The sequence below is a fragment of the Nicotiana tabacum genome, chromosome 6 (assembly GCF_000715075.1).
Source record: "Nicotiana tabacum cultivar K326 chromosome 6, ASM71507v2, whole genome shotgun sequence".
Lineage (NCBI taxonomy): Eukaryota > Viridiplantae > Streptophyta > Magnoliopsida > Solanales > Solanaceae > Nicotiana > Nicotiana tabacum.
Genome location: NC_134085.1, coordinates 117,569,176 through 117,641,264, shown reverse-complemented (window position 1 = coordinate 117,641,264; position 72,089 = coordinate 117,569,176). Strand labels below are relative to the sequence as shown.

Here is a 72,089-nt window from a genome sequence, read left to right as displayed (position 1 = left end):
GACCGAAGTCAAATTTATTCATTTTAACAACAAAACTTAGCATTTTTCATAAAATTTCATATTTAAGCTTTCCGGCTACGCGCCCGAACTGTGCATGCAAATCGAGGCAATTCTAAATGAGGTTTTCAAGGCCTCAGAAGCACATAATGGGTAAGAAAATAGGTGATGACCTTTTGGGTCGTCACAAGTTCAAGTAGTAGTAAAAGAGTTAAGTCTTATCCAAATAGTCATTGTCTCAACATTTGATTGTTTCGCTATAAATATGAGTTATTATTTTGCTTCCTGACTATTTTTAGGATCCAATGACACCGGAAAGAATGGTATCAAAAAAGAAAATAGAAGAAATGGTTAATTTTTTTCATGTAGTTAATATCCAATAATTATCTTTATTTACGGAAAAAGTGTAAATTTTAAAATTATTTGCATACAATCCAAATAACTTAAATATTTGATATGATTAGTGTCCGTGCATCCGCGCGGGTACTATTACTAGTATATATATTAAAGGAATAAAGTTGCCATATATAATCGACATTATAATTAAGCCAAGTGGCAAGCTAATAAATGTCAATAGTATATGGTAATTTTATTCTATATTTGACTATGTTAGTCAAATACATATATATCTAAAAAGTTGAATTTGAATTAAAGGATAATTTTGAATTTATAGATAAAGTTTTTAAATTTGAATTAAAATAAAAAGAAATTTATCTGTTATTATTATGTTATCATGCTTAATTCGGTTAATGATCATATGCAATCATGTTAGGAATTTTTGTTATCTTTTCTAACTATTTATGCTACTTCGCCTCTGGCAAAAAAGAAAAAAATTACTCCATATAACTATAAAACTCTTTTACAGTTAAAACTCTATAATTATAATTCTTTAAAACACTATAGCTAGATTTGAATAAAGCGAATTTCTTTTAAAATAAATGTAATATATAGGATACACGTCTATGTTTATCCAGATACCAAAAAGGAGTTTAAAAATTGAATAAAAATATACTTACATATATAATGAAGTAAACCTACATGCTGGAGAAAGAAACATCACAAAAATTAGTCAATATTAAAAAAAATATTTCTTTTTTCTTTTTGAAGAATGTTACTTTGAAGAGTCAATTTGTATAAATGGACATCAAACAAAATAACAAAACTTTGACTATATAATTGCTATCATTAATTTCAATTTAGCACCTTCTAGGAATTTGAGGGTATAAGCTGAAACCTCTTCATTTAGCCACAGTTAAGCCAACATTGCAAGGGTATAATATTTTTCGTTGAAGAATATTAGGTTTGAATCATTAGATTATGTGAAAGATTTTTTTTTCTCGAATTCAACAAGAGGGATATTGATTTCTAACTGATGGTTTCTATACCGATTTTCAAGTGTAACAAAAAGTATATTTAAAAAAAAATTGGTATGATGTAAAATATTTTTTTAAAAATGTACATAAATTATTCGAAATGGGATTATATTTTAAAATATAATGTAATTTTAAGAATAAAAATATTAGATACTTTTAAATTTTAGTAGAGAGTTTTAAAATTATTATAATAGAAGTCATATCATGGATTAAATCAAGAAATCAGAATTTTATGGAATATTTACATAAATATCTGGCCAAATTTATTGTTTAATTCTTATAGCTAATATACATAGATGATATACCGACAACACATGATTATACACATATTATATATGAATTTTATATAAATTATACATCCTTCAATTTTAATTTAAGTGGTTGGGTGAGCACCTATTTAGGTTGATCAGATAAAACCAAAAGAAATATGAGAGAATTTCAACCAAAGACTAAAAATATAAATAAAGTTCTTATGTACATAATTTCTATTAAAACTCATCATTTTATAGCGAAATAAATTAATTTTTGTAACAAAATAAAGAAAGACATAAAAGAAGATAAAAGAAAACAAATATAGAAAAGTATATATGAAAAATCTAAAAACTAGAAATAAGAGATAACAACGAATTTCTTCTTCTGTTGCATCTTTGTTGAGTATAAAAAATTGGAAGCTGATCTCATCGATTTTAAATATTTTTTCCAACTCAAATACATCGATTATAAGATAAGCATATCTTAGATTTACATTGTGTGTCATTTTAAAAAAAATTACTATTACTAACAAACTAATATGATACTTAACTTGAATTTAAATGCAATTTGAGTAGTTTTGCATTGAGATTAAGCCAAGTATGGTGTCGAGAAAAAACCTCATGACGATTTTAACACAATTTATGCAATGTTATATAATAACAATTAACTAATTTAACATTTAACGATTCAAAGAATAAAAAATTTGTATACATAGGATATTCAAAATTCAAAATATATGGCTAGAGGTATCGATAAATTCAAAATGGAGTCATACTGAAATAAAGTTTCACCAGCTAAAGAATCATTTAAATATTTAGGTAGCCGATTAAGGTGGATTTTAAATTAAGGATAATATCTTCACTTGCATCATTATAAAGATAATCATTATTGAAATATATATAAAATTTTAGAAATTAAAATTTCAAAATAGAAATATTTTTTGAAAGATAATAACATACCAAATAAGAGTTCAAGTCATAGTAAAAGAGTCACATCGTAACCAAAGAATCATTCATATTGTGTCAACCTTTGTGCTTTGTCATAAATACGAGTTATTATTTCGTTTTGTGGCTATATTTAAGTTCCAATGACACCAATGGGAATGATGTAAAAATAAAATTATCACTACGAGATTTGAAAAAATGTTAGTCCTTTTTCACGTAGCGTTTCTTTATTAATATCTAACGATTATGTATAATTATCTAAAAAGTTTAAATTTTAAGTTTATTTACATATAATTCAAATTACTCGGATATTTAACATGATTAATGTCAAATATCAAAATGGAGTCATACTGGAAAAAATTCACTGGCTAAAGAATTTTTAAATTTTTAGATAGCCAATTAAAATGAATTTTGAATTAAGGATAATATTTTCACTTACATTATTATAAAAATAATTATTATTGAAAAATAAAGTTTTAGAAACTGAAATTTTAAAATAGAATTTTTTTGAAAGATATCAACACACCATATAAGAGTTCAAGTAGTAGTAAAAGGGTCAAGTCGTACCCAAAGAGTCCTTTGTAGTCTCAACCTTTGATTGTTTTGCCATAAATATGTTATTTTTCTGCTTCCTGACTATTTTTAGGATCCAATAACACCAGCGAGAATGATACCAAAAAGAAAAATAGAATTATAACTAGGAAATTTGAGAAATGGTTAATCTTTTTCAAGTAGTGTTTCTTAATTAATATCCAATGATTATCTGTATTTATCGAGAAAGTTTAAATTTAAGATTGTTTATATATAATAAAATAACTCAAATATTTGACATGCTTAGTGTTCGCGCATCCGCGCGGGTGCTAATACTAGTTTCGAATTAAAATATATATTGAACGCGGGATAAGTTAATTTCAAAATTAATCCCCGTGATTATAGTTCCTTATCCCTCAAACCAAGTAACCCATTACTTCCTCTCTCAAACTCATAAATTAAAGGTTACTTATTTGGTTTTGAACTAAATGTTAGTTTCTTTGTTTCGTTAGTATGACACTATTTTTTTTACGAATTTGATTAAAAATAATTACATTTTTATATTAAAAAATAATTTAATTTTAAATTTCTTATCTTACTTTGAATTTATGTTTTTATAGTCATCGAAATATCATGATTATACTCTTTCATAGGTCACAAAAATGGATAAAGTAGTAAATTACTCATTTTGGTTCTAAACATTATTTGCTTAAATAAATTAAATTTATTTTAAAATATTTGATATTTAAAAAAATAAGAAGCAATTTATTACTTTTTCAAACATATATATCCCTATTACTTCAATTAGTGAAGTGTTAATTAAGTAAGATATTTAGGAAATAGATGAAGAGCAGTCTAAAAAAAATTATGATTAAGAGAGTTAAATATCTTTCTTAAGGAGTGTAATAAGAACCTTAAGAGCCTATTTGGAAAGATTAAGAGATAGTTTAATGGTAATCAGTAATTATACTATGAAAGTTAGAATTGAATCTTTTAAGTGAAAAAATGACAAAAAATAAAATAAAAGTGGGTAGCATCCTAGTTTAAATTGCATATTGGCCACCCGATTGAGAGAAATCAAGGTTTAAAATGACACATTCACATCTATATACCACATGCAATGTCATTCCACTTATCAATCTGTGGGAAAGTTCAAAGAAAAACTTTATTGGCTATTAAATGCAATATTCTAGAAGAGAACTTAGAAAAAATAGCAATGGGGTCTCAAAACATAGAACTTGATCCAAGAGACTTAGTGGAAGGAAGACTAAATATTGGAGAAAAGTCAGAGTCAGCAAACTCCAAACCTAGACAATGCATGCGTGTTGCCTACTTGGATGCTTACAAATCTGAGTCTTAACTGAGGCATCACAACGTAAAAAGGTCTTTCTTGCAATGTGTGTTTGAATAAAATCATAAATGCAAAGCAAAGCTACATACAAATCACAGGAAGTAGACTACAGCAAATCAATAACAGACAAAAGCCACTAGCTCCGATTTGTCCAATTTTTTGATGGAAAAATGACACTTTATAACCATTTTAAAAATAATAGCCGAAAAAGTGTATAATTTTTGTATATATATAAACATTCGGTATGTTATATACAAAAATTATACAAATTTGATACACTTTTTCGACTATGTACCGAATGTAAATATTTTTTGGTGCATGCTAAAAGTAATAATACCCCTATTAGTGGGAAGACAACACTAGGGTTTTAGTCGTATGGCAAGACGTTTTATCTAAAATGGAAGGAGCATACAACAGAAACAAGCTAACATGTGCATGAACTTTACAAAAGAATAGTTTTTTCTTACTTGAAAAGTAAAACACGTAAAGACATATTTGTTTAACCAAAAAATGGAATTTTAGTCAAAGTTAGAATTTAGAAGAACACGGGTTACTGATAATCGAAAGAATATGTAAAAGAGAGTAATTTGGGTAGCAAGAATATAATCAGGAGAAAAACAAGTAAACCAAAGTATATTCCAATAGTGTTTCGTGTCCATACAATTGATCAATTATCTCCCTTTTATAGCTATTTGGGAGATATGCGTTTTGCCCTTGTCTTAATAAGGCTATTATGAGTAATTAAAGATATTGAATGCTACGTTACACAATCATTGTATTTAATACAGATTCTCTAACGTATTCAGTATTTAATGCTCATTAAATACTGTATTTGTACTCTCATATATTGTCAGATTCATTCCCCTTGATTCCCTTACCTAAATGACTTAAATAGATGCGGGCGTCGAGTCCTTTGAATATCTGCCCGTGTCTCTTCCTTTGCCTTTGCTCGTATCTGTTGCAACTCGTGTCTCTTTGCCAGTTGTAACTCTGTGACTAGTCTACGTGTCTTGACACGTCATCTTTATTCCACTTTAATATGTAAACTCAAGTTTTTCCAATACAGATAATCCCCCCACTTACCATTTATTCATCAATTGAATATTTGGGAAGTGGATTTCATTAAAACGAGAATTTTTGTCACCATTAATGCTATGACAAAATTGACGCTTCAATTGTCACTTCTATTTAATGCTCTTTACACGTGTCACCTTTTTATTAGTTCTGCAATTCTGCAGCCCTTTTTAAGGCTTTTTTATGGCTCCACTATTTACGAAGCGTTAGTTATCATTATTATGGTACTTCCATCATCACACTTTTTCTTTCAGCGGTCGCTTATCAGTATAAATATAACTTCTTTCTTTGTCTTTTCCACATAAAGTTTACTAAATATTCAATCTCTCAAATCCCCGTTTGATTCCTTATCGTATCATCCTTCTTCATCATGTCTTCTTCAAATTCTAACCCTAGAAGGGTTCCCATAGTTGATTCCTTCCCTAATGCCCCCATTAGAAGCAGAAGGGGAGGTAGGCTTCGTAATTTAGGATCTGTTCGCGATTCTTCCACTCCTTTACCTAGTTCTGGCCCTTCTTCTTTTTTTTTTTTAGCAACCTGAGAGTTGTGGAAGACGTTCCCAATTTCCGTGATTGAGTAGACAAGTTATTGAGGACCGCACCAATGGATGGTAGGTCTTGGAAGACACTTTCTAACTGTTTTGGTTGGAAAGTAAAAACTCATGGTAAAAACTTTTATTTCATCTTTTCGTGTATATTTTTTTATTGCACTAATTTCAATCCATCTTTTTATCAGGATTTGCTATTCGCGGAGTCACTGCCGAGGCAGTCGCGACTTCCCGCATCTCTTTGGAAAGGGCTCAAGAAATAATCTTGGGTTCTTCTTTGAAAAGAAAAGCCATTGCCGTTGAGAAACAAGACTCTGAAGAGGAGGAAGACGGGGGCTCTTTGGTGACAAGGCCACGAGCTCGAAGACGCATCATTTCTGATGATGAAGTAGATGTATCCCCCCGTCGTTCTGTTCCTCTTACCGAGTCTGCTGAGACTCCGGTACTAATTCTTGATGATGACGTTGCTCCCGCTGTTGCTCATGACTCTACTGAGCAGCTTTTTATTAGCGGGTTTGGTAGTGAAAGCTTAGCTCCTATTTTGGATGAAGTACCCTTGGCTTCTTTTTCGACACCCGTGTTTGTAACTCATTCTTTGCCAGTTTCGATTGTTTTTGTTCCTTCCTAGACTATCTTTACCACCTCTTCTATTCCTCCTTCGACAATTCCTCCTCCAAACATTCATCGCACTGAGGTTGGCTCCTCAAGTAAGAATGCTGATATGAGGCAAGTAGTCATTGAAGTTCCTGCTAAGGGCAGTCTCTTAAGGAAATCAGGTCAAGCGGATGTATGGCTAGAGCCTTTAATTGGCCCAATTGAGAAAGCTAAGCTAGAGAGCCATAGTTCCTTGACCCTGATGAACGATATTGTGCACGCCACTTTGAAGGTATTCCCCTTCTCTTCTTTCTTTTACTTTGTAATTTTTCTATCTTTGAGGATTCTTTTTTCTTTTTCCCCTTTTTAGGCCAACCTTATCGGCACAGAGATGATGAAAATAGTTGCCCATTCAGATCAATTAGTGCGTGATTCTAAGTTAGAGGCGTGCAATTAGAAGGAACAGTTTGAGAGCTTACAAATTGATGTGGAATATTTAGAAGAGAGCAAGAGTACCTTGGAGCAGCATGTACGAGCTTTGACTTCGGAGTTGGCGGTTGAAAAGGCTTCCTTAAGCCAAGCAGATAAAGAAAAAACTCACCTTGAAACTTCCTATTCAGAATAGCTGTCCAAGGCTAGTGAAGAAATCAGAGAGTTGAAGGCTCTTTTGAATAAAAAGGAAGCTTACGCTAGAGATCTTGTAATAATTTGACTCAGGCACAAGAAACCTTCGAGCTTCTTCTGATAAGGTGCGTGCTTTAGAAAGCTCCTATGCCTCTCTCCAGATTTCTTACACACCTGCCTTGGCTGAAAATGAGAAGTTAAAGAACGAAATTGCTGATTGAGAAAGAGATTATGAGATCCTTGAAGATAAATCTGCTATTGAAATAAGTTGGGAGTTTTTGAATTCACGCCGTGATACCCTAATTGAAGCTGGCCAAGAAAATTTCAACTTGGAATCTGAGTTAGCAAAAATCAATGAAACTATTGAGAAAGTTCAGCAAACTCAAGATTTTCTTTCTCCCGTGGCCGAAGCTTCCGTGAATGTTGAAGTCGATACGGGTATCTCAACTATTTCAAGTCCAGTCGAGCCTGTTGTTGCAGGTCAAATTGAGCCCGCAACTGTTGATACTCCTGCCCAAGTTGAGCCCGTTGCTGTTGATGCTTCTACTTCAGTTCCTCCAATTTCTCAGTGATCAGCCCTAGTTATTTGAATAACTTTGTTTTTGTTTCATATGAAAAATTGTGGTGAAACCCTTGGTTCCAATTAAAGGTTTATTTTGAGAATTAAAGTCCCCAGCTCTTTTATGGGGCAGTTTGTATAAACAATTCATAGTTTTGTGACTAGGTTCATACTTAGTCTTAAGTTTTTAAATATTAAGAAGTTTTTCATGTTATTATCTTGAACTTCTATTTATTTTATTCTTGCCTTTATTTTAAAGGACTTACAGAATAATTTGCATTTTTGTTCTTCGAAAATGCTTCTGTTATCCTCATGACTAATTAATTTGAACACAAGTTTTATAAAAGAGGGCCCTTTTATACTTCGACACTTAATGAAGAAGACGTCTCAACTTCATAATGGTGTTAACATACGATAAAAGAAATAGGAACACACATGTTTCTTTGAAATAACTTTGACAAGTTTTTATTTGAACTTTGTCTAGTTTTGAATAATACTTTACATGTTTTTAAAGTACATCTATAACTTTCTCGTAACTGTTTTTCTTGTAACAGATTTAAAAAAGTAAAAGTAATAAACACGAGGTTTTTATTTATAATCCATTTTAGTACATAGCCTTTACCCTAACTATAGTAAGGTTTTCTTTGGCCTTCGCTCGTGACTTCGTGACTTTTACTCTGCACTTGACTCTTTCAGGCTTGATTTTTCCTCCATCTGCTTTGCCTTCTTTATACACATGCCCGTGTATATTATGTAGTCCCCCAAGTGTTTGAGTGTTGAAGTATAAAGTCTCGAGTACTTGATTGTTTCTTTCATTTGGTCCTTTTTTGAAAAAGAAAACATACGGGACTCGGAAGTACGATTATAGATGAAGACTGCTTAACCTGTTCGTATTTCTATCAGAATAATTGTAACCCTAGGCCAGGAATTTTAGTTTATTCCGTGTGCCTTACAGGTCGTGACTCATCATTTAGTACGGGTTAACATTTTGCCTATCATCTAAAATTGTTAGTAAAATTTTAACAATTCAAAAATTAAATTCAAAATGTTGATACCTGACTATGGGTATTCCTTAGAAATAGTATCTCTTCAAGTGAACAGCATTCCAATGTGAAGGTAGTATCTTTCCATCCATTGTCTCCAGTTCATATGCTCCTTTTCCTGCAATATCACGAACTCTATAGGGTCCTTCCCATGTTAGACTTAATTTACATGCGTTAGCTGCCTTTGTAGATTGAAAAACCTTTTTAAGCACGAAGTCCCCAATTTTGAAAAACCTCAGGCATGCTTTCCTATTGTAGTATCGTTCTATGACCTGCTTCTGTGCTGCCATTCTTATTAGTGCAGCTTCTCTCCTTCCTTCGAGTAAATCAAGATTTAAACGCATCTCCTTGTCATTGGACTCTTCTGTTGCCTGCGTGAACCTTGTACTTGGCTCCCCTATCTCAACGAGAATTAAAACTTCTTCTCCATAAACCAACGAAAATGGTGTTTCTCCCGTACTTGTTTTCGCCGTTGTACGATATGCCCATAAAACACCAGGTAGCACTTCTGGCCAATTCCCTTTTGACTCTTCTAATCGTTTCTTTAAATTGTTGATAATGACTTTATTTGTTGATTCTGCTTGCCCATTACCCACCGGATGATAAGGCGTAGACGTAATCCTTTTAATTTGCCAACTTTGAAGGAATTCCGTGATTTGAGCTCCTATAAACTGAGGGCCATTATCACACACGATCTCCTTTGGTACACCAAATCGGCATATGATATTCCGCCAAATAAAATCTTTGACTTCCTTTTCTCGCACCTGTTTGAATGCTCCTGCCTCTACCCATTTAGTAAAATAATCAGTGAGTACGAGCAAAAATTTTACCTGTCCTTTTGCTTGTGGTAATGGACCTACGATATCCATTCCCCATTTCATAAATGGCCATGGCGCGATGACCGGATGTAATAACTCCGCAGGTCTATGCATATTGTTACCGTACCTTTGACATTTATCATATTTGGCCACGAAACTTTCTGATTCTTCTTCCATTTTAGGCCAGTAATAACCTGCTCTAATTAAGGTTCTTACCAGTGATCTTCCACCTGCGTGATTCCCGCAATGCCCTTCGTGTATTTCTCTCATTACATACTCCATTTGCGAAGGTCCGAGGCATCTTGCTAAGGGACTACCGAAGATTTTACGATATAGATTGCCTTGCTTTAAGCAGTACTGAGCAGCCTTTTTTCGAAGCACATGAGCTTTTTTCTTATCATCAGGGACGGTACCATACTGCAAAAAGCTATAATCTCGTTCCTCCAATCCCAAGTTAAATTATTAAAATTTACCTCATTCTTATCAGGGTCAAGAACTGAATGAAATAAATGTATAACTGAGGTATTTGCATCACTTGCCACATCAGCCGCAAATGCGAGATTAGCTAGAGCATCCGCTTCTACATTTTCATCCCTTGGTATTTGTATAACTTTCCAGGTTTGAAATTTCTTTATCAATTCCCGTACATTTTCTAAATACTGTTGCATAAGTCCCCAGCATTTGATTAACCACGATTTGCGAATCACATTTGATTATAATCTGATTTATGCCAAGTTCTCGTGCCAATTCTACACCTGCAATTACAGCCTCATACTCTGCCTCATTGTTAGTTATAGAATGACATTTAATAGCTTGTCGAATGGTTTCACCCGTAGGTGGTACCAAAACAATCCCTAAACCTGCACCTTTTACGTTAGATAAACCATCATTGAATAAAGTCCAAGTTCTCTGCCTCTAATTCCATCCCCTGGCTAAAATCAGCCACGAAATCAGCTAACACTTGTGATTTTATAACAGTTCTAGGTTGGTACGTGATTTCGTATTCACTTAACTCTATAGCCCACTTAGCCAACCTAATTGATAACTCATGCTTATGTAATATATTACGTAAAGGGTAGGCATTTACTACAGCAATAGGATGACACTGAAAGTAAGGTCTTAACTTCCTAGATGCCATGATTAATGCGAGTGCAAGTTTTTCTAATTGAGGATACCGCGTCTCCGCATCTAACAAAGATTTACTAACATAATAGATGGGTGATTGTTTACCTTGTTCTTCCCGGACCAAAATAGCACTTATCGCTAACTTCCGAAACAACAAGGTAAATGAGTAGTCTTTCCCCAGCCTTTGGTTTTGCCAGCAAAGGTGGATTTGATAAGTATGTTTTCAAATTCCCCAGCCTGTTGACATTTCTCATTCTATTCAAAATGATCTTGCTTTTTAAGGGCTGAGAAGAATTTAAAGCACTTCTCTGATGATTTAGAAATGAATCTTCCCAAGGCTGCAATTATCCCTATTAATCTTTGAACTTCTTTCTTGTTTGAAAGTATATCAGGGATTTCTTCACTGGCCTTAATCTGTGTAGGATTCACTTCAATACCACAGTTAGAAACAAGAAAACCCAAAAACTTACCTGATGCAACACCAAATGCACATTTCTCGGGATTTAACTTCATATTAAATTTGCACAAAATTGAAAATGTGTTAGATAAGTGTAATATGTGATCTTTTGAATACTGAGTTTTAACAAGCATATCATCTATATACACTTCCATAGTTTTTCCTAAATGCTCTTAAAATATTTTGGTAACTAACCTCTGATACGTTGCACCTATATTCTTTAGACCAAAGGGCATTACTTTATAACAGTAAGTCCCCCTGTTTGTTATGAATGAAGTTTTTTCATCATATCCCGGATCCATTTTAATCTGATTATAACCTGAATATGTATCTAAAAAACTTAATAGCTCATGACCTGCAGTTGCATCAATCAATTGATTTATGTGTGGTAGTGGAAAAGAATCTTTAGGGCAGGCTTTATTAAGATCTGTGTAATCTACACAAACCTGCCACTTACCGTTCTTCTTTGGAACTACAACAGTATTAGCTAACCAGTTAGGATATTTCACCTCACGAATGGAACCAATTTTTAGCAATTTTTGGACTTCTTCTTAAATCACCTGATTCTTGAAAGTTCCTTGCTTTCTTTTCTTTTACTTGACATGAGGGTATGATGGGTCTTCATTTAATTTGTGAGTCATCACCTCCGGTGGTATCCCTATCATGTCAGAGTGGGACCAAGCAAAGCAGTCCACGTTAGTTTTCAAAAATTCAATTAACTTACCTCTCATGCCTTGGCTAAGATTGGCCCCAACATAGACTTTCTTATCAGGCTATTGAGAAAATAACACAATAGGCTCTAATTCCTCTATTGTTGTTTTGATATTTTCATTCATGGTATCAGGCCTTGAATCTACATCCGTTTGCCCCTGTTCAGTTGAGGTTTGTGTTGTGGTGTCCTCAACTGCCTTTTGTGATTGCTATTTTTCTTCATTTCTCATGCTTGTATCTGTCACACCTCCTTTTTTACCTACACCCCGGGGAAGGAGTGTATAAGGGAGTTTTTTCAATTAAAGACAATCGAAACGGGATTATTTACATTAAATTCAGAGTCGTCACTTAGGAGATTTATGGTGTCCCAAGTCACCGGTTTAAAATCCCAAATTGAGGAACGGTTGACTCTGTAATACAGTCCGCGAACCAGAAATCCGGGTAAGGAATTCTGTTAACCCGGGAGAAGGTGTTAGGCATTTCCGAGTTTCGTGGTTCTAGCATGGTCGCTCAACTGTTATATCCGGCTTAATTATCTGATTTAGAACAATTTGAACCTATGTGCAATTTTAACTTTAACTGCTTTTGTTCCTTTTTAGAGAAAATTGCAACGTTATTAAAACATGTCTCGAACCATGTGACATAAATGCACTCGTGGTCTTTGACACATTTTAACATCGTTGAGATTTGGATTTGAGTCACATAAATGTGCACCCGAGTTTAGAGAGATAAATTATTAAAATACGCGCCTAAAGCAACTAACGCGTTATTAACTTTGCGAGGGCCCTGAAAAGTCGCTAAATGGCACGCCTCGAATTTTAAGTATTTTTAAAAGAAGAAATTATATGAGGGCCACACATTTGTCATTTTTATTTGGCGCGGCGCATCTCGATTCTAATTAAAAGAACATGACTAGTTCATCCAAGAACGTAAGGGGATTCCTACTTATGTTATGCTAAAGCTTAAGCTAATAATTTAATAAAACAATGAACTGGTAACAGACCACCCATATTTGATTGTGGAAGGGCCGAGCTAGTAAAAAACCCACGTCTGATTGCCCATTACTGCAGGCTCAGCGTGTGAAATAACTGGGCTCAACTTGAAGCCCAGCTTGGCAGCCTGATTGCGGAAGGGGAAGACAATCGCAATTGGGCCAATGATGGCAGCCCAATACACGATCTAGCAAATATGTTTGAAGCAAATTGTATCATTCAAGAAAATCTGGAATTGAACAAATACTAATAATCTTTGAATCAAATGCAAAGCACATTTTTATGCTAACATAGGTTCCAAAATGAAGATACAATCCTAGTTGCAATAACACACCTTTACACAAATTATTCACCAATTAACAAAACTCAAAGGCCCCCCAGTTTGTATTAAATTCTGATTCAAGCATAGCGCATTTAAAACATATCACATGTCATAGAAACTTGCCAAAGAAAACTAAATGTGAAAGGTTAATCTGAATCTGAAAGTTTCAAGTCAAAAACCAAGCTCAAACCCCATTCAAAAACCCTTTTAAGATAAAAGTGCTCGTACATGAGCAAAAACAGAACTAAAGGACAACTCTAAAACCATTGTACTGTATTTCAAGCTATACAGGAACAGATCTAAAATGGACAGTGGGAAATAAACCCAAACCAAGCTTACTAGACCAACAACATGAAGGGTCTAAACTTGTAATTCGAACCACAACCATGAAACATACATCCAAACCATCCAACCTTAACTAATTAAATTAGGGATCATAATCTTCAATTAACACATATTATACGAGGTTTAAAACATTCCTGAATCACCTATATTCAAACAAAGTTCACCCAACATTTAAATCAAATATACATCCAGGAATGAAATATCCAAAATAAACTAGACTAAAAGCATGAACAATAAAATGGCAAAATCGAGCAGTAATTACAACAGGAACTAGTGTTTTTCATTTAAACTCCAGCTCGGTTCACAGATCTTTACACAAAACTTAATTAGGCTTCATTTCCAACATAGTTTCAAAAGAATACCTGGAATTCGAAAACAACACAGAAAATGAGGAATCAACAGCAAAACAATAGCAAGCACAGTGATCAGCAGCAGAGACAACCAAGAAAAACCAGCTTTAAGCCAAGAAATAAGGTGCAACAATCAACAAAACTCAACCAAAACTTCAAACCAAGCTTTTAACCCACCAAACTCAAATCATTTCAACCCAGATAGATCAGAAGCTGTTTTAGGAATTAGAAACTGAAAAAATCACAAAAAGAGTTCAATGAAACAGTAAAATCAGCTGTTGGTATTTTCTGTATTTTAGGCTCTTCCCCTGTTCTCTATCTCCGTAATTTCTATCTTTCTATCTCTATACTCTATTGTTCTCCCTCTCTCCCAGAATGTTCTCCTTTTGAACTCAGTGTGTTGTTTTCTTAAATAGGCAATGGGAAATGCCCTTAGGATTCATAGAATACCCTTTCAACATTTAAACATTCAATTCCACTCAATTCTTATGGCTTTAAATTATTCAGTAGGGAATTGTTATCCCTACCATTATAGAAGCTTCACAATGAGGTGACTAACCATTTTTATTAAACAATTCTCAAGTTATCCTTACAACCCTGAAACTAACCCCGAAATCAAAGCCAAAATGGGTCAAGTTGACCCAATTCAGAACCCATAAATCTGTAATCCCCATTGAGCACCATCGAGAAACTCATTTCAAACAAAACAAGAAACTTTTACAAAGAAACAAGGGCGAAGGAACAGATGATGACGAACTAAATAATAGAGACTAATAAATTAAACATGCTATTGAATTAATCATGTAATACTGACGGACTAATAGGTGAGTCTATAATGAAGAGAAGAATTGCGGATACAACAAAGACTAAAATAAAATTAAAAATGACAAACAAAATCATGCAATACCAGTTTAATGAAATAAAATACCTAGCAAAAAATGGCCAGATTTGAATTTCTTCTTCAAACACTCGATTTCGACCGAAATAGATCTCAATCACGTGTTCTCAGATGAAAATACATGACTGAGGTCCGTTTTGGTCTTAATCATCACCAAATCTACCGATTCTGGAGTTTTGACATTTTTAGGTCTTATCTTCGATCCAAAATTTGACGAGTTCGGGGAATATTCGAGGGAAAAGAGTCATGGATTTGGAAAGAGGGGCTCGGGGTGGTTCTATGGTGTAAAGATTAAGGTGATTGGATAGGCTAAGGTTCAGGGGTCCGAACTTCAATCAAATATTCGACGAGTTCTGAAATAATTCGAGGGAAACGAGTCATGGATTTGGAAAGAGGGGCTCGAGGTGGTTCTGGGGTGTAAATTTGGGAGTGATTGAGCCATCGGAACCGCCGTGAGGCGATTTTCGGTGGGCGGAGGGCGGTGGTGTGAGGCGGTGGAAGACAGGCGTGTCTCTAGGGTATGTGAGAAACAATGAGGGGGTAAGGGGTTTGATGAGTTTTGACATATTAAAATTATTGATTCAATCAGGGCCGTTGGATGATTGGAATCCAATGGTTCTGATTGAATCAATAATTAAAACAGGGTCATTTCGGTTTCATGGGGCCAGACCGGTTGAGGGGCGGGTCAGGGTCGGGTAACTGGCGAAGCTCTGGACCGTTTGATCATCAAAGATCAACGGCCAGGGTTAGCCGTTACAAAACGACACCGTTTTGGGTCTAGGCTGAGACGGACCGGTTAAGGGTTTGTATTGGGTTGGGTTAATTGGATTTGGAGTGGGTTTGGAATGATTATCTTTGGGCTTAGAATGTTTTTGGCCAGATTGGCCCAAACTGGATTTCCCTCCTTTATTTAATTCAATTTCTTTTCTTCCCTTTTTTTTTCAAAAAATTAAAACTAAACCTAATTAAATTATAAAAACCCAAATTAGCTTTAAAAATATTAATTAACTCTAAATAATAATTATCGTAAATAATTAAATACTAAATTAAAAGAAAATCACATAATTTGACTAAAAATAAAAAATATGTTATTTTTTTGTGAATTTTCATTTTTGTAAAACACCTAATTATTAATTAATTCCAAAAAATGTAAAAATCAAATCTTAAATGCAAATGCTATATTTTTTGTATTTTTAATGCATTAATAAAATTAAACATGCACACAAACATATGCAAACAATTAGGAAAATCGCACAATAATTCTTAAAAATAACACATAATTAAAGAAAAGACCTAATTTTGGGAATTCTTTTGGAGTAATTCGTTTGAGGCAAAAATCACGTGCTCACAGTATCTACAACAGAGTTGATAGTCCTGGATGTATGTTGATCTCCACGAATTTGACAAGTTCCCCATGGCGACGGAAATTTGATAACTTGATGTAAGGTTGAAGGAACTGCATCCATCTCGTGGATCCATGGTCTCCCAAGGATCATGTTGTAAGCCATCTCCATATCTACTACCCGGAACTTTGTATCTTTGTCGACTCCTTCAGCGAATGTGGTGAGTGTTACTTCTCCTTTCATCACAACACTAGAATTATCAAATCCAGATAGAGTATGCGCCTTTGGTGTTACTTTATCTTCAGCTTTCATCTCACGTAATACTCTTAGCAAAATAATATTCACGGAACTACCTGGATCAATCAAGACTCGTTTTACATTAGTATCATATACAATTAGAAATATTACCAGTGCATCGTTATGAGGGGTTAATATGCCATCTGCATGTGCATCATTGAATGTAATGTGTCTTCCTCTAAGATATGCCGCACATGTTTCTTTTGGGTAATTGCAACTTTGGAAATTTTTTAGCTGCTGTATATGATATACCATTGATGTCTTCACCCCCACTTATAACGTTGACAGTTCTTTTGGGGGAAGGTGGTTTTGGAGGTTCCTGCCTGTTCTTCATGTAAGCTTGCTTACCTTTCTTACTGAACAACTCAGTAAGATATCCTAATTTCAATGAATGATCAACTTCACTTTGTAAAAATCTGCAATCTGCTGTTTTATGCCCATGATCATTATGAAACTCGCACCAATGATCAGGGTTGCGCCTGTTTAGATTCGATCTCATTTCTTTTGGCCATCGAACCTTATCACCCATGCTTCTCAAAATAGCTACGGGCTCAGAGGTGCTGACGTTAAAATTGTAACCACCGAATCTTGCTTTTAAGTTTTTATCATCATCTCGTGACTCATAGTTGTTTCGATCGTTCCTAAATCTTGATGAAGAACCTAATTCTCTATTCCTTGATCTGTGATCATACCTTTGATTGTCTTTCTTTGACCGTGAGTCTTTTCCCGCAGGTCCCATATATGGCTCATACCTGTTTTTACCAGATCTTTTTTTGGTCTCCGCACGTCTCGAACTTACCTTTTCTTCTTTTTGAAATCGCAGAACAATATCTTCTTCGATCCTCAACTTCGTGCTATACCTATTATAAACATCATTCCACGTTGTAGCTGGGAATTCACAAAGGCTTTCCTTGAGTCTCCTCGTAGATTCCGAGCTTTTCTCATTCAAGTTGCTTGTGAAATATAGCTGCCCAATTATCAGGTACACGAGGTAAGGTCATTCTTTCACGTTGGAACCTGTCCACAAATTCTCTAAGCAATTATGAGTCCCCTTGCTTGATCTTGAATATATCTTCAATTCTTTTTTCGACTTTTTGAGCTCCCGAATGTGCTTTAATGAAAGAATCTGCAAGCTCAGCAAAAGAGTTTATAGAATTTTCGGGTAAAAGAGAATACCATATTAATGCACCCTTGGTGAGTTTTTCACCGAATATTTTGACTAATACTGATTCAATCTCCTTCTTAGTCATATCGTTGCCTTTTACGCCTGTTGTGAATGCAGTCACGGGATCCCGTGAGTCTGTTGTTCCATCGTATTTTGGAATATCAGGCATTTTGAATTTCTTTGAAATTGGAAGGGGAGAAGCATTTGGCTTCCAAGGTTGTTGAGAATATTTATCCATATCTACCCCTTTGATTACGGGCGGCACCCCAGGTATTTGCTCTATGCAGTCACTTTGCTCCTTGAGCTGTTTCTGCAATGTTAGTACTAAATTTTGCAAATCTGAATTAACTAAATTACCTGGTTCTCCCTCTTGCAATTCACTGGGGGTTCCACTGCTACCTGAATTATCATGCCCGGAACGAGGGTTCTTCAGAGTGTTGTTATTTGGAGTAGGTGTGGGTGGTGCAGCAGGTAACTGGCTAACCAAGGCCTGAACGACTTTATTGACCTGTGTAGTAATAAGTTTTTGCAAAGCCTCATCCATAGCTTCAACATTTTCGAATTGAGCCTGTCCATCTGTATGAGATCCATCAGGAGTGCCTTCACGAGATGGCCGAGGAGAGCCTCGTGGAGAAATAATCAGTGCGTTATTATCCTGAGGTTCTCTCTGAAGTTGTTGGTTTGTTTGGTTTTCTTGGTTTCCTTGAATGTTGTCATTGTTGTTCGACATAGTTGATGCAACAAGGAAAGTTAAGCGAAAAGAAAATAGATTATCAGATTCCCGGTAACGAAACCAATTTGTTTAACCAAAATATAGAATTTTAGTCAAAGCTAGAATTTAGAAGAACACGAGTTACTGATAATCGAAAGAATATGTAAAAGAGAGTAATTTATGTAGCAAGAATATAATCAGGAGAAAAACAAGTAAACCAAAGTATATTCCAATAGTGTTTTGTGTCCCTACAATTGATCAATTATCTCCCTTTTATAGCTATTTGGGAGATATGCGTTTTGCCCTTGTCTTAATAAGGCTATTATGAGTAATTAAAGATATTGGATGCTACGTTACACAATCATTGTATTTAATACAGATTCTCTAACGTATTCAGTATTTAATGCTCATTAAATACTGTATCTGTACTCTCATATATTGTCAGATTCATTCCCCTTGATTCCCTTACCTAAATGACTTAAATAGATACGGGCGCCGAGTCCTTTGAATGCCTGCCCGTGTCTCTTCCTTTGTCTTTGTTCGTATCTGTTGCAACTCGTGTCTCTTTGCCAGTTGTAACTCTGTGACTAGTCTACGTGTCTTGACAGGTCATCTTTATTCCACTTTAATATGTAAACTCAATTTTTCCCAATACAATATCACACTATAACATGACTATGATGAAATATACTTAGAGTTGTAAAAATGATACTCCAGTTTCTAATAATTCAAAAGAGGAAAAGGACATTAATATAAAGTTATTATTGGAAAACCTAAAACTAGATAATAAGTCACGTACTGACTATAATACAAATTATTGGATAGAGTCTTCAAAACAATATTTAAACTAGAGCGATACCAAGAGAAATTCTAAAACAAAAAAAATAACTTGAAAAAATAAATTAAAGAATGCAAAAAATAGTCTTATAGAAAATGAAGCATGTATACGGTAAAATCGGAGGATCCAATTTTCCGTCATTACAATGCCTCGTCAGCACGTTTTCAAAGGCTCAAGGCTATGGTCAAGATTCACCCCCGAGGGGTTATCGACGCCCGACCTCGGGGCAGTATAGATAAGCGGTTATGGTGAAAAAGTAGGAAGTTCCCAAGGCACGTAGCTAGAGTTGACAAAGTCTATCAGGCTAGCCTAAGCCCGCACTTGGCATTGACTGGCTGTACCAGCTCCATATCTTTGTAATAAATGTATTTATACTATGTTGGGATTCCCCTTCATATATAAAGGGGCTCCTTGTCATTTTGTAGACATCTGATACTCAATATTGAATATACAAGAACATTCTCTCTACTCTCTAACATATTCTTTTGATCTCATTACTTCCATTTATTGCTTATATTCATTGTGTTCTATTTATTGTTCTTCATTTATTGCATATCATTGATCATAAAGAGCCACTGCCGTAGCTCTCATACTTGTTAATCCTCCCTCGATTGCTCCAAGTCGGCCACCCAACTCGACCTCGAAACCTCATATATGACAGTTCGAGGCCCCGATCTCCAGCCATTTGGTTTGACTATCACATCGTTTGCTGGCTATAATCTTACTTTCTAATCTCTTACTTTAGCATCCATTGCCTAACAACTAACATAAAAATAGATCACATATTTTTAGAATCACAAAATCAAATTTAATTGTTATTACCATTTTCATAGTAAACAGTTTGGCGCCCACCGTGGGGCTAAAAATAATAGTGATTATTTTCTTGCTGGTTTAACTACATAACGCACGTTACCTTTCACACTTTTTCTTGTCCAAGATCTTTGATTTCAGGTCAAAATGTCTAACTCAGTAAACAACAATCTTGAGGACCATGGAGAGAATGGTGTGGATGTTCCAGGTGTTGGTGTACCACCATGAAACCCTGAGAATGCACCAGAACAAACTCCCGTGGACACGGTCTCACGCGATACCCAACACGTCGATATAAGCTCCCACACTAACATGAGCGTACATCAAGGAGATCAACAAGAAGTCCAAAAAACCCCAACTCGGGAGGAACATGAGGTCAGTCTTCACGTGATTATTGAGATGTTGCAGGCACAACAGCTGGAAATCGCTCAGCTGCAGAGCCACCAAAAAACCCCCAAGCACAGCGGCCCCGGGAACAACCCCTCGAACCGAACAGGCACCAGAAAGATCACGCAACAACGGGTCGTCAGCAGACCCCCCCATCGTAAAGATGCTGGAGGACCTCACAAAGAGGATCGAATCGGGCGAGAAAAATATAGAAACCAACGATAAGATGACCGAGACTTACAATTCCAGGGCCGACAAAATTTTAGGCCCACCCCCGATCTTGAAGGGTGTGGATTCAAAGAAGTTCGTATAGAAGTCGTTCCCATAGGAAGCAACTCCAAAACCCATTCCAAAGAAGTTCAGGATGCCAAACCTTCCAAAGTAAAATGGAACCTCAGACCCCAACGAACACGCTACTGCTTACACTTGTGCAGTGAAGGGCAACGTCCTAAAGGACGACGAGATCGAATCCGTCCTATTTAAAAAGTTCGGAGAAATGCTTTCAAAAGGGGCAATGATGTGGTATCACAACTTGGCCCAAAACTCGATAGATTCATTTGCCATGCTGGCAGATTCTTTCATAAAGGCACATGCTGGCGCCATCAAAGTAGCTAAAAGGAAATCCGACGTCTTCAAGATCAAGAAAACAGAGAACGAGATGCTGAAGAGTTCATGTCTCACTTTCAAATGGAATGAATGAAACTACCACCAGTCTCCGACGATTGAGTAGTACAAGCCTTCACTCAAGGTTTGAATGAACAAAGCTCGGTGGCTTCGAAATAGCTGAAACAGAATTTGGTAGAATACCCCGCCGTGACTTTGTCGGACATCCACAAACGATACCAATCGAAGATCAGGGTCGAAGATAACCAATTAGGATCCCCCTCGGTCTCGGTATACCTAAGCAGGCTTCTGGCGAAGGAGCCAAAGCCAAACAAAGAAAGTTACCAGCCATACACCGAAGACAGGAGAAACGCCCCGTGGCGTAACATGCCCCGGAGTGATCGAAGAATGGACCAAGGGTAGAACCCTCGGGGACTCATCAGCAAAGCCAATATCTGGGTGTCCACCCGAGCCTTTACCCCATCGAGCTCGAACTTGGCTTGACCAACTTTGTTCCTAAGGCATTCCAGGTCCTTCTTCTTTTTCTGCAGTTAAAGTAAATGAAATATTAGCCTCGGAGGATAGAAGAAGAAACGCACAATCCTTGAAACAGAAGTTACGTGTTCCTCGAGGTAGCTTTCGTAGTTCAGACTGTGACTCGCCTCATACCGCAAACGTGCCAACTCATCTTCCCTTTCATCGCAAAGAAGCTTGAGGGATTTCTCCCCATCTATGGCTTTTCGCAATCTGGCCTTACGGTGAAGCAACTCAGATTTAAGCTTATTAAAATCCTGTGGAAGAGAAACGTGGTAAGGAAGTGAAAATTACAAAACTATAAAACTAGTATGAACGGCCAAAACCTACCTCTGATTAAAGCCGCTGAGCTTCCTTGAAAGTTGAGCGTGCATCTACTGGTCTGGCTCCATCTACCCCGGTAGAACCGCCCCGGTTTGGGACACGATCGCCCAATACATGCACCCTTTGGCATTGAACATCCCTCGAAGTGCCTTTGACGGGAGAAGAAGCCAATGGCAGAGAACCCTCATTCCTCGAAGTACCTTAGACGGTAAAGGAAGATGGCAGCGGAGGAGGGACCATTTTTCTAAAGTCGGAGACCTCGGGTGCTGCAGTTTCGGCCGATACGCCCTCTATGAGCCTCCGGGCCGGACTCGTCTTGCTACAATCACTGTCGTCCTACAAAGACCTTTTCTGCTTATTGTTATTATTATCATCCCTCGGTCCTGAAGTCGGCGATCTTTCTCCCTCTCCTAAAAGGCACGACCTCGCTTTAAGGGACTCCCCAATGCCTACGGTGACAGAGTACACAGAAATTGCCCTTTCGAGAAAGGGGGGGGGACACATAGCAAGTACCCTAGCGTTTTGCCTCCCATCGAGCCCAACCCAGCAGATCGGGGACCTCGCACAACATCCATGAAATTGCTGCTGAAAAGGAAAAGAAGACGCATTTACGGAGTCCATCTTCGCCATAAACAAAACTACGAAGGTACGAGTGTACCACTTACGTGTAAAATTCCATTTCTCAAGAAATGGCAGAAGCTCCACGGGGATAATATCGACAGTCCGTACTCGGACGAATCGGCTCATCTATCCCCGATCTCCATCTTCTTCGTCATCAATAACGAAAGGTGTGATGGATCAGCATCGCAGGGTTAGCAGACCTCGATGGTGAAAAGGCCAATATAGCTTGATGAGATGACTAAGAGTGAATTCAAGACATGCTTCTTCCGCAAAGAACCTCATCATCAATACTATCCGCCAAAGTGACGGGTGAATCTGCGCCAAGGTAACCTAGTACTTTCGACAGAAGTTGAGCACAACCCTATCAAGTGGGCCAGCGTAAAGGGGTATGTGTACACGTTCAAAAACCCCTCGGCATGGTCCATAATGCTCTCCTCTGGGGAAGGTACCCGTAATACTACCTTTTCCCCCATCCACAGTCCTTCCTCACCGACTCAACGTGCTCTTCTCCTATTAAAGAAATAAACTTCGAGGCATACTCCCAATGACCTCGAACGCTAGGAGTCTTTTCTGACAGAAGATCCCCCTCGAAATAAAATGCCTAGAGGTGGAACTCCCTTCTCCTTGCCGAGCGTACCCTGACGTAGCAGCCATGACTGTGGTAAAACTAGAGAATTGGAGCGGGAATGTGAGCAAGGGCGTCAAAATTGAAATGATGAGGGACCTAACGCAATAAAGGAGAACTCTATAAAAAAAGATAACTACTCAGAATAGCGGAATCTTCAAAAGGGCGACGACAACCCTATATATGGAAAAAGCGGCGACTACCCGCCTGCCTCAAAGGCCGATTAAAAATACTGGCTAAAGCTTTTATTGCTTTGGGAAGATGTGCCGGCGGGATCGCCTCGGTCATTTCGTAACCATATCATACACTTGACGCCACCATACGACGTTTTGGGGTCGGAGACCCCCCATCAACCAAGCCTCGAATGGTACCCAATCTCAAAGGCCTCCGCCAAAAATAAGAAAGGCTCTAAGGAGATATCAATATCATTACAGACCTCGAGATGGTACCTAATCTCGAGGACTCCCGTCAAAAAAGAAGAAAGGCTCTAAGGAGCCATCAATATCATCGCAGACCTCGAGATGGTACCCGATCTCGAGAACCTTCACCAAAAAGAAGATAGGCTCCAAGAAGCCATTGGAATCATTACAAGTCCCCAGATGGTACCCGATCTCGAGGACCTCCACCAAGAAGAAGACAGGCTTTAGGAAGCCAATGACATCACTACACATCCTGAGATGGTACCCGATCTCGAGGACCTCCACCAAGAAGAAGATATGCTCCAAGAAGCCGTTGATATCATCCTAAGCCTCGAGACGGTACCCGATCTCGAGGTCCTCTGTCAATAAAAAGATAGGCTCTAAGGAACCATTAATATTATTACAGGACTTAAGATGGTACCCGATCTCGAGGGACTCTCTCAAAAAGAAGATAAGCCCTAAAAATCTACTCATATAAGCTTGGCCTCAAGGTACCATCTAAACCCGGGTAAGCCCTCATCTAGGATCTGTCTGCAATGCCTTAAGGCTATATACACTGAGTTCAAAACAAGTTTCCAGGTAGCCCGAGCTTGAGCGAACCTCCACTCGGGGAATGCTCCCGAAAGCCTAAAGGCTATCTTTATTCTCAGGCATCCGAACAAATCCCCCCATCGAGGATTATCACGGGGTCTAAAAGGCTAAGTCTCGTACTGAAATTTTGAAGCCCTACTCTCATTCAACTCAAAGTCGGGGATCCCGACGAACTGAGTTTATCAATCCAATTCGGGCTTGGTCCAAAGAATGACAAAGGGTTCTACGAGGAATCGTGTTAATCAATCAAGAGCCAGAAAAAATACTTGCACCCGGGCTCGATATTAGCACCAATTGGTGGAGTCATGCATTTAGATTCTTCGTAAATGCAGGTAAAAGGAAATATAGCATAAATCAGAGACAAATTGAAAAAACATCTTTGTATTCATAAGCGCATGATTACAAAAGCCCACGAAGGGTCCTTACACGGAAATAAAAAAGCAAAAAAAAAAGATACATATATAATAAAAGCCAAGAGTCTAATCTATCCTCGGGGGTGCATCCTCAGTGGCAGTATCTTCGAGCACCACCTCCTCGGGGGCCTCGTCTCGATCTTCCAAAACGACATCTTCAAGGGAGAAGATGGATAAGAGGAAAGTGATGCAGAAGAAGCAGAAAAGGATGAAGAAGTGGCTGGGTGAAAAATCTGGCTAGTATAGATTTCGCCAGCACTACTATTGTGAATCCACTTCTTGAGACGTTACACCAGTGCGGGATGTAGCAGTTAGTATATAGTACTACCTCACTCCACGGAAAACAAAAGGAGTGATGCGCCACACCGGGTAGTCAGGAGAGATGAGTAGAAGTTCATAGTCCTTATATCCTCTAATACGAGGATAATTTGAGATTTCTCTCTCATCACCTCGGGAAAACAACAACAATAGCAACAAAAAATCAGTGCAATATCGTTCGGTAAGGGAATGCCTTGGAAAAAGGCCATGGCGTGACTGATGAGAACGCCGCCATGCAACCTTAAGGCCACGGGACTCAATCATGGGAAATAACAATGGATGAGGGAGAGGAGAAGAGATGGGTGAAAGAGTTAGAGAACATTCGAATGAAGAGACGGTTCAAGGAGGCTTCCATTTATAGAAGGGGTGGTAGCGTAACCGACGGCGCCATCAATGTCTTTGAAAGACGTATCGGCAGGCGCAATCAATGCGTTTTTGGGAACTAGATCGACCACGATATTATCTCTTTGGAGAATAAGAGTCGGCAATACATTAAATGATTCTGGAAAGATGAACCGACGGGACACCTCAGTTATCACAAAGGCTTACGTCATAAGTATGACATCATCGCAGGAAGCTCGAAGAGATGGATATCAAAGTCATTTCTTATCATTCCACTCTAAGAAACGCGGGGACTATCTGTATACGGTAAAATCGGAGGGTCCAATTTTCCATCATTACGATGCCTCATCAGCACGTTTTCAAAGGCTCGAGGCTATGGTCGAGATTCACCCCCGAGGGGCTATCGACGCCCGACCTCGGGGCAGTATAGATCAGCGATTATGGTGAAAAAGTGGGATGTTCCCAAGGCGCGTAGCTAGAGTCGACAAAGTCTGTCAGGCTAACCTAAGCCTGCATCTTGGCATTGACTGGCTGTACGAGCTCCATATCTTTGTAATAAATGTATTTGTACTATGTTGGGATTCCCCCTCATATATAAAAGGGATCTTTGTCATTTTGTAGATATCTGATACTCAATATTGAATATACAAGAACATTCTCTCTGCTCTCTAACATATTCTCTTGATCTTATTACTTCCATTTATTGATTATATTCAGTGTGTTCTATTTATTATTCTTTATTTATTGCTTATCATTGATCATAAAGAGCCACCACCGTAGCTCTCATAATTGTTAATCCTCCCTCGATTGCCCTAAGCCGGCCATCGGACTCGACCTCTAGGCCCCATTTACGCCAGCTCGAGGCCCAGATCTCCAGTCATTTGGTTTGACTATCACATCATTTTCAAGTTATAATCTTGCTTTATAATCTTTTACTTAGCATCTATTGCCTAACAACTAGCATAAAAATAGATCACGTATTTTTAGAATTACAAAATTAAATTTAATTATTATTACCATTTTCACGGTAAACAAAGCATAAAGAAGAAAGATGCAAGCGCAGAAGCAAAGTAAGAATTGGACGATAAAATTCTTTACTTTGTAGTTTGCACTTTGGGTCTAAAGAGTATTTGTTACTCAATAAACGATAAAGAGAAAAGATTCTTAATTTAGAATAAATAATTAGAAAAGACATTTGACATTTAAGATTTTGTAGTTTGAATTTACTATGAGTTAACTTTGAATATTTAAGTATTAAAAATTATTTTTTTCGGCAATTTTGACTCAAATTTCTCGAGGCTTACGCCTCAAATGAACACCTTGTTGAAGTGTGTAACTATCTCATCTAAAAGTTTAAGATGTTAGAGAGTACACACTTTTATTTACTTAATTATGTCTTCAACACTCCCCCTTATGTGTAGAGCTTGATTCTTTTTGATGAGCCAAGCACGTGAAATATTTTTTGATATTGGGTGGCGGTGAGACTCAAACCTAGGACCTTTGCCTGTTCTGATACCACGTTGAAGTGTGTGATTATCTCATCTAAAAGCTTAGTATGTAATTATCTCATCCAAAAGCTTACACTTGTATTTACTTAATTATGTCTTTAACTCACCTAGAACGTTGGGAGTTACGCCTCGACAAATGTCAAAAACTAGGGCTTACGATACACAATACTTGCGCCCACCAGTATGCCTCATGAGTATGTTTTTTTTGGGTACACCTCGCTTCTATGTTCGCCACAAAACGCCTTTTAACATACTAAATTATCGTACTTGATAAAATAAAAAAAATACTAAATGACCCATACTTGATAAGATAATTGAGCTTCGCATAAACTAGCCCGAACACGAGCGTTAGAATAAAAACTCGAGTCCGACGGAGTGCGATTGGCATTTGGCAGGGACGGTGGACCAAACTTGGGAAAACTTTCTTAATTTAGGGTACATCGAATCCAAGGGAGAGATGGGTAGGAATGGTGGACCAAACATAATTTAAGGGACAAACACTCGGGTATCATGAGACTCTGCGCAAAGTATGATTTTACATTACAATGAAAAGGAAAGAAACGTGACAGGGATCCAACCTCATAAATTATGAATCAAATACAGCTTATTATAGTCACACTCCGATGTGGTAGGGATTGATTATTTTTGGAATTAATTTAATGAGTTGTCTAATCTGTCACTACTTCTGCTTGGGGCCATAACATTATGTAGATTCAGACATTGTTTGGACAGTGTGGAGATGGTGGATATACAAAAATATTCAATCAAGATTTTGAGAAACGACGATTTTTTTTTATGTTGGATATAAGTTATTTGTTTAGATCCTATTAACCAAAAAAAAAAAAGTTACTTCAAATCAACTTGAGTAAGGATAAAGCAAAACAATATAAAAATGTTTAAACATGTGTAATAAACTTACTTTTGTGGAATAACTATTTTCAGAATACCAAAACTAATGTCAGAGAAATGTTTCCATAAAGTAATATGGATAGACGTGGAACAAACAAATTTATGAACAAGAATCATGAAAATTATTGATTTATCGAATCTAGAGTTCTTTTACTTCAGCTTATTGATTCTACAAAAGATAAAAAAGTCAGAAAGAAATAAAACCCAACGAGGAGGTAATTGCTGGTTTTCAAAAATAATTCCTACTACAAAACATATACTTATTTATTTGACTTCTTTTTTTTTAAGTGAAGACAGCAGCCTGAAAAAAGGATAGCTAAAAGTAAATTAAAGAGGGTTTTCTTAATTGGTGCTACATTGAGGCGGATCTAGAATTTAAAACTTATGGGTTCCTATAGTGATCTCGAGTTATATATACAATAATAATTGGGTTCACAAAATCACAGTTATGTATTTACAGATAATTAGTACTCCCTACGGTCCACAATAAGTGACCAATTTGCTTTTTTATTTTGGTCCAAAATAAATGTCCATTTATATAATCAAGAAAGAATTCAATTTGTTTTACAAAATTACTCTTATGTACATATCCCAAAAAAAATAAATTCTTACTCCTCACATTAACTATTTAATTAAGGGTAGTTTAGTCATACTAGGTATTTTTGTATAGAATTTAGTATTTTCTTAATGGACATGCCAAAAATAAATTGGTCACTTATTGTGGACCGTAGGGAGTAATTTTTTTTTATATAAATACAGGATATTGACAAAAGCTACCGAGTTCACGGGAACCAACTAGCTTAAGGCTAGATCCGACCCTGGCTGCATTTAAGAAATATCATAGAAACGTTTAAATATTAAATATGTCCAAAATGATATTTAATTTCTTCAGAGATCGAAATAAATTTAGGTTTTCTAGTTCCAATTTGAGCCTTCAATTTAGCGGACAAAAAAAAAAGACAACAAAATAATAAAGCGACCTAACCTAGAATTATTAAGTTGAGCTGCTACGACCTTTCAATCATTTAAACTTTAAAAAAAAAACACGTATATTGCATTGGCATACACGAATTATTTGATAAATAAAACTTCACTTGACAAAAAAAAAAAAGGCAATGTATAAAATTTAACCTAAAATACGAAAACTTAAACGTGATCTCTAGCTAGGGTATGTTAATGTTAATTCATAGGCTTGACCTTGAGTTCAAGCTAACATATTTTGACATTCTTGATAGTTGGTGTTAAGCAACGTGTTATTGGTTTAATTAAACTAATTTCTTTTATCATATTTACACTTGTGTACTTTAGAATCAGTCGCCAATGTTCTTAAGTTAAATACACTGCATTTTTTTACGTCGTGTTTTCCTATATCTCGTGTCGTCAAACTGCAACATTTAGACTAGTATAATATTCCATGTTTCTATGCGACAAGTTCGAAAGTTATTATTATTTAATTAGCTTGGGGAATTGAATGACATATAAAAAATAAAAATAAAAGGTCATTTTGATACAAGTCAAATTGGAAAGATTGAGGAGATCTCTTGGAATTAAAATACTAAGGGGAGAAGAAAGGTGTTGGCCCATATTCAGCTAGTTTTATTATTTTTATGAACTCATTGCGTACTAGTAGTATTAGCAGACCTATAAACTACGTTACGGTCGGCGCCTAACTCCTTAATTTTATTTTTATTTTAATTGATATACTCTATTAATTCTGCATTTCGTGGAAGTTAATACTCAGGCAAGGAAATTATGCAACCAATGAAAGGAACATGCTAGGGAATATAAGGATGTTCGTTTTGAAAAGCTTTGTAATTATTTGGTTATGGGCTAATTCCAAGTAAAAAATTTAGAGAAATTGACACCGTTTAGCACTTTTAAGTATCTGCTCTGCAGTGTATATTAACAACACAATATTTTTCAATTTTCTGGTAAATTAATAATATAATTATATTCTTGTTTTACAGAGTTCGGTTCTTGTGTAATTTTATCCTCTATCGAAATTAAAGCAGAAGGGAGATTTCGGCAAGTAGTATTGGGGAAGAAACTTGGTAGATTCTCGCACAGAAAATTTTTTCGATAAAAATCTGGTGAAAAAGATTGCAATCGTTTACCTCATAGGACATGATGCATCTTTACTCTTTAGCTTACCAAAGATATAACCTTTGATAGAAGGTTGTGAAGGCCGAAGATTAGATTAGACGATTAGTAGGTAGTAGCGCATACTTTCATTCTATACAGGTAGTTTTAGTATTACTCTTGTTTTATCTTATTTTTAGATTTTTATTATTACTGGATGTTGTTTTTGCTCCGGTTTGTTATTATCTTGTTGTTATTACTGTTTTTTTTCCTTCTTTTCTTTCATGACTTTTTCATTATTATATTTCATTTTAGCTTGCATGAGCCAAATGTCTACGGGAAATAGCCTCTCTACCTGCAATATATGTACACACAACTCTCTTGAGATCCCATTTGTGAGAATACAACGAATATGTTATTGGTTCAGTAGGAGTTGTGGGATTCCAATCTTCCTAATTTCTATGAAAACCGATTTGCATGAGAGGTTTTGAATACCCGATGTAAATCAGAGGTTGTACACTGAAATTGGACATGTGTAGATGTAATATCTTCTTCCATTAGTCTATTTATGAAAAGTTTCCAAAGAAGATTAAACTTGAAACCCAATCCATTTAGGCCTGGACCAATCTCTACCTTGAAGTCATTCCGAGTAGGGCTTTACTCAAGCAGACCAATTGACTAGCACTGGGCTGTGCATACCCGTGTTCATACATTGATGTTGGAGCCTTGGTGGAAATGTAAATTTTAAAAGGAAAGAGGCATTCTTTTAAAGTGGACTGGCCAGTTTTCTGATAGGAAATTGAAAAACATCTGGCCTTTGCAAAGTAATTAAAAAAAATAATCAATATTTAGTGTGGAAATAATATTTGAACATAAATACTATTAACTGAAAGACAAAAAAATCCAGCATAATATACTGGAGTTTGAACCTCATACATGTTAAGATCCAACATAATATGCTAAGGTGAAACTCCATGTATGTGAAACCTAGCATAATATGCTAGAATATCAAATGTTACAAGTCAAAAGCAATCATGTTATATGGAGTTTCAAAAAAGCAAAAATAAAATAAAAAGTGAGTCTCTACCGCCTTTTGAGTGGGATATTTTTGTCCAATATTATTTTCGTTTAAAAAGTGGCTAGATCTAGATTAGTTATGAATATGCGACTAATTTGCAACTACTGATTCGAAATATGGCTGTTTATTAATTTCTCCTACTCTTTTAGGCAAATTTGGTTTCATAAGACATTACAAAATACAAATAACTGAGACATGTAAATTAAAAAAACACAAGAGATCCTACAGGCCATTTTCCGCTATTTGAATTGTAAGACAATGGCCTACAGGGAAATATTAACAGCATTACAGTACACTAGTTAACAAATCCTGAGTTAGATTATGGAGTTGAATATTTTTCCAAAAAATAAGTAATTTATTGGTTAATTGATTGCCAGAAATATTTCATCAGGAAATCATTTTCTACCAAGGAGGGCAGTAACTTCCCTTGTTCAAAGGGCAAAAAACCAGTAGAAGTATGCACAATACAAATTATAAGCAAATTCAGCAAATAGTGTTTGTAGAATTTCTACATCTGCTTCAGACCATTACCCCATCCAATTTGCCATTAAATATGTCGTAATAATGTATAAGAATTGTCATAGTATTCCCGGCTTTTATCATCAAATGATATTAATTTACAACTCTTTTCCATAAATGTCAGTAGATTACTTTGTTCCGACATTTATTAGAAAGGTGACTAATTAAGCGTCGCCGTATCCTCCTTTTGTCAGTAGCTTACCCAAAAAGTGAGGCCCAACTTTGATAATAGTACAAACTGTGCACTATTTGTAGGTATGCGAAGTTCATTATAGACAATATAAGGTAATGAGATTCCATCTCTCTGATCAGATAATGGTTTGAAAAGATGGAGATGTTATTTAATGAAAGCACAACACAGAAATACACAAGTAAATGTTTAAAAATACTGAAAACTTACAAAAAGAGAAGAATGCTCACAGTGAACTACATAACCAATTTATTAGAAAGTTGGAGGTGTTTTCATTCAAGAAAACACAAACTTCCACCAATTTATTAAATATTATGATGTCCACTCCTAGCTACATTATACTAGAAGAGAACCTTCCATGACAGTAACAACTTTCCCTCTCAGAAATACCCTTTGATTCTCCTCGTCTAGATGCACGTTCACAACGCCACCTCTAGGTGAGGCCTGAACCACAAAACAATACCAATCAATAAGGCAAATAGAACTATGTGGTTAGTATAAGTAGTTCCAGAATGCACGTCCACACATGAATAAGAATTTCAGCCTGTGCATTTGGTTCCTGATAAGGGGGATATGTGAAGTTGGAGGAAGAGAGGAAGTACCGCTAAAGAAACAAAGTCACATTTGCCAAGCTTTTTACGCCAATAAGGAGCCAAGGCATAATGAGCATTCCACAAATAGGATCTTGAAAAGTTTTGTACAAAAAAAATATGTGCAAGAAGAGAAACAGGTGAGATATCTAAGAAACATCAGTTATACAAACATATAGATGTTTACATATGCAATTGTCGTTATACAAAGATATGATGAATACTATCTATTTAACTGGCTTCAATTCGGTACCACATTTTCAGTGACTATGATTTGCTCGAACACAATATTATACGTGCTCATAGTAGATTCAAGTGCTAGCAAATTACCTCATTGATTCCGAGCTTTGAGTAGAAGAAGCGACTATAAAAATCAAAGCCAGAACCTTGTGGAGCAGGTCCAGTTATTATTATTCCTCTGCCAGGGCAATTCTTTATTTGATCAAACTGACGCTAGCATTCGGCCACTACCTCCCCTGACGGGAGTAAAATCTGCAAAAGCACCATAAATTATCTTCATTTCCCTAATTTTTACTAACTTTATCTAGCATCCCTTCCTCCTTAGTTAAACAAAAATGCTTTCTTGATTGCCCCTCATGTTTGTACCTTTGTAAGAGAGACTTGCACGAGTTGCTTTTACATGAATTTTTATCTAATGCACTTGTGTAAATACAAAAAGGAAATCAAATTGAAATACGTACAAAAAGATCACTCATAGATGTCTTATGGATCTCAACCACAGATGCACCATTGAAGCTTCCAGAAATTGCAGCAACATCAGCAGAATTCGTCTCGGCTACTTGGACAACAGGAAAATCCAATTCAATTGAGTTACCTGTTGGTGAAACGTCGTGAGAATTTGAAGCTTTGGCTTCTGCTACTTTTTTAGCAGTTAAAATTCCTGACTTTGTTGAAAACTCAATCGTATCAGTTTTAACTAAGCCATAGGAAAATAGAAAGTGTGCAGCTGCTAGCGTTGCATGTCCACATAGATTTACCTGCAAAGCACAAATGAAATTCCTTGCAGCCCTTCAGAAGGAAAAATAAGAATACTGGGTTTAGCTTTTTCAAAACAGATATTACTGCTATAATTTATTCATTTCAATAAACACTTTGGATTTTCATTTTCAATATAGTTGTTTTGACATTGAAAGAGGAGGTAGCTAGATAGGCTGACCTCATGAACTGGAGTGAACCAACGAAGGCCAAATGTGGGGTTAGCCTTAGATAGGGTAAGTGGAGTGAGATAACAAGTTTCAGATAAATTGAACTCAGTAGCAACAGACTGTAACCATTCATCATCTCTGTCTTCCTCTAATAAGCAAACCGCTGCTGGGTTCCCTTTGAATGCTGCGCCAGCGAACGCATCCACCTGAGTTCAACAATCATTTCGCTTTTTAAATTGAAACAATTGATGAAAGTACCATTCAACAAATTACATACCACACAGTACTTCACGGGTTTCATGGCCATTGTTTTTGTACTAAACAAACAAGATTATTCTAGCAAGAAATTGGTGCTCACCAGATATATTGAGGATTTTATAGTTAATAAAGCAGTCGCAATGGATGGCTCTTGGCGATCAAGTTACCCAACATCAAATTGCATTTGCCAACCTTTCGTTTTTTATTCTTTCTTCATTGACTATACAGAGTGCACCTTAATTAAGAATACCATCTATGATTCTATATCAATATTGACACTAGTGAGCCCGTTTGATCATAAAATTTCTAATTTTCACTTGAAGATCAATTTTGGAATTTTTCGAAAATTTGAAAAGCTCCAAAAAGTTGTTTTTCAAAATTTTCACTCAGATCACTCACAAAAATTTAAAAACAACCCAAAATTATATTCATGTCCAAACACAACTCTAATTTTTAAATACCATTTTCACTTAGAAAAAAAAGAATCACTTTTTCGGAAATTTATAATTCTTATGTCCAAACGCCCACTACGTTTACGAGTTTTATTTTAGTCATCAGTAGTTTGTTGTTGCGGAATCATACTCGCCAAAATAAAAGTAAGCTTAAAACAAGACAAACAAATACATAGCTACTTAACCCCTGTGGAGACAAGATGTGTGAAACGAGGGGCATGTAAAGTGATGAGATGGAGGTGCGAGAGGTCGGTCTTGGTGGGTCTAAGGAGAAGTAGAGGCAGGCCTAAGAAGTATTGGGACGGGGTGATTAGGCAGGACATGATACTGCTTCAGTTTACCAAGGCATAATCCTTGATAGGCGGGCGTGGAGGTCGAGAGTTAGGATAGAGGGTTATCAAGTACTTTTCTTTTCTTTTCAGTTCGAGTAGTATTAATGTTAATCTTGTATTTTCTTATTCGTAGATTTCTATTACTCTACTTGTTTCTTTCATTTCAGTTTCTTATTATCTTGTTGTTATTACTGCTTGTTACTCCTTTCTACTTTCTCAAAGTCGGGGTAAAATTCACATACACATTATGCTAGATCCAGTTTTAATGATGCAAATAATATACATGTGCAGGAAATCAATTACAAGAAGTCAAGAAGATACCACAAGAATGCTGGAGTCAATCATGATGAATAAGGGAAGAAATCAATTAGCAAAGATTACCATACAATCAACAAATCTGGACAACTAAGGAAAGGACTCGCAAATCTGGACGGAATCCAATCAGCAAATCAATCAGTAAAGAGCAACGTTGGAGAGAATCAAGCAAGCCTTAAGTTAAGGCACAAATCAGGGGCAGCATCCCGGAAGATCGAAAGTTATGAGAAGATTGGTACGCGACTAAGTTTGGAAAGACAAACAATCAAGGAGCAAGTCTTCACTCGTATCTCTGCTGAAGGAAGGAAATCAAGGAGAAGCAACGACTTACTATCTTATTCTTGGAAAGAATCAATTTCTTTCCAAGGATCAAATCTCTTGGCCCTTCTTCTACAACTAGAGGTTCCTTTTACACAGATCTTCTTCTAGAGGTAAGGAATCTTCTGAACCTCTTCGTGAACCTCTAGTAGAGGAGATAGTTCCCGTGGAACTATCTTTTTATAATGACAGAGAATCTCTTAGAAATCAAGTATCTTCTTTAGATCACGCCGATATCTATCCCACTTAAATCACTGAAGGTTTGATTTCTTTAGTTCGCAGAGACTGCCATTGGGATCATGACTTTCCTATCATTATTCCCAATCCGAATCAAAGAATTACCTCCTACTTAACCGGATTTTCATTTGTTTATACGTACCCTTTCACTTTAGGATTCAAACATGCTATTGATCCTGTTATTCTCGAGTTCTGTCATTTCTTTGATGTTTGCTTAGGTCAAATTGGCCCAATAATATGGAGGGCTATCGCCTGTTTTAGGCATTTGACCAACACAGCCAGCGTGCCTTTTACTTTCTCGCATCTGATTCACCTTTACTCCCCTAGACTCTTTCGCAATGGTGTTTTTACACTAGTAGCCAGGAGCAAAAGAGTTCTAGTTAGCCCTGAAGATGACAAAGACCGTGGCTGGTATGCCAGGTTTGTTGCTACCCCCACTGTTGGTTTAGTGGGTGATGAGAACGTTCCCTTCCCTGAGAAGTGGAATTTTGAACGTGAGTCTTCTAACTTTCTCGTACCTTTTTCTTCAATTTTGTTGATTTTTCTAATTTTGCCTTTCTTTTTCAGCAACCATGGGAGTTGTAGAAGATGTTCCCAATTTCCGTGATTGGGTAGATAAGCTATTGAAGATTGCGCCTATGGATGGTAGATCTTGGAAGACCATTTCCCAACGATTTGGTTGGAAAGTAAAAACTCATGGTAAGAGCTTTTATCTTACATATATTTTTTATTTCTCTGAACTAATTTCAATCCTTCTTTCTATCAGGATTTGCTATTCGAGGAGTTACTATAGACGCGGTCACGACTTCTCGTATCTCTTTGGAAAGAGCCCATGAAATAATCTTGGGTTCTTCATCGAAAAGAAAAGCCGTTAATGACCAAGGCTCTGAAGAAGAGGAAGACGGGGGCTCTTTGATAACAAGGCCACAGGCTCAAAGACGCATCATTTCTGATGATGAAGAATAAGCATCCCCTCGCCGTTCCATTCCCCTTACCGAGTCTATTGAAGCCCCGGTAGTGATTCTTGACGATGATGTTGCTCCCGCTGCTGCTCATGACTCTATTGAACAGCTTTTTATCAGCGGGTTTGGTGGTGAAGGCTTAGGCCCAGTTTTAGATGAAGAACCTCTAGCTTTATTTTCTACACCTGTATCTATGACTCCTTCTTTGCCGATCTCGACTGTTTTCGTTCCTCCTTAGACTGTCTTTACTACTTTCACTATCCCTGCTTCCACTGTTCCTCCTTCAACAATTCCTTCCCCAATCATTCACCGTGCTGAAGTTGGCTCCTCAAGTAGGAGTGGTGCTATGAGGCAAGTGATCACTGAAGTCCCTGATGAGGGTAATCTCTTAAGGAAATCGGGTCAAGCAGATGTATGGCTAAAGCCCTTAATTGGACCAATTGAAAAAGCTAAGCTAGAGAGCCATAACTCCTTGACTTTGATGAATGATATTGTGCATGCTTCTTTAAAGGTATTCCCCTTCTCTTTTTTCCTTTGTTGTGCTTTAAAATTTTCCTATTTTTGAGATTCTCATTTCCCTTCCTTTTTTTATAGGCCAATCTTATCAGCACGGAGATGATGAAAAAGGTTGCCCTCTCAGAGCAATTAGTGTGTGATTCTCAATTAGAGGCGTGCAATTGGAAGGAACAATATGAAAGCCTTCAAATTGATGTGGAGTACTTAGAAGAAAGTAAGAGTACCTTGGAGCAGCAAGTACGGGCCTTGACTTCAAAGTTGGCAGTTGAAAAGGCTTCCTCAAGTCAAGCGAATAAAGAAAAGGCTCGTCTTGAAACTTCTTTCTCCGAGCATCTGTCCAAGGCAAGTGAAGAGATTAAAGAGTTGAAGGCTCTCTTGGATGAGAAAGAGGCTTATGCTGGAGAGCTCGTGCAGAATTTGACTCAAGCACAAGAAGACCTCCGGGCTTCTTCAGATAAGGTTTGTGCCTTGAAAAGTTCCCATGCCTCTCTTCAAGATTCTTACACTTATGCCTTGGCTGAAAATGAGAAATTAAAGAATGAAATTGTTGACTGTGAAAGGGATTATGAAATCCTTGAGGATAAATCTGCCATTGAAGTGAGTTAGGCATTTTTGAATTCTCGCCGTGATACCTTAGTTGAAGCTAGCCAAGAGACTTTTAACTTGGAATCTGAGTCAGCTAAAATCAATGAAACTATTGAGAAGACTCAGCAAACTCAAGATTTTCCTTCTCCCGTGGCCGAAGCTTCTGTGAATGTTGAAGTTGATACGGGTATCCCAACTTCTTCAAGCCCAGTTGAGCCTGCTGCTGTTGATGCATCAACTTTAGTTCCTACATCTTCTTATTGATAAGTTTAAGTCATTTGAATTTCTTTGTTTTTTTTTGGAAACATTGTGGTAAAACCCTTGGTCTCATTTAAGGGTTTGTTTTGGAAATTCAAGTTCCCAGACCTTTCATGGGGCAATTTGTATAAACAATTCGCAGTTTATGACTAAGTTCGTACTTAGTCTTAAGTTTTTTAATATTAAGAAGTTTTCTCGTTACTATCTTGAACTTCCGTTTAGTTTATTCAGTCCTTTATTTCTAAGGACTTATAGAATAATTTGCATTTTTATTCTTTAAAAATGCTTCTATTAACTTCATGAATATTTGCATTAATCATGAATTTATAAAAGAGAGCCTTTTTATATTCGACACTTAATGAAGAAGACGTCTCAACCTTATAATGGTGTTAACATACGATAAAAGAAATAGGAATACACATGTTTCTTTGAAATAACTTTGACAAGTTTTTATTTGAATTTTGTCTAGTTTTGAATAATACTTTACACGTACTTAAATTACATCTATAACTTTCTCGTAACTATTTTTCTTGTAACAAATTTTAAAAAGAAAAATAAACACGAGGTTTTTATCTATAACCCGTTTCAGTACATAGCCTTTATCCTAACTATGGTAAGGTTTTTCTTTGGCCTTAGCTCGTGACTTTGCTCTGTACTTCATTCAATGATTAAACTTTTCAGGGCTTGATCTTCTTTGCCTTCCTTATACACATGCCCGTGTATATTATGTAGTCCCCCAAGTGTTTGAGCGTTGAAATATGAAGCCTCGAGCACTTGATTGTTCCTCTCATTTGATCCTTTCCCTGTAAAGGAAAAAGTACGGGACTCGGAGGTATGATTATAGATGAAGACTGCTTAACCCGTTTGAATTTCTATCAGAATAATTGTAACCCTAGGCCAGGAAGTTTAATTTATTCCACGTGCCTTGCAGGTCGTGACTCATTATTTAGTACGGGTTAGTATTTTGCCTATCATCTAAAATCGTTAGTAAAATTTTAACAATTTAAAATTACATTTTAAAATATGGATACCTGTCCATGGGTATTCTTCAGAAATAATATCTCTTTAGATGAACAGCATTCCAATGTGACGGAAGTATCTTGCCATCCATTGCTTCCAGCTCGTATGCTCTTTTACCTGCAATATCATGAATTCTATAGGGTCCTTCCTATGTTGGAATTAATTTCTCCGAGTTAGCTTCCTTCGTAGATTGAAAAACCTTTTTGAGCACGAAGTCCCCAAATTTGAAGAATCTGGGGCGTGCTTTTCAGTTATAGTATCGTTCTATGACCTGCTTCTGTGTTGCCATTCTTATTAGTACAGCTTCTCTTCTTCCTTCAAGTAAATCAAGATTTACACGCATTTCCTCGTCATTAGATTCTTTTATTGCCTGTGTGAATCGTGTACTCGGTTCTCCTATCTCAACTGGAATTAAAGCTTCAGCTCCATAAACCAATAAAAATGGTGTTTCTCCTGTACTTGTTTTTGCTGTTGTGCGATATGCCCATAAAACACCAGGTAACACTTCTGGCCAATTACCTTTGGATTCTTCTAAACGTTTCTTTAAATTGTTGATAATGACTTTGTTTGTTGACTCAGCTTACCCGTTACCCACCGGATGATAAGGTGTGGATGTAATCCTTTTGATTTGCCAATTTTGAAAGAACTCTGTGATTTGAGCGCCTATAAACTAAGGGCAATTATCACACATAATTTTCTTTGGTACACCGAATCAACATATGATATTCCGCCAAATGAAATCTCTAACTTCCTTTTCTCGCACCTGTTTGAATGCTCCTGCCTCCAGCCATTTAGTAAAGTAATCAGTGAGTACAAGCAAAAATTTTACTTGACCTTTTACTTGGGCAGTGGACCCACGATATCCATCCCCCACTTCATAAATGGCCACGGTGCAATGACCGGATGTAGTAACTCTGCAGGCCAATGCATATTATTACCGTACCTTTGGCATTTATCACATTTAGCCACGAAACTTTCCGCTTCTTCTTCCATTTTGGGCCAATAATAACCTGCCCTAACTAAGGTTCTTACCAATGACCTTCCTCCTGCGTGATTCCCACAATGCCCCTCGTGTATTTCTCTCATTACATATTCCATCTGAGAAGGTCCGAGGCATCTTGCTAAGGGACCACCGAACATTTTTCGATAAAGATTGCCTTGATTTAAGCAATACCGGGCAGCCTTTTTTCGAAGCGCATGAGCTTTTTTCTTATCTTCAGGGATGGTACCATACTGCAAAAAAGCAACAATCTCGTTCCTCCAATCCCAGGTTAAGTTATTAAAATTTACCTCATTCTTATCGAGGTCGAGAACTGAATGAAACAAATGAATAACTGAAGCATTTTCATCGCTTGCCACGTCTGCCGCAGATGCAAGATTAGCTAGGGCGTCAGTTTTAACATTTTCATCACTTGGTATTAGTGTTACTTTCCAGGTTTGAAATTGCTTTATCAAATCTCGTACCTTCGCTAAGTATTGTTGTATCCTTGCTTCCCTGGTCGCATAAATCCCCAGCATTTGATTAACTATGAGCTATGAATCGCTTTTAATTATAATCTGATTTATGCCGAGTTCTCGTGCCAGTTCTAAACCTGCAATCACAGCTTCATACTCTGCCTCATTGTTAGTTATAGAGTGACATTTTATGGCTTGTCGAATGATTTCACCCGTAGGTGGTACCAAAACAATCCCTAAACCAGCACCCTTTACATTAGATGAACCATTAGTAAACAAGGTCCAAGTTCCTGGATTAGCTCCGTTGAACACCAATAACTCTTTTTCTGCTTCTAATTGCATCCCTTGACTAAAATCAACAACAAAATCAGCTAACACTTGAGATTTTATAGCAGTTCTAGGTTGGTAGGTGATATCATATTCACTTAATTCTATAGCCCACTTAACTAACCTACCTGACAATTCATGCTTATATAATATATTGCGTAATGGATAAGCAGTTACTACAGCAATAGGATGACATTGAAAATAAGGCCTTAGTTTTCTAGATACCATGATTAATGCAAGTGCAAGCTTTTCCAACTGAGTGTACTGTGTTTCCGCATATAACAAAGGTTTGCTAACATAATAGATCGGAAATTGTTTACCTTGGTCCTCATGGACTAAAACAACACTTACCGCTACTTCTGAAACAACAAGGTAGATGAGCAGTCTTTCCCCAGCCTTTGGTTTTGCGAGCAATGGTGGATTTGATAAATATGTCTTCAAATTTTTGAGTGCCTGCTGACATTCCTCATTCCATTCAAAGTGATCTTGCTTTTTAAGAGCTGAAAAGAATTTAAAGCATTTTTCTGATGATTTAGAAATGAATCTTCCCAGGGCTGCAATTCTTCCTCTCAACCTCTGCACTTCTTTTTTGCTTGAAAGCATATCAGGAATTTCTTCAATGGCCTTAATCTGTGCGGAATTCACTTCAATACCCCGGTTAGAAACAAGAAAACCCAAAAACTTACCTGACGCGACACCAAATGCACATTCCTCCGGATTTAATTTCATATTAAATTTGTGTAAAATCTGAAATGTATCAGACAAGTGTGATATATGATCTTTCGAATGCTGAGTTTTAACGAGCATATCGTCTATATAAACCTCCATGGTTTTTCCCAGATGTTCTTGAAATATTTTAGTAACCAGCCTTTGATATGTTGCACCAACATTTTTGAGACCAAAAGGCATTACTTTATAATAGTAAGTCCCCCTGTCTGTTATGAATGAAGTTTTTTCCTCATCTACCGGATCCATTTTGATCTGATTGTTCCCTGAATATGCATCTAAAAAACTTAATAATCATACCCTGCAGTAGCATCAATTAGCTGATCTATATGTGGTAGTGAAAAAGAATCTTTAGGACAAGCTTTATTAAGGTCTGTGTAATCCACACAAACTCGTTACTTACCATTCTTCTTTGGAACTACGACAGTATTGGCTAACCAATTAGGATACTTTACCTCGCGGATGGATCCAATCTTTAGCAATTTTTGAACCTCTTCTTGAATCACCTGATTCTTGAAAGTTCCTTGCTTTCTTTTCTTTTATTTGACGGGAGGGTACGTTAGGTCTTCATTCAATTTGTGAGTTATTACCTCCGGTGGTATTCTTGTCATGTCAGAGTGGGACCAAGCAAAACAATCCACATTAGTTTTAAAAAATTTAGTTAACTTACCCTCTCATGCCTTGGCTTAGATTAGCCCCTACATAGACTTTCTTATCAGGCCATTGTTCAAATAACATCACAGCCTCCAGTTCTTCAATTGTTGTTTTGATATTTTCATTTACTTCTGGTTCTTGAATGATATCAGGCCTTGAATCCACATCTGTCTGCCCTTGTTCAGTTGAGGTTTGTGCTGTGGTGCCCTCAACTGTCTCCCGTGATTGCTATTTTTCTTTTTTTTTTGTACTTGAATCTACTACAGAATTGATGCTCCTGGATGTAAGTTGATCCCCGCGGATTTGACATATTCCCCATGGTTATGGAAATTTAATAACTTGATGCAAGGTTGAAGGAACGACATCCATTTCATGGATCCATGGTCTCCCAAGGATCATATTGTAAGCCATATCCATATCTACTACTTGAAACTTTGTATCTTTGACAACTCCTTCTGCGAATGTGGTGAGTGTTACCTCTCCTTTTGTCACGACATTAGAATTGTCAAATCCAGATAAAGTATGCACCTTTGATATTAATTTATCCTCAGCTTACATCTCACGTAATACTCTTAGCAAAATAATGTTCACGGAACTACCTGGATCAATCAAAACTCATTTCACATTAGTATCATGTACAATTAAAGATATTACCAGGGCATCGTTATGAGGAGATAATACACCATCTGCATCAGTATCATCAAATATAATGTTGTCTTCCTCTAATATATGTCGCACCCGTTTCCCTTAGGTAATTGTGACGTTGGAAATATTATTAGCTGCAGTGTACGTTACGCCATTGATGTCTTCACCCCCGCTTATAACATTGACGGTCCTTTTTGGAGAAGGTGGTTTAGGGGGTTCTTGCCTATTCTTCATGTAGGATTGCTTACCTTTCTCACTGAATAACTCGGTGAGATACCCTTGTTTTAATAAATGATCAACTTCACTTTGTAGAAATCTACAGTCTACTGTTTTATGCCCGTGATCATTATGAAACTCACACCAATGATTAGGGTTGTGCCTGTTTGGATTCGATCTCATCTTTTTTAACCACCGTACCTTGTTACCCGTGCTTCTCAAAACAGCTACGAGCTCGGAAGTGCTCACATTAAAATTGTAACCGCCAAATCTCGCCTTCAAATTTCTATCATCATATCGTGACTCGTAGGTGTTTCGGTCATTCCTAAATCTTGATGAAGAGCCTGACTCTCTATTCCTTGATCAATGATCATACCTTTGATTGTCCTGTTTTGACCGTGAATCTTTTCCTGCAGGTCCCATGTATGGCTCGTACCTGTTTTTATCGGACCTTTTTTCGGTTTCCGCCCATCTCGAACTTACTTTTTCTTCTTTTTGGAATCGTGGAACAGTATCTTCTTCTATCCTTAGCTTCGTGCTATACCTGTTGTAAACATCATTCCATGTTGTAGCTGGGAATTCATGAAGACTTTTCTTGAGTCGCCTCATAGCTTCTGAACTCTTTTCATTCAAATTACTTGTGAAAGCTATAGCGGCCCATTTATCAGGTACACGTGGTAATGTCATTCTTTCTCGTTGGAATCTGTCCACGAACTCCCTAAGCAACTCTGAGTCCCCTTGCTTGATCTTGAAAATATCTTACATTCTTTTTTCGACTTTTTGAACTCCCAAGTGTGCTTTGATGAAAGAATCTGCAAGCTCAGCAAAAAAATTTATAGAATTTTTGGGTAAAAGGGAATACTATGTTAATGCACCCTTGGTAAGTGTTTCACTGAATTTTTTGACTAATACTGATTCAATCTCCTGCTTGGTCAAGTCGTTACCTTTTACGCCTGTTGTGAATGCAGTCACGTGGTCTCGTTGGTCTGTTGTTCCATCGTATTTTGGAATATCAGGCATTTTGAATTTCTTTGGAATCAGGAGGGGAGCAACACTTGGCTTCCAGGGTTGTTGCGAGTATTTATCCGTATCTATCCCTTTGATTACGGGCGACACCTCGAGTATTTGCTTTATGCGGTCAGTTTGCTCCTTGAGCTGTTTCTACAATGTTAGTACTAAATTTTGTAAATCAGAATTGACTAAGTTACCTGGTTCTCCCTCCTGTGATTCGCTGGGGGTTCCATCGCTACCTGAGTTGACAAGCCCGGAACGAGGGTTCTTCAAAGTGTTGTTGTTTGGAGTGGGTGTGGGTGGTGCAGCAGGTAACTGACTAGCAAAAGCCTCAAGAGCTTTACTGACCTGTGTAGCAATTAGTTTCTGCAAAGCTTCATTGATAGCTTCAACATTTTCAAATTGAGCGTTTCCATTTGTATGAGATTCATCAGGAGAACCTTCACGAGACCGCCGAGGAGAGCCTCGTGGAGAAGGGACCGGGGTTTGATTACCCTGTGGATTTCCCTGAAGTTTTTGGTTTCCTTGGTTTTCTTGAATACTGTCATTGTTGTTCGACATGGTTGATGCAACAAGGAAAGTTAAGCTAAAAGAGGGTAGATTATCAGATTCCCAGTAACGAAACCAATTTGTTTAACCAAAAAAATGAGATTTCGGTCAAAGCTTTAATTTTATAAGAACTCGGGTTACTGATAATCAAAAGTATATATGAAAGAGAGTAATTTTACTAGCAATGATATAATCAGAAGAAAACAAGTAAACCAGTATATTCAGATAGTTTTTCGTGTATGTTACAATTGACCCACTCTCCCCCTTTTATAGCTATTTTGGGGATATGCGTTTTGCCTTTGTCATAATAAGACCATTATGGACAATTAAAGACATTAAATGCTACGTTACATAATCATTGTATTTAATACATATTCTTTAACTTTTTTAGCATTTACGGCTCAACAAATACTGTATCTATACTCCAATGTAGTGTCAGATTCATTCCCCTTAATTCTTGGACTTAAATAAGTACGAGCGCTGAGTCTTTTACATAACCGCTCGTGCCTCTTCCTTTGTCTTTGCTCGTATCTGTTGCAACTCGTGCCTCTTTGCCAGTTGCAACTCTTTGACCAGTCTATATGCCATGACATGTCATCTTTATACCACTTTAATATGTAAACTCAATTTTCCCCAATACAGAAATGTAACCATTAATAGCTCCTCACCAAATTTTAGAATTATTGTCTATTGTAATTGTATATTGGTTTTATGATGTCTTGTGTGTATAGTTTCATATGCTATCGAATTATAATATACCTTAAAGATCAGATTTCTCTCGTACTCTTACACATATTTTCGTTATTGTTACTGATCATGCAAAATCCTGAATGACCGAGGCCAACAAGTGTTTATAATATAAGTTCGTTTGCCATCTCATCTTGTCAATCATCTCCCCCTCCAATTCCTTTTTCTCCCATTCCTTTCTTCATCATTTTTGTTGATATGTTACTTAGCTTCCTTTTTCTTCTTTCATACACTTGCAAATTTAAATGTAACGTAACTGCCTTATTGTTTACTTCCATTCCTTTTTTTGTGTTACTACTGATGTAGGCTATGTTGGCCTATATTTAAGGTACAATCATGGCTCAATAAGAGCTCTTTGGCAATTTCCATATCGGTGTTGAAACGTGATGTGCAAACTCCTCAATGATAAAGGGTAAATTCTTTTTTCACTTAAAAGTAAGTGATCTGGTTAAGTTATATCTCGATTCAACACGAGTAGATCCTTATCTTTGCGTAAGTTCACCATCCGAATCACATCTCGTCGTAGTATACTATAGAAATAATTGACAACTGTCTCAAGAAGTGTATTTGCTTGTTCTAAGTAGTTTAATCAAAGAAAGTTACTTAAGCTACAATTGAGGATATAATTACAAATAAAGGACACACTCATTTATCTCTACCATTGTCTTTCTTGAACCCAAATCTCCTTCTGTTATAGTACAAATAAGTTAAAGTTGTTGGGATTAAAAGATTGGTGAATGAGTAATGGAGGAAAGAAAGTGGAGGGAAAGAGAGCTCCCTTTTGCTTTGGAAAGAGCAAGTGTCTCTCATTGGTGATGAAAAGAAAAGTGAATGTACTTATATTGATAAAACACTTCTCTTGGTGTTAATAGGTTGGAAAGAAAGTACGCATCGTGCCATCGTCGTCGCTCGGCTTCGGCCAACGATTGATTGATTAATAATTTTGGACAAAATTTCTTTCAATTATTTAATTAATTAAGTTACTTTCCCTGATTATTTTAAATCTTTTTCCCGGAATATTTCAAACGGGAAATATTCCCACCTGTTCCAACAGTCATGACTGTTTCTGAAAGGTTGCAAACCTTTTCAGAAACAGTGCCAGAAAATGGCTATAAATATGCCTTGATCCCAGAATCTTTTCTTACGAAATTTGCTGAGCTTGTTCTCATTCTTCTGCACAATTAAAATTCCAGTGTGGTTTATAGCCTTCGAGTGGTTCGCTGTTTCACCAACGTTTTTTGTACCAACACTCTAGTGAGTTAAATCGTTCTATCCTGGGAGGTTAATATTTCAACACCTCGAGTAGTTGAGGTGAATAATTTCCTTAGGACACACTGTGCATTTAATGGGCTCGATTTATTCTGAAATTATTTTTCAGATATTTTTTCGACATTCTTTTGTTGCTAATTTTCTGTTTTTGTTTTCTGTTTCAGAAAGTTTATTGTTTCATTATTTATTATAGTAATACATATGAGCACCTAATTTTTGCCCCACATGAAAATAACTCCTAAAAATAGACCAAAAATAAATTTAATTGATTTTTAGGAGTTTTTCTTTGTTTAGTTGCATTTGATGCATTTTTAATATTTTAAAATCAGAAAAATCATAAAAAATTATCACGTTTTAATTTCATGTCATCTTAGGTTCAATTTACATGTAGGAATTAATTTTATTAAGCAAAAAAATCACAAAAATGGTCATTTTTACATATTTAGATTTTAGCCTTTTAAAATAAGCATTTTTCTTTAGTTTTAAGTTAATTAGTTGTTTTAATGTTAAAAATAGATAAAGAATTTTAATTTCTACAAAAGTAGATTGATTTAGGATTTTAATTAATTAAAGAAAAGAAAAAAGAAAAAAACAAAGAAAAGGAAAATAGGGATAATATATTTTTGGTCTTGTTTCTTTTAAAATTGGGCCAATTCCTAAAATGACCCAATTAGTTAAGACCCAAATTTCCCCCAAAACAACCCAAAAAATCTAAGCCCATCCCCCTTGCCCTCATCTGATACACATTAGAAAACCTAGACTTAGAAAAAAAGATGAGATTTTGACCTCCTTTTCAAAGAGCAAGAAACGATGCATCTGGGAGTTAAAAAAGCTTCTCCTCCATTTCCTTAAAAAAAATCAAGAACAGACCCTGCTTTTCCAAGAGACCAATGGCGCACAACACCTTCCCTTCCCAATACTTTTTCTTCATTTTCTCCAAAACACACACACACAGAGACCCCAACCCTAGCGGCGACTTTGAAAAATATCAAAAATAAAAGAAAAGTCCTTAAAAGAAAACAGTTGCCGATTCCTCTCCATTGATGCATATTTTCTGGGGATTCTAGAAAGCCATTTTAAGTTCGAATGTTGTTCATCGCTGCTTTTGTGGACTGATTTTTCTTGCTGATCTCAAAATCCCTTTCCTTCTCCTTTATTTGGCGTCTTCTGTCTATTCTCGCACAACTAGCTTAGGCATGTTCCGAGCTCATGTGTAACTGTTAACTGATTTTCTGAATAAATATAGGCTAATAAACGTCATTAGCTGAATGGTTTGAATGTTTTAAAATGTTTGTTCAATCTGTGATGTTTAAAGTATTTTCTTCTTCTGCTACTTTTATTTTAATTTGAAAATTAGGTGATGAATTACTGTTTAGTTTGTGCAGAGTACATATATTGAAGGTGAAAGATTATTGTTCTTCTTCATCCGTTTCTTGACATTAAATATTTGAGGTGGTTCATTGGAAATACATATTTCGGATGCGTTAAAAAGATTCACTTATTGTTTAAATATATAAAGTTTATGCAGTAAAGATTTTGAGAATTTTTTGTTCCCTTTGTGCTGGATTAAAAGTATGAAGAGTTATTAATCACTTATTTTCTCCAAGGGTAAGTCTTTGAATATTATGTGCTTTTAAATGTAATAATAAACACCTTTGTACTAAGGTCATGGTCAGTTCTTGGAAATATTAGCTCTGCATAATGAACATTTGTCTAATAAATGAAGCGATACTTCAATGTGTTTGGTTATGATAATTGGTTAACATATTTCATTTATTAATATTTGGCAACTTAATATATAATTAGCGTCAGTTTATATGTCGGCGTGACTAGAGCTGGATAAATACAGAGGACTTGTATAGAAGACCTCAGTTAGTTTTGGGACTGAGGCCTGGTTGATTGATTAATTAATTATAGTTTAAATGTCAAGTTATGGGAAGTAACTTGTCTTTTAGTCTACCTTTATAAGCAAGACCCTTCTTTTGCTATGAACTAAAATAACAAGCAATTAGCTACGTTGGTTGCACATTTTTGTAATTGTACTGGATTTTGATTCTTTTAGGCAACATAGATATACAAGTATTTTTGTTAGATGTTGATCCAAGCCCGTGTTACTCACAATTTGAGATTGTTGAAAACTTAAAATTTGATAATCATGTTATTCACAAGTTATAGTTAGCTTAACTTGCTTCCTGCTTTTAGTCATGCATTCCAATGTTTTGTCTGAGCACTTTGTTTGTGGACTTTTAACTGATTTTTGTATGCGTTCATCGTGATTGTGTACATGTTCGCGTAACATGATTATGATCCTAATAACAAAATCGAGGTATGTGTTCCCGCAACTTCGACCGAACGTTCTTAATAATAATAAAGCGTGATTAGTTGTGGACACGTACGCGTGACATAATTCTTGACACGCCAAACGAAATGAGTACACGTACGCGTGACTCCTTTTAAGATATTTTCAAAATTACGATTAATTACGCAACTAAAAGCGGTTAAAGGGATAAATACACATAGGTCCTAAAATAAGTAGTTAAACAATTTAAGCCAAGTATAAATCGCTAAGCGACCGTGCTAGAACTACGGAATCCGGGAATGCCTAATACCTTCTCCCGGGTTAACAAAATTCCTTATCTAGAATTTCTGATTCGCAGACTTTTAAATAAAGTCGAAAATTTTCTCGATTTTGGATTTAAAAATAAATCGGTGACTTGGGACACAAAAAAATAAACTATTCCAAGTGGCGACCCTAAAAAATAAATAAAATAATTCCATTTCGAATAATGTCATTTTAATTGAAAAAACTCCCTTATTTCCCCTCTCAGCTGGTAAAAAGGAGGCGTGACATCTCTGGCGACTCTGCTGGGGAGAAGAACCCAGAATCTCTGGTTCAGAGTTCAAGAATTCGAGCTTGTTAATCTGACTCTTACTTGGCTTTATTTATTGTTGATATTACTGTATTTTGTGGACCTAATGTGATAATTGCTTTATTTGCCGCTATAATATTACTTGAACTGTATTAAACCGTCTCCCTACGCCTCCCTTCTAAGTCTTTTAAAAACGGTGCACACGTTCACGTGGCCCACTTTTCTATTAGAAGTTATACCAAATAGAACGAGGCTAGACCAGCAACAAGGCTGGGTAGACTTTCATGCTCCCGGTACATTGCCCCCACCTCGGCTCGAGTTGTCCGCTCGGGTAAGCCAGGTCTAGAATACAACCCCAGGTTTAAACTTAGAATAACATAACCTCATGCCGGATCTCTAGTAGGAACGTTTATTTGCATCACATGCATTTGACCAAGGAGACTCAACACAGAGGTTGGGTCCGTCTAGGACAGGTGTACCCGAAATAAAAAGACCATCCTAATGCATCCTACGTGCTACTTCCGCATCTATTTGTTTCGGCTTGCATGTTGACTGACTTCTAGAATAGGAAAAAAAGAAGAAGAGTGAGAGGTAGGTATTTGGAAGATTCTGAAACTCTGCCGAAATTTTGAAAAGAAAAAAAGAGAGAAAGAAAATAAGCCAAAGTTTTCAAAAGTCATGCTTCCCCTGTTCCATCAAAACTGTCTGAACTACGCAGGTCTGATTCTCACCGGATGTGAGATACGTAGGCCAACTTCATCGGTTCCGACCCCAATTTTTAAAAAATCCAAATATATTTTCCATTAGTTCCTTCTTTAGAAATATTTCCTTAAAAAATTCAAAAAAGAAGAAGTTATTTAAAACCCAAAAAAGTAGTTTCTTTCTTTCTGAAGTCTTTCATATGAAAAAAGAAATAAAAATAAAAAATAAAATAAAAAATCAAAGTCCAAAATACGAGTTTCCTTTATTTTGAAGTATTTTTTCCAAGAATAAAAAAAAAATCAGAAAAAAAGAATCCAATATATATATATATATTCCTTCTTTAAAAGTCTTTCTTTTGTAAATGTCAAAAAAATTAGAAAATGTGAAGTCCAAAAATATTTTTGCTTTTCTTTAGAAGTACTTTTAAAATAAATAAATAAAAAAAAAACTCAGAAATCCAAAATATTTTCTTAAAAGTCCCTCTTTCAAAAATTAAGAGGCAACATCCAAAATCCAATTTTCTTTCTTCTTTAGGAAAGAGAAAACAAATAAAAATTCAAAAAAAAAAATTCTTTTTACTTTTGAAATTCCCAAAGTTCAAATCAAAAGAAAAAGGAAGAAAGTCTTTCTTTTAAAAAAAAAAAAGAGTCAAAATTCAAAATTTAAAAAAAATTCCTTTCTTCTTTTAAAGCATTTCTTTCGAAAATTCCAAAACAAAAAAGCAAAACAAAAAAAATTGATTTTTTTTTTCTTTTACCTTAAAGTTTTCATGGTCTGAGTTTTATAAAAAGTAAAAAAAAAGAGTTAGCTTATTTGCTCCATTCTCGATCTTCCTTGATTATACAAGTTCTAATTCATGCGGCGTCATGATACGTAGGCAATCCCCATCGAATTCGATCATAGCTATAAAATAAAACTGAGTGAAAAATAATTTGAAAAAAAAAGAGAGAGAAAGAAAAAAAATTTGAGTGAAAAAGAAAGAAAAGAGCAAAAAAAAAGGAGCGACAAGAAATAATAGGTGACAAACAAAAGAGAAAAAGAGAGTGCCAAAAATAAAAGAGCGGCAAAAACGAGATGAAAAAATCAAGAGTGATTAAAGAGAGGCAAAAATGAAGAAAAAAGGTACAAAGTAAAAATGGTTAGTTAAGGTCGGGATGAAATATGCAATTGTTCAAACACATGGTAGAAACGTATAACTCCTAGGTGCATTGCATCCCAACATGCGATTTCCTATATGTTAAATGTCTCAAAACTAACAAGATTGCTGGATGTGCAAACTAGCCAGGTTTAGATGGTTGGTTTTGTTGGTAGTCTAGCCTCCCCTCTTTGACAAGATCCAAAGGCACAGATGGCCTCCGCAAGCAATCTACCAATCATCGGTTCTAAGGATAGCCTGGCATCGGCTATTCTGCGGCTAGAATCAACAGTTGCAGAAGAGAATTAGATGTTGCGTCTCTGCATATTGGAAATGTGGGACGCTTGGTCTAATGGTAGGGAACCACCAAGTGCAATCCCTGGGTTCCCTGAGTTGATCTCCAGGTCAGGCGAGGTTACCAATGCCCCTGCGCCCGACCTGTTCATCCCATGCGGGCACCTTCCAATGCCGTTCAATGATCCTGGCATGCCTTCTGTGGTTCACCCTCAGGTTTCAATTTCCTGGGCACCTCCAATATTGTTCTCTATAGCACCAGTCTGCACCAGAGCAAAAACCAACTTTACCACGGCTGTATGTTGAGACTCCAATGTTCACCTTTTAGGGTCCACAGTTTCAACCAGAAATGACATATGTGACCCCCATACTCATTCACTCAACCTATGTAATGTGATCTCTCGGTGGAGCAAGAAAAGATCGTTAAAAATCCCAAGCAAGAGGAAATGGCTCGGAAGATGAAGAGCCTGGAACAAAGCCTGAAAAACCTGCAAGGTCTGAGCGGCCAGAAGAGTGTCTCATACTCTGACCTCTGTATGTTTCCCCATGTCCACTTGCCGGCTGGCTTCAAGATGCCAAAATTTGAAAAGCACGATGGGCACAGAGACTCGGTCGCTCATCTGAAATGATATTGTAACCAGCTAAGGGGTACTGGTGGAAAAGAGGAGCTGCTAATGGCCTATTTTGGAGAAACCCTCACCGGAATCGCTTCTGAGTGGTATACAGATCAACAAATTACTCATTGGCACGTATGGGATGATATAGCCCGAGATTTTATTCGCCAGTTCCAGTATAATGTGGACATCGCTCCCGACATAAACACTTTGTCAAATTTGAAAAAGAAAACTGCGGAAAGCTTCCGCGAATATGCTGTCAAATGGCGTGAGCAAGCTGCCAGGGTTGTCACAACCCGAATTTCCCACCCTCAAGAGTCATGATGGAGCCTACTCGTGAAACCTAGGCAAGCCGAGCGTCATAGATTCATTACCCTTTTTACTTAGCCTTTTTTTAACAAATCAATATAACAGGTGATCAACAGCAGAATCATTAAAAATAACCAGAAATGCGGAAGACGAAAACTTAATAGTTTAACCAAACACTGATACATAAATATGAGATACAACTCTACCCAGAATTTAGTGTTACAATATCACAGACTATCTAGGAATACTACAAATAAGGGTTCGAAAGATAACTACAAGCTGTTTCAGAAATACATAGAAGAAACAATATGAAAAGATAGAAGGAGACGCCACGGCCTGCGGATGCCTGCAGGACTACCTCGGTCGCATGAATGGACTGAACGCAACAACCCAAAGCTAAGGTCTATATGCTCCAGTATCGGGATATGCACACAGTGCAGAGTGTAGTATCAGCACAACCGACCCCATGTGCTGGTAAGTGCTAGCCTAACCTTGGCGAATTAGTAACGAGGCTAAGACCAGACTACCAACTAAACTTGTGCAGTTAAATCATATACAACGGAAAATAAAAGCAGATATTCATAGTTAAAGATGGGGAGGGGAAAAGCATGCTACGGAGAGTATCAGATAACAACAAAATACCAAAGAGGAATGTAAAGAAACCATAATTTAGTTACCAACAATAATGAGGAAAACAAACACAGTATTCACTTTCATTTCTTTCTTGTTGCAGGCGTGCAACCCATCCCATTTCATATATCTCGTTGTAGGCGTGTAACCCGCTCCCATTTCATATATCTCGTTGCAGGCGTGCAACTCGCTTCCATTTCACAACCCGCTTCCATTTCATATATCTTGTTGCAGGCGTGCAACCCGCTCCCATTTCATATATCTTGTTGCAGGCGTGCAACCCGATCCCATTTCATATATCTCGTTGCAGGCGTGCAACCCGTTCCTATTTCACATATCTTGTTGCAGGCGTGCAACCCGATCCCATTTCATATATCTTGTTGCAGGCGTGCAACCCGATCCCATTTACAAATCAACATCAATCACAAAAGAATCCCGGCAATGGAAAAAGAGTATAACAACAACATCCCGGCAAGGGAGACATTGTCATAACAATAACATCCCGGCAAGGGAGACAATATTATAAATAATAGCATCCCGGCAAGGGAACCAACAATGATAATCAACATATTAAGCATGAATAAATCTCAACGGAGTCACAACAATTACAACACTAGACCCACGGGCAAACTTGACACCGACATATAGATACCCGTCACCATGCCTATACATCATACTCCACAATTAACACATAGCAATTAAGACACAACTTCTAATCCCTCAAGCTAAGGTTAGACCAAACACTTACCTCGATGCCACAAACACAATTCAAGCCTCAACTACCGCTTTACCTCTTGTTTACACCACTAACTCACTTGTATCTAGCCACAATTTACTTAACGATATCAATAAATGCTAAATGAATCAATTTTAATGCATGAAAATAGGTTTTATGAAGATTTCCCCAAAAAGTTAAAAATCGACCCCAGGCCTACATGGTCAAAACCCGAGCTTCGAACCAAAACCAGATTACCCATTCACTCACGAACCCAAATATATAATTTGTTTTGAAATCAGACCTCAAATCGAGGTCCAAATCCCCAAAATTTGAAAAACCTAAGTTCTACCCAAACCACCCAATTTCTCCCATGAAAACCCTTAATTTTGAGTTGAAATCATGTGAAAAGATGTTAAAGATTGAAGAAAATAAGTTAGAAATGACTTACAATCGATTTGGAGAAGGATTTTTCTTTGGAAAATCGCCCAAGAGAGTTTATGTTTTGAAAGAGTTTGAAAAATGGGAAATTTTCGGCTAAGTTAGGATTTAGCAGGTCGCAGATGTCAAAATTGCAACCAGGACCTGCTATCTTCGCATTTGCGATCAATGTTCGTAATTGCGAACTCACATTTGCGAACTTGCATTTGCGAAGGGATAGTCGCATTTGCGACAACTGGGGATTTTTGGGGTTTTCGCATTTGCGAAGAAGTGCTCACAATTGCGAGAAAGGCTGGCCATGGATTACTTCGCATTTGCGAAGAGCCCCTCGCAATTTCCAAGTTCACAGACCTCGCATTTGCGATCACCTGATCTCGCAATTGTGAGATCAGAGGCCAGCACCAGACCTGCAACCTGCAACTATTTTCTCTAAGTCTAAATGCAATCCGTGGCCTATCCAAAACTCACCCGAGCCCTCAGGGCTCCAAACCAAACATGAACGCAAGTCCAAAAACATCATACGAACTTACTCGTGCGATCAAATCATCAAAATAACATCAATAACTTATATTTAGCATCAAAATCAAAGAAAAATCTCATAAACTCTTAAGTTCCCTTTTTATCAACCGATGGTTCGATTCACGTTATATCAAGTCCGTTTCTTACCAAGTTTTACAGACTCGACTTAAATACCATATAAGACCTGTACCGGTCTCCGAAACCAAAATATGGGCCCGATACCATCAAATTCAAACATATTTAAATTTCTAAAAACTCTTATAATTTCAGTTAAACAATTTTCTTCAAAAATTCATTTCTCTTGTTTGGGACCTCGGAATTCAATTCCGGGCATACACCTAAGTCCCATATTTTCCCACAGACTCTCCAGGACCATCAAATCACGGGTCCGAGTCTATTTACTCAAAATATTGACCGAAGTCAACTTAAATTCATTTTAAAAGCAAAATTTATCATTTTTCACAGATTTTCACATAATGGCTTTTCCGATACACGCCCGGACTGCGCACGTAAATTGAGGTAAGGTAAAAAGAGGTTTTTAAGGCCTCAGATCACAGAATTTACTTCTAAAACAAGTGATGACCTAAAAGGTTATCACATTCTCTACCTCTAAAATAACTGTTCGTCCTCGAACGGATATAAGAAGGAAGTACCTGAGTCAGAGAAAAGATGGGGGTATCGGCTCCGCATATCGGACTCGGACTCCCAGGTCGCTGCCTCAACACGCTGACCTCTCTACTGAACACGAACAGAAGGAAAACTCTTTGACCTCAACTGACGAACCTGTCGGTCTAGAATAGCTACTGGCTCCTCCTCATAGGACAAGTCCTTGTCCAACTAGACAGTGCTAAAATCTAACACGTGGGATGGATCGCCGTGATACTTCCGAAGCATGGACACATGAAACACTGGATGCACGACTGATAAACTTGGCGACAACACAAGTCTGTAAGCCATCTCTCCCACTCGATCAAGAATCTCAAACGGGCCAATGAACCTATGGCAAAGCTTTCCCTTCTTTTCAAATCTCATTACGCCCTTCATAGGTGACACCCGAAGCAACACCCGCTCACCAACCATGAATGCCACATCGCGAACCTTACGGTTGGCATAACTCTTTTTTCTGGACTGAGTTGTACGAAGCCTATCCTGAATAATCTTGACCTTGTCCAAGGCATCTTATTCTAGATCCGTACCCAACAACCGAGCCTCTCCTGGATCAAACCATCCAACCGGTGACCGATACTGCCTACCATATAAAGCCTCATAAGAGTCATGCATATCCTCCAAAATATAAATAGTACACTCGGACTTCCCGTCCGTTTGAGAATGAAATATTGTGCTCAACTCAAACTGTGTGCCCAACTCACGCTGAACTGCTCCCAGAAATGTGAGGTAAACTGCGTACCTCAGTCCAAAATGATAAACACGGGCACACCATGAAGACGAACAATCTCCCGGATATAGATCTCAGCTAACCTCTCGGAAGAATAAGAGACTGCCATAGGAATGAAATGTGCTGACTTGGTCAGCCTATCAACAATAACCCACACTACATCAAACTTCCTTTGAGTCCGTGGGAGTCCAACAACAAAGTCCATAGTGATACGTTCCCACTTCCATTCAGGAATATCAATCTTCTGGAACAAACCACCAGGTCTTTAATGCTCATACTTTACTTGCTGACAATTCAAACACCGAGCCACATACGCAATAATATCCTTCTTCATCCTCCTCCACCAATAATGCTGTCGCAAATCCCGATACATCTTAACGGCGCCCGGATGAATAGAGTACCTAGAACTATGGGCCTCCTCTAAAATCAACTCTCGAAGCCCATCCACATTAGGCATGCAAACTCGATCCTACAGTCTTAAAACTCCATCATCTCCTAATGTAACCTGGTTGGCACCACCGTGCTGCACCGTATCCCTAAGGACACATAAATGAGGGTCATCATACTAACGATCTCGGATACGCTCCAATAAAGAAGAACGAACGAATGTGCAAGCTAACACACGGCTGGGCTCAGAATCATCCAATCTCACGAACTGATTAGCCAAAGCCTGAACATCCAAAGCAAGCGGTCTCTCACCAACCGGAATACACGCAAGACTGCCCATACTGGCTGACTTCCTACTCAAAGCATCAGCCACCACATTGGCCTTTCCCAGATGATATAAGATGGTGATATCATAGTCCTTCAGTAGCTCCAACCACCTTCTCTGCCTCAAATTTAGCTCCTTCTACTTGAATAGATACTGTAGACTCTTGTTATCCGTGAACACCTCACATGACACGCCATATAGATAATGCCTCCAAATCTTCAACGTGTGAATAGTGGCTGCTAACTCCAAATCATGAACTGGATAATTTTTCTCATGAATCTTCAACTGTCGCGAAGCATAAGAAATGACCTTGCCATCCTGCATCAATACCGCACCAAGTCTAATACGAGATGCATCACAATAAACTGTATATGGCCCTAAACCCCTAGGCAAAACCATCACCGACGCCGTAGTCAAAGCTGTCTTGAGCTTCTGAAAGCTCGCCTTATACTCGTCCGGCCACTTGAACTGGGCACCCTTCTAGGTCAACCTGGTCATTGGGCCTGCAATAGATGAAAACCCCTCCACAAACCTACGGTAATAACCTGCCAAACCCAAGAAACTCTGGATCTCTATAGCTGATGCGGGTCTAGGACAGTTCTTGGCTGCCTCTATCTTCTTCGGATCTACTTGAATACCCTTTGCCGATACAACATGACCCAAGAATGCAACTAAACTCAACCAGAACTCACACTTTGAAAACTTAGCATACAACTGACTATTTCTCAAAGTTTGAAGAACCACTCTCAGATACTGCTCATGCTCCTCCCGGCTGCGGGAATAGATCAAAATATCATTAATGAAGACTATCACGAATGAATTTAAGTAAGGCTTGAACACTTGGTTCATCGAATCTATAAAAGTTGTTGGGGCATTTGTTAACCCAAATGACATCACCAAGAACTCATAATGCCCGTATCGGGTGCGGAAAGCTGTCTTAGGGACATCAGATGCCCTAATCCTCAACTGATGGTAGCTAGATCTCAAGTCAATCTTTGAAAATACCTTGGCACCCTGAAGCTGATCAAACAAATCATCAATCCTTGGCAATGGATACTTATCCTTGATTGTAACCTTGTTCAACTACCGGTAATCTATGCACATCCTCATCAATCCATCCTTTTTCTTAGCAAACAATACCGGCGCACCCCAAGGCGAGACACTAGGTCTAATGAAGCATTTATCAAGCAAGTCTTGCAACTACTCCTTCAATTCTTTCAACTCAGGTGGGGCCATACAATAGGGCGGAATAGAAATGGGCTGAGTGCCCGGAGCCAAATCAATACATAAGTCAATATCTCTATCGGGTGGCATACCCAACAGGTCTGAAGGAAATACCTCAGGAAACTCACGAACTACAGGCACAGAATCCATAGAAGGAACCTTAGCACTAGAATCACAAACATATGCAAAATAGTCCAAACACCCCTTCTTGACCATACGCCGAGCCTTAACATATGAGATAACACTACGGGTAGAATGACCAGGAGTCCCTGTCCACTTTAAATGAGGTAAACCCGGCAAGGATAAGGTCACAGTTTTGGCATGACAATCCAAGATAGCGTGGTAAGGTGATAACTAGTCCATCCCCAATATGACATCAAAATCAACCATATCAAAAAGTAATAAGTCTACTCGGGGCTCAAAACCCCCAATCACCACTATAAAAGAACGATGGACACGATCTACCACAATAAAATCACCCACCGGTGTAGACACATATACAGGAGCACTCAAAGAATCACTAGGAATGACCAGATACGGTGCAAAATAAGATGACACATAGGAGTATGTAGACCATAGATAAAATAGAACTGAAGAATATCTACTATAAACCAGACAGTACCTGTGATAATTGCATCGGAAGCCTCAGCCTCAGACCTAGCTGGAAGAGCATAACATTGTGGTTAGGCCCCACCGCTCTGAACTACATCTCTGGGACGGCCTGCTGCTGGCTGGCCTCCACCTCTAATACCTCTACCTCCACCTCTAGCACCTCTACCCCCACCTCTAGTTGGCTGGGCGGGCTGTGGAACTCCTGGTGCCTGAACCATCGTTGCCTGAACCATGTCACGGGAACCCTGATGCTGAGAGCTGCGCGATGCTCGAGAGAAAAATCTAGCAATATGCCTCGTGTCGCCACAAGTAAAACAAGCCCTCGGCTACTGGGGCTGACGACCCTGAAAACTCTGAAGCAGAGGTGCACTAATAAGAGTTGGCGATGCACTATAGGGCTGTTGATCAGAATACTGCATGTGAGAACCACGGCCACCTAGGGCACCGTGAGAAGCCTAAAGTGTTGAATGAAATAGCCTAGAAGGCTGGCCCCTACCAAAAGAATCCCTGCCTCCAGACGAGGCACCACTGAACCTACCAGAATGACGAAGTCTCTTGTCTGACCCCTGACCACCCCCTATGATAGAACCATTTCAACTCTCCTGGCCACATTGGCCGCCTCCTGAAAAGAAATCTCACTTCCCGTCTCCTTAGCCATCTGCAATCAAATAGGCTGAATGAGTCCCTCAATGAACCTTCTCACTCTCTCTCTCTCTCTCTCTCTCTCAGTAGGAAGTATAAGAAGAGCATGACGGGCCAAGTCAATAAATCCGGTCTCGTACTGAGTAATAGTCATAGAACCCTGCTTGAGACGCTCAAATTGCCTCCAATAGTTCTTCCTCTGAGTAATAGGAAGAAACTTCTCCAAAAATAATTGAGAAAGCTATTCCCAAGTCAAAGCTGGTGACCTAACTGGTCTAGCCAAACAATAATCTTTCCACCAAGTCTTGGCGGATCCAGATAAGCGAAAAGCAACAAAGTAGACCCTATTGGTATCCACTATCCCCATGTTCCTGAGAACCTCATGACAGTTGTCTAAATAATCCTAGGGATCCTCAGAAGATGCACCGCTGAAAGTGGTAGTGAAGAGCTTGGTAAACCTGTCCAATCTCCACAAGGCATCAGCAGACATAGCTGCTCCATCACCGGTTTGAGCTACCATACCCGGCTGAACTGATCCAACTGGTTGAGCTGCTGGAGTCTGAAACTAGGGAGCCATTTGCTCCGGAGTGCGGGTAGCAGGAGTCTGGGCTCCTCTTCCAGCCTGAGAGACGGTTGGTGCTACAAGAAGTAAGCCTACCCGGGTGACACTCTCCATAAGGCCCAGTAGACAGACCAGAGCATCTTAGAGTACTGGGGTAGCAATGAACCCCTCTGGGACCTGAGCTGGGCCCACCGGAACTGCCTGGGCCGGAACCTCATCATCAAACTCAACCTGAGGCTCTGCCGCTGGTGCTGCTGCTCTGGATTGAGCTTTGCCCCTGCCTCGGCCTCTAACACAGCCTCGGCCTCGCCCTCTACCCCTCGTGGGAGCTGCTATTGGGGGCTCGAGCTACTGATCAGTGGATGAGAAAGCGCGTGTTCTCTCCATCTGCGAAAGAATAGAGAAAAATTCAATTAGCATTGAGAAACCAAAACACACGACAGGAAAGAATAGATGTGAAGTTTTTCCTAACTCTGTAGCCTCTGGGAGATAAATACAGACGTCTCCATACCAATCCCTTAGACTCTACTAAGCTTGTCTATGAATTATGAGACCTAAGTAACCAAGAGCGCTGATACCAACTTGTCACGACCCTGATTTCCCACCCTCGAGATCGTGATGGCGCCTACTCGTGAAAGCTAGGCAAGCCGAGCATTATAAATTCATTACCCTTTTTACTTAGCCTTTTTTAAACAGATCAATATAATAGGTGATCAACAGCGGAATCATTAAAAATAACCAGAAATATGGAAGACGAAAACTTAATAGTTTAACCAAACACTGATACATAAATTCGAGATACAACTCTACCTAGAATTTGGTGTCACAATATCACAGACTATCTAAGAATACTACAAATAAGGGTTCGAATAACTACAAGCTGTTTCAGAAATACATAGAAGAAACAATATGGAATGATAAAAGGAGAAGCCAGGGCCTGCGGATGCCTGCAGGACTACCTCGGGTCGCCTTAATGGACTGAAGACAGTACCCTTACTGCGGTTCAAAAGTTACAGCATCAGGATCTGCACATAGTGTAGAGTGTAGTATCTGCACAATCGACCCCATGTGCGGGTAAGTGCCTAACCTAACCTCGACGAAGTAGTGATGAGGCTAGGACTAGACTACCAAATAAACCTGTGCAGTTAAATCATATACAGTGAAAAATAAAAGTAGATATTCACAGTTAAAGAAGGGGAAGGGAAAAGCATGCTACAAGGAGTATCAGATAACAACAAAATACCAAAGAGGAATGTAAAGAAACCATAATTTAGTTGCCAACAATAATGAGGAAAACAAACATAGTATTCACTTTCATTTCTTTCTTGTTGCAAGCGTTCAACCCGATCCCATTTCGTATATCTCGTTGCAGGCGTGCAACCCTCTCCCATTTCATATATCTCGTTGCAGGTGTGCAACCCGCTCCCATTTCATATATCTTGTTGCAGGCGTGCAACCCGATCCCATTTCATATATCTCGTTGCAGGCGTGCAACCTGTTCCTATTTCATATATCTTGTTGCAGGCATGCAACCCGATCCCATGTCATATATTTTTGTGGTGGCATGCCACCCGCTCCCATTTCATATATCTTGTTGCAGGTGTGCAACCCGATCCCATTTATCAATATCAATCACAAAAGAATACCGGCAAGGGAACAAGAGTATAACAACAACACCCCGGCAAGGGAAACAATATCATAACAATAATATCCCGGCAAGGGAGACAATGTCATAACAATAACATCCCGGCAAGGAAGACAATATCATAAACAATAGCATCCCGGCAAGGGAACCAACAATGATAATCAACATATTAAGCATCAATAAATCTCAACAACAATTACAACACTAGACCCACGGTCATGCTTGACACCGTATAGATACTCGTCACCATGCCTATACATCATACCCCACAATTAACACATAGCAATTAAGATACAACTCCTAATCCCTCAAGCTAAGGTTAGACCAAACACTTACCTCGATGCCATGAACAGAATTCAAGCCTCCACTACTGCTTTACCTCTTGTTTCCACCACCAACTCGCTTGTATCTAGCCACAATTTACTTAACGATATCAATAAATGCTAAATGAATCAATTTTAATGCATGAAAATAGGTTTTATGAAGATTTTCCTAAAAAGTCAAAAATCGACCCTAGGCCCACATGGTCAAAACCCGAGATTCGAACCAAAACCCGATTACTCATTCACCCACGAACCCAAATATATTATTTATTTTTAAATCGGACCGCAAATCGAGGTCCAAATCGCCAAAATTTGAAAAACCTAAGTTCTACCCAAAACACCCAATTTCTCTAATGAAAACCCTTGATTTTGAGTTGAATTCATGTGAAAAGATGTTAAAGATTGAAGAAAACGAGTTAGAAATGACTTACAATCGATTTAGAGAAGAACTTTTCTTTGGAAAATAGCCCAAGAGAGTTTATGTTTTGAAAGAATTTGAAAATGGGAAATTTTTGGCTAAGTTGGGATGTAGCAGGTCGTAGATGTCGCAATTACGACCAGGGTTCGCAATTGCGAACCCCTTCAGGACCTGCTGTCTTCTCATTTGCGATCAATGTTCGCAATTGCGAACTCGCATTTGCGAAGGGATAGTCGCATTTCCGACGACTGGGGATTTCTGGGGTTTTTGCATTTGCAAAGAAGTACTCGCAATTGTGACCAAGGCTGGCCAGGGCTTATTTCGCATTTGCGAAGAGCCCCTCGCAATTCCCAAGTTAACAAACCTCGCATTTGCGATCACCTAATCTCGCGATTGCGAGATCAGAGGCCAGCACCAGACCTGCAACTATTTTCTCTAAGTCTAAATGCACTCCATGGCCTATCCAAAACTCACCTGAGCCCTCGGGGCTCCAAACCAAACATGAACGCAAGTCCAAAAACATCATACGGACTTGCTCGTGCGATCAAATCATCAAAATAACATCAATAACTATGAATTTAGCATCAAAATCAAAGAAAAATCTCATGAACTCTTAAGTTCCCTTTTGATCAACTGATGGTCCGATTCATGTCATATCAAGTCCGTTTCTTACCAAATTTTACAGGCTCAACTTAAATACCATATAAGACCTGTATCGGGCTCCGAAATATGGGCTCAATACCATCAAATTCAAACATATTTAAATTTCTGAAAACTCTTATAATTTCAGTTAAATAATTTTCTTCAAAAATTCATTTCTCAGACTTGGGACCTTAGAATTCAATTCTGGCATTACGCCCAAGTCCCATATTTTCCTACAAACCCTTCGAGCCCGTCAAATTATGGGTCTGAGTCCGTTTACCTAAAATGTTGACCGAAGTCAACTTAAATTCATTTTAAAAGCAAAAATTATCATTTTCATAGCTTTTCACATAATGGCTTTCCGAATATGCGCCTAGACTATGCACGCAAATCGAGGTGAGGTAAAAAGAGGTTTTTAAGGCCCCGGATCACAGAATTTACTTCTAAAATAAGTGAAAGGTCGTCACAAGGGTAAAGCCTCCAATGGACGAAATTGAAATGGTCACGGTCTTTCTACATGCCCAAGAGGCGGGCTACTTCCAGAACATGATGTCCTCTATGGGAAAGTTGTTTGCTAAGGCTATAAATTAGGGAGATGGTAGAAAGTGGGCTAAAAACGGGTCGAATTTTGAGTCATGTTGCTTTTAAAGCCACATCACCAGATGTTCAAAATGGTTCAGAGGGTTTGATAAATGGAGACAAGAGATAAGGAGCCATGATGGTTTCCAGCTAGAGGGGGGCCCGCAGGTCATTCAGCCAATCATATATGCTTCCTGAGGTACCTCAACACTATTATCCCCTTCAAGATGTTGCTTATGTCGTGGCACCACCTCCCTATGTGGTGATGAACGTGCAACCATACCCGCGGCGACAACATTATCCACAAAACCAATTTTCACCTCCCAGAAATGCCCATACTTACCAAGCTCCATATAATCCTCAACCAAATGAACCCCAATACAATCCTCGCCTAAGAGAGCCTTTCAGAAAGAATCAGTTCACCCCTATTGGTGAATCATATTCAAGCTTGTTCCAAAAGCTAATCAGGCTAAATTTATTGCAGCCAGTGGCTCCGAACCGGCCAAACCCCGAGTCCCTCCCGCACTGAGCTGATGCTAGATGTGAATACCACTCTGGAGCAGTAAGACACAGTATAGAGGACTGTTGGACCTTCAAAGGGGCAGTTGAAGATTCGATTAAAGCTGAAAGAATTATTTTTCAAGATGAAAAAGCTTTTGATGTAATGAATAATCTGTTGCCTACCCATAACATCGGTCCAATAGTCGGAATGATTTGTGAAGATGAGGAATTTGATCCAGCACTAAAGGCCATTGCAACCATTGTCGAGACAGAAGAAAAGCCAAAAAATGGTCGCCAAGCATGAAAGTTCCCCATCAGACGAGAGTCTCGGTAGCTAGTCTTGCTATCCTTTCAGCGTCCGGATTATCTCAGGGTGTGATCCGGATGTTTTACTTTATTATCTTACTTTCCGATGTAAACCCTTTTAAAAATTGAAAAAAAAATAAAAAATAAAAAAAAGTCAAAATCCAAAAAATCAAAAAAAAAATCAAATGAAATTTATATTTCATTGTCCACGAATGTCTCTTTTCTTAATCTTGTCATTTTTCTTATTTTCTTTTTAGTTCTATTAAATGTAGATTTCAATAACATGACATGCTTGCGGACTTCATGCCCAGATCCTGAAATGCTGTCAGACCTCAAAATAATGAATCAAGAATTAGATCACAATGAAGATAAGTTTAAGGAAATAAAACAAAGATTCGGAACATTTGAAGGAAAATTGGTTCCAAATTGGAAAGGTCCATATATTGAACAAGAATACTACCAAAAGAGTGCGTTGTACTTGGGACACATCGAAGAAAATGTCCCTGAAACAATTATCAATGAAAATGCAGTCAAAAGGTACTATGTTGGATCCTCTATATAGCATTAATGTTCTCCAGTTGGGATGAAGAAATCTTTCTTTCTCACTATCCAAATATTCAACCATTTTCCAACCCTTTGAGTCGTCTCCCATTCTTTGATTACCTTCTTTGGAAATTGGAAGTTAAAGTTGAAAAAATAAAATGAAAAATGAAACAAAAATGAAAAGTAGAAGAAAAAGAAAGATACAAAAAAGAGAGGAAGAAAAGGTAATGAAAAAAATGAAAAAAAACGAGAGAGGAAAAGAAAAAGAAAAAGAAAGAGAAAACAAAACAAAACAGAAAATCAAAAACAACGTTTCCTGAACTACGTTCGACTTGATTCCTAAAGGATACGTAGGCAGCCTCTCTCTGGGGTTCAGTCACACCAAAATAAAAATCCAAATTACCCCAAAAGTGAAACTGGGGCAGACGGGTCACGACCCTAAACTCGGACCCGGTCGTGATGGCGCCTCTCGTGAAGACAAGGCCAACCAACACATTCCCACTTCAATTTTAAGCAATTAAAATAATAAGTATTAAGTCTTAAACATGATAGAAATCCAAAATAAGCAGTGAACATCACAGTTTGCAGAATTAAAACCAACACGGCCCGATATCGGGGTGTTACTAGTCATGAACATCTATCAATCTACTACAAGTCTGAAGAGTCTACACAGCTATTATAGAAACACTAAATAGAGAAAAGAAATGAGATAAGGGGGTGAAGCACGGGGATGCAAACGCCGAGCAGCTACCTCGTGAACTATGGAATTTGCTGAAAGCTCTCAACCCTCGCCAGCAGGACCTGAAGCGCCTGAATCTGCACACGGGGTGCAGGGAGTAAAGTGAGTACTCTAACTTAGTGAGTAATAATCATAAATAAAGATTGAGAAATATGGAATCACGTAAGGCACATCACAGGCTATAGGGAAGCAGTAAAAGCCAGTAAAAAGTAATGAAACAGTGAAATATATAGAGTCACTTTAGTTCAATTTAAGCTTCTTAAAAATCCTTTTTAAATAGTTAAGCAAGTAAAGGACAAGCAACTAGAAAAGGTAAACACATAAGGAACCGCCCCTCGGGCACAATAGCAATAGAATCAGCCCCTCGGGCAACACATGAAACAATACCAGCCCCTCTGGCTATATCTCACATCACAATGGGTACCTGCGCTCACTGGGGGTGTACATACTCCTGGAGGGGCCCCTTACGGCCCAAGCGCAATATCAAGACATCTCGTGGCATCATCACTAGGCTCTCGACCTAATATCAACAAGCCACCTCGTGGCGTACAAATCTCAGGCCCTCGGCCTTATAATTATAATTAGGTGTTTCCTCACAACATAGGCCATCGGCCTTACTCAGTCAAAATTCACACAAGCCACTCGGGCAATAGTAAAACATGATACTCAGCCTAAAATATCATTTTAAGTGTTAAGCAGAGTAAACATGGCTGAGTTATGAAAACGGTAGAATATAGAATGACTGAGTACAAGTATAAAGTCAAAATAGTGAGGAAATATCAGTAAAAATCCCCTAAGGGTTTGAATAGTTGGCACGACGCCCAAATATGGCATTCAGCCCAAAACATGATGATAGCAAATAGTTTTCAGTCAAATACGCGGTAAATTAGTTATTCGGGACGGACTAAGTCATAATCCCCAACAGTGCACGACCCCACACTCATCATCTAGCGTGTGCATCACCTCAGTATAGCACCACGATGTGCAATCCGGGGTTTCATACCCTCAGGACAATATTTACAATCATTACTTACCTCTACCTGGTCCAAATCTCTAGCTCGCGATGCCTTTGTCCCTCTAATCTACCTCCGGATGCTCCAAATCTCACCAAAATCAGTGCAAAACCATCAAAATATGCTAAGGTAACAAAGCCTTCTTGATAGAAATCAAATTACAACATGAATCCCGAAATTGGACAAACCGGACCCCCGGGTCCACGTTTCGGATTTCGATAAAATTTACATCAATAGACTCTTTATCACTCCCCGAGTTCATTCATACCACAAACGACCCCTCAAATCCCAAATTCTAGGTCTCTAATTACAAGCCATAGTTCTTTAATTTTAGGCTAAAATTCCATGATTAATTAAGTAGAATTCACATTAGAATCGAGTATTAAGTCCATAAATCTTACCTCCAAGTGTTTCCCCTTGAATCCCTCTTCAATCCTCTTCAAAAAGCTCCAAAATCGCTCAAAAATGGTGGAAGTTAAACCCCAAAATCACGGACAAGATGACTATTTAAACATTCTGCCCAGGCCTCAATTCCTTCTTCGCGAACGCGGTTAATGCTTCGCGTTCGCAAAGCACAAATTAACTTTGACCAAAAATCCTCTTACGCGAACGTGACCTGACCCTCGCGAACACGATGGTTCCTTAGCCTAACCCTTCACGAACGCGCTCCCTCTCTCGCAAAGGCGATGAACAAAACATCCTGAAACCCAGCTGCCCAGCTTCCTCTGCGCGAACGCGCTCCCATTCTTGAATGCGATGCATAATCTCCCAGCACTTTGCGAATGCGGAGCCTTCCTCACGAACGCAAAGGCTAAAATCTCAGCCTCATCAACTAACCCTTCGCAAACACGAGGGCCAACTCGCGAACGCGAAGGCCATTTCTCTGCAACACTGAACAACAAATTTTCTGCAACTCTCAACATCTAGAAATGATCCGATTGACCACCCAAAACTCACCCGACACCCCCGAGACCTCAAACAAACTTGCCAACATATCCCATAACATCATTCAAACTTGTTCCAATCTTCGGAATGCTCAAAACAACATCAAAACACCAAATTCGCATCGGATTCAAGCCTAAGAATTCCAAAATCTTCTAAATTACGCTTTTGATCAAAAACCCAATCAAACCACGTTCGAATGACCTGAAATTTTGGACACACATCCCAAATTACCCAACGGATCTACTGCAACTCCCAGAATTCCATTCTGACCCCTATATCAAAATCTCACCTATCAACCAGAAAACGCCAAAATTCAATTTCACCAATTCAAGCCTAAATCTACTACGGACCTCCAAAACACATTCTAATCATGCTCCTAAGTCCCAAATCACCTCCTGAAGCTATCCGAACCATCAAAACTTATATCCGAGCCCTCTAACACATAAATCAACATCTGATTAACTTTTCCAACTTAAGTTTCCTCAAAAGAGACTAAGTGTCTCAAACCTTACCAAATCCTTTCTGAACCCAAGCCAACCAACCCGATCACCTATAGAATCGATAGACAAAGCAATAACAAGCAGAAATGGGGGGAAACAGAGCAGTAACTCATGTGACGACTAGCCGGGTCGTCACATCCTCCCCCTCTTAAACAAACATTCGTCCTTAAACGCGTCAAGAAACATACCTGAAGCCTCAAACAGGTAAGGATATCTGCTCCGCATCTCTCGCTCGGTTTCCCAGGTAGCCTCCTCCACTGGCCGATCTCTCCACTGCACTTTCACTGAAGCTATATCCTTTGATCTGAACTTTCGAACCTGATGCTCCAAAATGTCTGCTGGCTCCACATCATAAGTCAAATCACAATCCAACTGAACCGTACTGAAATCCAGAACATGAGATGGATACCCAATATACTTCCGGAGTATAGAAACATGAAATATCGGATGCACACTTGACAAGCTGGGTGGCAAGGCAAGCTCATAAGCCACCTCCCCAATCCTCCGAAGCACCTCAAAAGGCCCAATGAACCGAGGACTCAACTTACCTTTCTTCCCAAACCTCATAACACCCTTCATGGGTGAAACCTTCAACAAAACCTTCTCACCAACCATGTAGGACACATCCCGAACCTTTCTGTCAGCATAACTTTTTTGCCTCGAATGCGCTGTACAAAGCCTCTCCTGAATTACCTTTACCTTTTCTAAAGCATCCTGCACCAAATCTGTCCTCAATAGCCTAGCCTCACCCAGCTCAAACCAACCAACTGGAGATCTACACCGCCTCCCATACAAAGCCTCATATGGAGCCATCTAAATACTCAACTGGTAGCTGTTGTTATAAGAAAACTCTGCAAGCGGTAGAAACTGATCCCATAACCCTCCGAAATCAATGACACAAGCACGCAAGATGTCCTCTAATATCTGAATAGTGCGCTCGGATTGCCCGTCCATCTAAGGGTGAAAAGCTGTGCTCAACTCTACCTGAATACCCAACTCTCGCTGCACCGACCTCCAAAACTGCGAAGTGAATTGAATGCCCCTATCTGAGATGATGGAAACTGGGACACCATGCAAACGAACAATCTCCCGGATATAGATTATGCCAACCGCTATGAAGAATAGGTAGTACACATAACATGAAGTGCACGAATTTGGTCAACCGATCCACAATCACCCAAATAGCATCGAACTTCTTCAAAGTCCATGGGAGCCCAACTACAAAGTCCATAGTGATCCTCTCCCACTTCCACTCCGGAATATCCATCTGCTGAAGCAAGTCACCCGGTCTCTAATGCTCATATTTCACCTGCTGACAATTGAGACACCAAGCTACAAATCCCAAAATATCTTTCTTCATTCTCCTCCACCAATAATGCTGCCTCAAATCCTGATACATCTTTGCGGCACCCAGATGAATGGAATATCGCTAGCTATAGGACTCCTCCAGAATCAACTCCTGAAGCCCATCCACATTGGACACACAAATCCGGCCCTGCATCCTCAACACCCCATCATCACCAATAGTCACATCTTTGGCATCATCATGCTGAACTCTATCCTTAAGGACAAGCAAATACGGATCATCATATTGGCGCTCTTTGATGCGATCATATAAGGAAGACCGAGAAACCACACAAGCCAATACCCAATTGGGCTCCGAAATATCTAACCTTAGGAATCAATTGGCCAAGGCTTGAACATAAATTGCAAAAGGTCTCTCCCCAACTGAAATATATTCCAAACTCCCCATACTCACCGCCTTTCGGCTCAAAGCATCGGTCACCACATTGGCATTCCCCGGATGGTACAGTATAGTAATATCATAATCCTTTAGCAACTCCAACCACCTCCGATGCCTCAAATTAAGATCCTTCTGCTTGAACAAGTGCTAGAGGCTACGATGATCAGTAAACACCTCACAAAACACACCATACAAGTAATGCCTCCAAATCTTCAATGCGTGAACTATGGCAGCCAACTCCAAATCATGAATGGGGTAGTTCTTCTCATGGGGCTTCAACTGACGAGAAGCATAAGCAATAATTCTATCCTCCTACATCAATACACACCCAATACCAACTCTCGAAGCATCACAATACACGGTATATGAACCTGAAGCTGATGGTAAAACTAACACTAGAGCTGTGGTCAAGGTTGTCTTGAGCTTTTGAAAGCTCTCCTCACACTCATCCAACCATACAAATAAAGTACCCTTCTAGGTCAACTTGGTCAAGGGCGATGCGATAGATGAGAATCCTTGAACAAACCGGAAACAATAGCCTGCCAAACCAAGAAAGCTGCAAATCTCTATGGCTGAGGACGGTCTGGGCCAACTCTGAACTGCCTCTATCTTCTTCGGATCAACCTGAATACCCTCGCTGGATACCACGTTCCCCAAGAAAGCCACTAAACTGAGCCAAAACTCACACTTGGAGAATTTTGCATAAAGTTTCTCCTCCCTCAATCTCTGCAACACAACTCTCAAATGCTCCGCATGCTCCTCCTAACTTGTGAATACACCAGAATATCATCAATGAAGACTATGCAAATGAGTCGAGATAAGGCCGGAACACGCTGTTCATTAAATGCATGAACGCTGCTGGGGCATTGGTCAGCCCAAAAGACATCACTAAGAACTCACAATGACCATATCGGGTCCTAAAAGCTGTCTTAAGAATATCCGAGTCCCTGATCTTCAACTGGTAATAATCTGAACAGAGATCAATCTAGGAGAACACTCTAGGTCCCTAAAGTTGGTCGAATAAATCATCAATGCGAGTCAAAGGATACTTGTTCATAACTGTTACTTTGTTCAATTACCTATAATCAATGCACATCCTCATAGTGCCATCTTTCTTCTTCACAAATAGAACCGGCGCACCCCAAGGTGACACACTAGGCCGAATGAACCCCTTATCAAGGAGTTCCTGAAGCTGCTTCTTTAACTCCTTCAACTCCGCTAGTGCCATACGATACGGAGGAATGAAAATGGGCTGAGTGACCGGCACTAGATCAATACCAAAATTAATATCCCTGTAGGGGTGGCATGCCCGATAGGTCTGCAGGAAACACATCAGGAAAATCCCTCACAACTGGAACAAAATCAATACTGGGAGTCTCTGCACCGACATCCCTCACAAAGGCTAGATACGAAAGACAACCCTTCCCAACTATACGTTGGGACTTCAAGAATGAGACTACCCTACTGGGAACATAAACAGTCAAACCTCACCACTCAATCCGTGGCACACCCGGTATAGCCAATGTGAATGTCTTGGAATGACAATCCAGAATAGCACGACATGGAGATAGCCAATCCATGCCCAAAATAACATCGAAATCCACCATACACAATAATAAAAGATCCACTCGAGTCTCCAGACCCCAATAGTCACCACACATGACCGGTACACACGGTCTACAGCAATAGTATCGCCCATAGAGGTAGATACATGAACAGGTGAAACAAGAGACTCACGGGGCGTATCCAAATAACGAGAAAAGTATGATGACACATAAGAATAAGTGGAACCGAGATCAAATAATACAGAGGCATCTCTATGGCAGACTGAAACAATACCTGTGATAACAGCATCGGAAGCAATAGCATCAGGTCTAGCTGGAAGTGCATAGAAACGGGCTTGACCACTACCTGATCGACCTCCCACTCTAGGGCGACCCCTAGCTGACTGACCTCCACCCCTAGCTGGGTGGGTGGGTAGTGATGAAGTAGCTGGCACTGAGGCCGATAGATGACTCCTCTATTGAGATGAACTTGCAAGATGACGAGGACACTACCTCCATATATGACCCATCTCTCCATACTCGTAGCAACTCCCCGGTGCTGGAGAAGGGGATTAAAGGGAACCCCTCGCACCGGAATGACTAGCAGATGTACTTAGCATAGAAGAGCCCTGAACTAATGGAGCACAAGACGAACATTGAGCTGGAAGGGCACTAAGTGATGATTGGCCCTGATGAGAACTGTGAGAACCATGATCCGATGATGCCCCATGATAACCTAGGCGAGCTGGTTGAGCATGCCTAAATGGACGGCCTCTGCCGTGCAGAAACTAACCTCTCAAAGGAGAACCACTATAACTACCAGATCCTCGAGGCCTCTTGGCCTCCCTCTCCTCTCGCTCCTGGCGATGAACAGACTCAATATCACGAGCAATGTCTACCACCTCCTCAAAAGTAGCACTAGTTACCCTCTCCTTGGTCATGAGAATATGAAGATGATAAGTGAGGCCATCAACAAACCTCCTAATCCTCTCTCTATCTATCGAAACCAACCAAATAGCATGACGAGCTAACTCGGAGAACCTCATATCATACTGCATTACAATCATCTCTCCCTGATGTAACCACTCAAACTGCCTGCACAACTCCTCTCAGCGAGACTACGGTACATA

At 38.4% G+C, this 72,089-nt stretch overlaps 1 pseudogene; it reads right to left on the bottom strand.

Annotated features, from left to right (window-relative positions):
• Nucleotides 1-31,665: 31,665 nt before the first annotated feature.
• LOC107768599 (uncharacterized) lies at nucleotides 31,666-33,660 on the bottom strand (annotated as a pseudogene).
• Between the last annotated feature and the right edge of the window lie 38,429 nt (nucleotides 33,661-72,089).